The sequence below is a fragment of the Rhinolophus ferrumequinum genome, chromosome 18 (assembly GCF_004115265.2).
Source record: "Rhinolophus ferrumequinum isolate MPI-CBG mRhiFer1 chromosome 18, mRhiFer1_v1.p, whole genome shotgun sequence".
Lineage (NCBI taxonomy): Eukaryota > Metazoa > Chordata > Mammalia > Chiroptera > Rhinolophidae > Rhinolophus > Rhinolophus ferrumequinum.
This window is the reverse complement of record NC_046301.1, coordinates 18892961-18947713: the sequence shown is the minus strand read 5'-3', so window position 1 is coordinate 18947713 and position 54753 is coordinate 18892961. Positions and strand designations below refer to the sequence as shown.

At 40.1% G+C, this 54753-nt stretch overlaps 1 protein-coding gene across 7 annotated transcripts; it reads right to left on the bottom strand.

Moving 5' to 3' along the window:
* Nucleotides 1–35301: 35301 nt before the first annotated feature.
* MMAA (metabolism of cobalamin associated A) lies at nt 35302–54269 on the bottom strand. 7 transcript variants are annotated; one of them, XM_033135203.1, is made up of 8 exons: nt 54244–54269; nt 53121–53215; nt 46236–46740; nt 43733–43855; nt 41481–41651; nt 39041–39126; nt 37064–37213; nt 35317–36037 (listed from the first exon to the last, which is right to left on the bottom strand). In XM_033135203.1, exons 3-8 carry the CDS (start codon nt 46678–46680, stop codon nt 35729–35731), a joined length of 1284 nt encoding a protein of 427 aa, XP_032991094.1. In that variant the 5' UTR covers nt 46681–46740; nt 53121–53215; nt 54244–54269; the 3' UTR covers nt 35317–35728. The 7 variants fall into 7 exon arrangements, with proteins under 7 accessions (XP_032991097.1, XP_032991091.1, XP_032991096.1 ...); XM_033135201.1 differs by lacking the exon at nt 54244–54269 and adding an exon at nt 53877–54121; XM_033135202.1 differs by lacking the exon at nt 54244–54269 and adding an exon at nt 53964–54121.
* Between the last annotated feature and the right edge of the window lie 484 nt (nt 54270–54753).

The window sequence follows — 54753 nt, the reverse complement described above, 5'->3', positions numbered from 1 at the left end:
GGAATGTATTTAGCCTAACGTGGGCTAAAGAACAAAAGTAACCACTCGCAGGTTTTTCTTTTTCTTTTTTTTTTTTTTTGGTAGCGGTGGTGGTGGTAGGGGGGGCTGATGGTGTGACTTTTAATTACCATTTCAATTCAACAGAAATCATTAAGAGAAGGACAGTCTTGGTCGACAGGAGTAAACGGAGCAGGGGGCAGAGGGCGGGGAGGGGTGAGGAGGAAGAGGGGGCAGGAGGCAGCTACTTTCGTGACCACACGTGGTTCTGCCTTTTTTCCTAGGGCGAGAGCTGCTGGGGCCCTTTGCCGCCCTGGATTGTGGCGGGTCCTTCCCGCGTGCAGGGTCGCCGCGCCAGGGCCTTCCCTCCGGCTCGCTGCTCACTCATGGGGGGTAGGGGGGTTTGTGGGAGGGGCATTGCGGAGGAAGAAGGGATGTAGAAGAGGAAGAGGGAGAATATCGCGGAGGGAGGAGGAGGAGAAGGACCTGCCGGGAACCGGGGACGTGAACTGACGGGGAGGAGAGAAGACCCGGCGGGGGACCTGGCCGTGGGTGGGGCTTTGGGGACCCGGGGCCCCTCGGGAAAGAGCCAGGGTGTGAAAGGCCTTGACTCGAGTCGCCCCCGCCCGCGAGAAGGCCAGCGCCAATTTGCTTCCCTGCAACTTCGCACGCAAGACAACCTGGCTGCTTCGGGGCCACTGCTCTGAATACAAAAAGTCTTTCTCACACCCCTGCACCCTGCCCCGCCGGGACTCCCCAATGGAAGGGGACGGGCTCCCTTTGACGCTGGAGCTCACAGCTGTAGGGGCCACACCAGCACTTCTGTGGTTCTTGCAAAAAACGTGCAGTTCCAAGTATTTAAAGGAAAATTTAATAATGAGGATGACGATAACTTGTGTTCCCTCTTCCAATTAAAGGAACCCAAATTGAGGGAGGAAGGCGTTTGAAGTCAGGGAGAAGTGTCCAGGAAACCCAGCCTGACAAGGTCCGCGTATTCCCGAGCACTCTCATACCTCACAGTCGTTAATTAAGCGAACTCCGGGCCTCCAGCTTTGTTTCCGACTCCTCTAAATGACTCTTAACGGTCCTCCCAGACTATAAACGTAGTATTGATCAGCGTCTGAGTCTTCAGATGAGGCAACCATGCTTGCAGAATTACATTGTTCCGGAGGCTGGAGAAAAACGGCTTGGTTGTCAGCACTCACCCAACCAAAGGTTACTTTTTTGCACAGAACTGGGAATGAGATTGCCAGACACCCCTCCTGAGTGGGAGTTGGGACTGGTCTACATTGTCTCCCATCGCCTTTAACCTTCCCAGTTCATCTATCCTGTCTCTGCCAGGAAGGCCAGATCAATAAGCAGGAGAGAAAAAAAGAGGCAAGTCCTGGAATCACTGACTGAACCACCCACTGCTTCCCTACTGCCCCTTACACCCTCCTTTAGTGGCCATGTTTTTGCCCTGACTCGCCCACCACCCTCCTTTAGTCTGGGTGTGATGAATTTCTCTGCTTTCAATTTTACATCATGAACTTCTTGAAGATAGGGCCCAGAAATATAAATATTTACAAGTTTATTACCAAAGGGATTAGACACCAAGCAAATGCTATTTAAAGTGAGAATATTGTTAATGATGGTTGTAAATTTCACTCAATCCCTACTTGATGCTGAGCAGGAATTTCTGCATTTTACATCTCAATGCTTGTTCTTTTCCCAATACAATGTCTATACAAACAAATTAAGATTTTGCCTTATCTAATAAATAAAAAGTCATGATTTATGTTTTAGTCAGAACTCGAGGCCCAGTGTTTCCCAAACAAGTGACCCATATGAATTATATGGGTGTATGGGTGTGTGTGCGCGTGTGTGTACGTTTAGTCTGTTGTTGTACCATAAACACAGGAGCAAGATGTAATGTCACTAATTTGTCGGGAATTGTTGACTTAAAAGAGGCTACTGTGATGTGGAGAATTCACTTTAGGGGAGGGATTGGGGAAGCACCTCAAAGAGAAAGGCAACTGTTCCCCGGAACAGCTGCGGACACTGGCAGTAGAATTGCTTGGCATCAGTACAACTCCATGCAGCAAGAGGGATTTATTTATTTAACAATAGTTAATGATTCTCCCAAGAACTCCCAGGAGTCCAGCTAGCAGTAAATATACTTTCAGGAAATTGTCTATCCTTCCTCGAAGCGTGTACCAACCCTGCAGTGAAGGGAGGTCCCCGGCTGCCCGCACACTATAATTTTCAGTGGATGGCCTAGCCCCACATGCCCCCAAATAACTTCCTCCACAGCCTGCCACCACACTGCCTTCTCATGCTTGAAGTGTTCCATAGGAAAGTTACCAGGTTTTACAGCAGAAAAATCAAGAAAAATACACTATTTCTGGAAAACCACCATTGAATAGACCTGGGAACCGAGGTGGACCGTCCAACCCTGTTCCATCAGCTAAATTTACCAGATTAGCTAGTTGGTGCCCATAAACAAGCATTTTCCAGAATGACATCTATACATAACTGGTGGTTCTTGTGATAATGTGAGGTGATACCTGAAAAACGTTTTTTATTTTAATGGTCAGCTTTGTTTTTTCCTAATACACATAACTAGCATACCAAACCCATGGGATTGCAAACATAACTACTTAGGGTAAGGCTGAGTTGTTGGGTGTTTTTTTAAGCCAATTTAGAGAAATCTTAATAAACCAAAGCCCTATAGGATAGAAAAAATAGTTGTAACAGTTGCATGAATGAGGTGAAGTCAGTAGGGTACTTGCAGAAACCAGTTTTTATTCTTGCAACTCATTCTCTAGGAATCTCTGCCAGAACTCTAACACCTAGAAAGAATCCCATTTTAACATCCTGTTAAAAATTACAGGGTTTTACAATGAGATATCATCTCATGGTTGTTAGAATAGCTATCATCAACAAGGCAAATAATAACAAGTGTTGGAAAAAAAGGAACTCTCATACACTGCTGGAGGGACTGTAAATTATTATAGCCACTACGGAAGACACTATGGCAGTTCCTCAAAAAATTAAGACTAGAATTACCATATGACCCAGCAATCCCTCTTCTGGGTATCTGCCCCCAAAATCTGTAAACATTTATCCGTAAAGATATATGCACCCCGTTGCTCATTGCAGCATTATTCAGAGTGGCCAGGACACAGAAACAACCAAAGTGTCCTTCGATAGATGATTGGATAAAGAAGATGTGGTACATATCCACAATGGAATACTACTTGGCCATAAGAAAAGATGAAATACTGCCATTTGCGACAACATGGATAGATCTGGAGACTATCATGCTAAGCAAAATAAGTCGGACAGAAAAAGTCAAGAACCATATGACTTCACTCATATATGGAATATAAAACTCAAAGCAAATAAGGAACGAGAAAACAAACAAACAAAAATTCATAGACACACAAAAATTTAGTGGTTACCAGAGGGTAAGGGGGGTGGGTGGTAGATGAGGGTAAAAGGGATCAGAAGGACAGACTTTGGTGATGGAAGAACTGACTCTGGGTGGTGAACACACAATGCAATTTATAAATGATGTATTACAGAACTGTATACTTGACACATATAATTTTACTAACCAATGTCACCCCCAATAAATGTAATTTTAAAAAATTACAGGGTTTTGAGAAAGTCTGGTCAGGCAAGACAGAACCCCTGCTCTGGAGGGCCAGGTCAGGGGGTGCAGGGACAGCCACATGAGTGGGCCTGGGACACTAGGCACCCACAGTGGGTTCCCAGAAGGGAGGACGGTCTGAGCACATAATGCCTTTTTTGCAAGAGGCAGAATCCAGCAAGTCACTGATACCACTCATGAAAATTTGGACAGTACAAGAGCAATTCCAATCCCCTTCGAGGCTTGTTTCCAAAACAAGTGGAGAGCTCTAGACAAGAAACGTTCACTGCTTCAAGGGAGACGGCTCATCAGAACAGTACTTTTCTGTTTGTCGCTTAATTATAATTTAAGGGATTACTTTCACACCAACTCTAAACACACACACGCCACCAACTCTAAACCCACACAGGCCACCGACTCTAAACATACATACGTGACCAACTCTAAACATACACATGGCGCCACCGCCATCACTGCCACACTGTGCTCACTTACTGATGCTACCCCAGGGATCCACTTCCAGGAGACAAGTAAAAAGATGCTTACACGACTCAGAAAGTCTGTCCTTCGTCGACTGCAGTTCATCAGATTCTCAAATGCTGGCTTTTTAATCTTTGCATCTAGCATGAACAGACAGCCAGCCAATGGGTAAGGGCTTGTGATAAACAGAGTCTACAGTGGTATGAACAAATGAAATTTACTGATATTCCTAAACCATGTTTTAATCAATAGTTCCAAACCCTCACTTACACACCACCCCCCACCCCAAACCTCTGTGACCACCACAACCTTCTCACACGTTTGCTCTTTTTTCAGAGCTGCTGCTGACAGATGTCTCTGTGGGATTTTTCTCCCCTTTTATTTCTGCATCCTATCATCCCTACTGTTACAATGAAGTAACAAGGAGGCAGAAAGGCCAAAGGCCTCAAATAGCCTCAGACTCTGGAAGGGATGAATATATCACGTGAAGATCTTAATTAAAATAAAGGCAGAACATGAATGTAAAGTAAGTAGTATAGGATGGGACTTACCTGATTTTTCATAATTTGGAGGTGCTGGAGAAAAACCATGGAACAGAATTTGGTGCGCCTGTGAAAAAGAGAGATAAAGAAACAAACCAATCACTTTCACAGCAACAAACATTTAACAAAATTCCTTTTCCAGTGTTGTCCACCCCATTCAAAAGGCATTTTGATACTGCTGCCAAAAGCCACTATAGTAACAGATACTAACAGTAAAATGGAAAGATAAAATTGGGGAAAATATTTATAAAACACGATAGGTAAAAGCATACTACCCTAATATGCAAACAGCTTATAGAAATCAATAAACTAAAAACCCTCATAGAAAAATAGGCAAAGGAAATGAACACCATCGATCCTCATTAGTCATGGATTCCGTATGTGGGAATTTGCATAGTCACTAAAATTTATTTGTAACCCCAACATCAATACTCGCACTTTGGAGATCATTCAAGGCCATGCACACAGTGGTGAACAGGCACGTTCTCAGTCGAGCAAGGGGTCCTTTGCTTCTTGTTTCAGCTCTCACTCTGTAAACAAGTGTCCTTTTTTGTGGCCTATGTGGTGTCCCATTTTCTGCATTTTTAAACTTTTTGTCAGTGACTTTATTGCTTAAGATGGCACCCCCAAGAAGACTGTGACGAGCCTTCTGGAGAACATATGTGTGTTGGATGAACTTCATTTAGGTATGCGTTCCAGGGCTGTTGGCCGTGAGTTCCATGTTAATGAATCAACGACATATATAGTAAAGAAGGTGTCTTGAAACAGAAACGCACGTAAAACAAATTTACGTATTGATCAGTTGGTGAAAATGTGGTGAACAGAGGCTCACAGGACCCTGCCGCGACATTTCCCCTAGGAGCAATGGTGTGCCGTCATCTAAGCTCTCCGCGGGGAGATGATGAGCATTGAGAGGCGCTGGCCTTACCACTTTGTGCTTGACATCCGGGGCCTTTCTGAAGGAACGGGTTATATGAGGGTGTACTCCTGCATGCAAACAAACAGGGAAAACCAGTGTTACCTTAAAATTTCCTACACTCCCAGTTAGGCTATAGCCACAAATTGTACACACAGCACTTATTTTCTTTTAGAATCTCACCAACAGAAAAGTAAGCATCAGTGATAAGACGAAACTGTGATGAAATGTTAATTCCTAGTAAACCCTCTGGCGTTTTTGGTGGTGGGAGTGGATAAAATTTTTTTATGGTACACATTTCAATTTTGTTTTAAAAAGCAAACAGTACTGATAACAGCTAAGGAGACACTGAAATTATATGAGTCTATAATAAAAGTAATCTGAATAATTTATTTCACATGTCCTTTTGCTTTCGCTGTGAGGGTTTCCTGAAGTAAGCCTGTGATGGGGTCTCAGTCTTTCGTGAGCTTATGCCTGCAAACGGTGCACTTCACCAGTGTTTTCAGTTGTTGTTTTTTCACTTCTGCCCCCCTTAGGTAGAATAGGATGGCTAGAGTGGGCTGGAGGTGGGTGTTTCCTTTTCCAGGGTCAGTTAGACTATAATACCCCGGCAGACTAATTTCTGGTTAAATAGTTTCTCCTTGTTAAGAACATAGTGCTCTGGAATATTTCAAAATCTTTCCTTTTTCCTTCCCTTTGCCAGAAGCATACAGGGTATTTTTCCAGTATTTCACTCTGGGATCCTGGTCGAGTTCCTGGAGGGAAATCTTACAATGCTGTAGGGACGCCCTTTGCCTGGGCCTCCCTGGAGTTAACTCCCAGACTTGTCCACATTGAGCCTCCAGCAGTTTGTCAGTCACAGTTCAGACACTGAGACCCTGGCACTGGTTCTGAGGGGGTTCTCGCTGGGGAGTCTCTGCTCAGGAAGTTGCGATTCCCTGTATTTGCATGTCTGTCTCTCGCCCTGGTTTTGGGGGCAGTGGTTTGCCCTGTGTCCGCCCCTCTCTTAAGGATCTAAGAACAGTTGTTAATTTTTTCAGCCTGTTCAGCTTTTTACCTGTTGTTAGGAATGGAGTTATGACTTCCAAGCTCTTTACATGCAGAACTGGAAACCAGAAATCGGGGTAAACATTTTTCTGCCTGGGACATTCTTCTATGATACACAGCTTAAACTCTTAGAATCAGAGGGAACCAAATCATGCTGACATTCTGAGGCTATAAATTCTTCTCAAGGTCTGAAGAAGGTATATTTTTCAAACAAGTTTCTTGAGGTATAACTTAGATACCATAAAAGTGACCCACTTTAAAGTGTACAATTGAATAATTTTGAGTAAATGTATCAAGTTATGCAACCATCAGTATAACACTGAAGTCTAGTATTAGAGCATTTTCATTATCCTGATAAGATCCCTTATGCCTATTTATGGCTAATCTCCTTTCCTACATCCAGCCCCAGAAAACCACTAACCCACTTTCTTTCGCTATAGATTTGCCTTTATTGGACATTCCACATAAATGGAATCATGCATTATGTGGTCTTTTATGACTGGCTTCTTTTACTTATAATGTTTTTGAGGTTCATCCACCTGGCGGCTATTTTGGTATTTTGTTGCTTTTTATTGATAAGTGGTATTCTGTGATATGAATATACCATATCTTGTTATTCATTTACCAGGTGATGGACATAAGGGTTATTTCCAATTTGGGCTATTACAGATAACGCTGTCGTGAACATTCACGTATAAGACTTTGTGTAGACATTGGCTGTATTTCTCTTGGAGAACTACCTAGGTGTGGAATTGTTGGACCCTATGGCAAATGTATGTTTCACTTCTAAAGAAACTGTCAATGTGTTTTTCAAAGTGGCTTTACTATTTTACACTTCCACTACCAATGAATGAAGGTTCCAGTTTCTCCATATCCTCACCCAATATTTGTTATTGTCTGATTTTCTGATTACAGCCATTCTTACAGATGCAAGTGGCATGTCATTGTGATTTTAATTTGCATTTCCCTAACGACTAATCATGTTGAGTTCTCTGGCAGTTTTGATTAAAAAAAAAAAAAAAGACGAAAAAAGAAAACAAATTAATTTGATTAAAAGTAAATCAAAATTGATCAGTAAAGAAAAATGGGGTCTTGTTGGTGTAATATGATGGGATCTGATCTTTGGGGACGAGTCATGGGAGAGGAATAGCCTTTGGCAAAAACTCACTGTTATTTGTGTTATTTTATGCTGATACTTTTAAAAACAATATATCTTAAGCAAAAGTCAAATAAAGAGTTCAACAATTATCTAGCTAAATTCAAGAAAGACCCCCTTTTTCACAGCGACAGTAAAAGCAGTGGGTAAGAAGTTTATCGTGCATAATTAGCTCTAATTATTCCACTGGCTGTGAATCCTAAAAGCTCTGTAAGGATTTTAGAAATCCCATAGGCCTGCCTAAGGCTAATTTTTTGTCACCCTTCCTTTTAAGAATTATATGAGATAATCATTAATTAGTAAATGATATATTAAAATTTTTCAAAGTAATATTGAGCCATTCAGTAGATTATGGGGGGAAATAGGCATTAGAATTTTTGCTAGACAACTGCATGAGGGATTTACACATTTATGCCCATTTTCTAACCAAATTTGGTCATTTTTCTAACTGAGCTAGAAATCTTTTCGTTAGTCCGCTTATAGAAACACCAGCAACCTCACATATGTGGAAGTATGGTTAGCTAAAGATTCTTTTCCTTATGAGTTCACAGTTGACAAAATTGAGCCCACCTGACCTTGGCAGTTTCCGCTGGCGTTTTGATAAAGGACATTTAATGTGAACCTAATTTGCTTGTGTGTATCCACCTGCCTGCTTCCGTCCGCTTCCTAGTCCTAGAACAGGAACCAAATTGGGCGATTTTGTTGATGGAAATAACCATGTTAGTGAGTGCCAACAAATTCTACTTTATGTACCAGGCCTTTACATGTTGTGCCTACCCTAATGGAATGCTACGGGGATTTGGTTTTTAACATTAATTATCAAGAAAGCCAATGTGGGTTGGTGAGCATAGGCTCTTTGAGAATCGGAGAATCTCAAGTTTGGGAGCGTTCGTCTAGGTCTTCTAATCACTTAGTCCACCTGTTGGAGTCTTAGCTGTATTTATGATTCAGTTTCCCTTCCATAGATGGGGAATAATATGATCTCCTACCTACTCATCTCTGAGTTCCTTGAAACTTTGAGTTTCTTGAAATGAAGCCTCATGAATACAAAACATAATGTTGGAAAGCAAAGTCAAGCCATTCTTAACCTTTTTGAGTACTGTGGTCTTAAATTGTAGGTACACAGACGAGGAGAATTTAGATCGAAGGTTAACAACGCTTTAACCTAGAGTTCATGGACACCTGGAGGGATCCACGATGTGTGCATGGATGGCTTGCGGAAGTGTCTTTGTAGCTATTCTTCTGAAGGTAGGGTCCAAAGCTTCCATCAGATTTTTCAGACTGCCTCAAAAACATGAGGTGTCTTAAAGAGAGAGCTGTTAACCATTGGGATAGATGACAGAGAAAATCTTTTCCTGGCAGATTTTTAAGAATGAGGCATTTAATGAACTGTATATTAGGTGTAATAAAAATTATTCTATCAACATTGAGTTTCTTAAGTGTGATAACAGTACTATGGTTCTGTAAGAGAACATTCTTACGCTTGGGAGGCACATGCTGAAGCATTTAAGGACCTACTGTAATGGTGTCTCTATTTCACTCTCAATAGTTTGGCGGGAAGTACATATAAGTATCAACAGAGAGAGACTGAGATAAAGCCACGTGTTAACAAATGTGGCGAAATGTTCAAACTGATGCATCTATTCCTTCAACTTTTCTATGGATGAAAAAAATTGTTAAATTGTAAATAAAAGCATAAGGCATTCATTTATCTGCCTTAATTTCACAATTATTGGTAAAGAAGGAATGCTATTATATTTTATAGTTGGCTAAAACGATTAGGCAGAAAAAGATTAGGAAACCCAGCAGGCAGCAGGCCGAATCACATCCGAGCCATAACCAAGGACAGACCTGAAATCAATGCTTCGTCTTCTTCTCATCTTCTCCCCACATGACTCCAGCCCATCCTGTAGGCAGACACACGGTTTGCTCACACAGCCCACAAAAGTCACTGGTGTACCCACTAAAGGGCTACCTTTCAAGTTCACAGGCAAAAGCAATGGCAGCCACCTCCTAGCTGACGTTATGCTTGACTAGTGAAGTGCACACGGTAACAGATGGCATTTGTGACCTTCTTAATAACAGGCTTGGTTGCCAGTGTTCCCTGGTGTCCAGTCTCTGCAGGGAATTTGGAAACTGTTGCCTTAGACTGGAATATTTTCTGGCAAACACATTTAACCATTTATTAGACTGTTTCCTAATTTAAAAGAGAGAGAGCAAAACAAAATTCTCAACACCTGAAAGGGACACTGGTATTCCTGAGTCTGGGGCCCATCCTGGAAATTCTCCTGGGTGTGGGGACACTCAGCCAGCATATGTGTCATTGTCAGTGTGGTGACAACCTCAGTCCCAGGCAAATTGCTTATCAGGCTTTCTAGAGTTACTGGTGGCCAGTGACAACTTTTTCCTTTCTGTAGTTTACAGGAAATGTATGCACTTCCCACAGCAAGGCATACAAATTGGTCAGAAAACAAACTAACGCCAGCATTCACAGTCCCGATGCTGTGACAGCCCACACCAGGAGCAAATGTGGGAACCCCATGGCGAGCAAGCCTTGTTCTAAGTCACCTCATTCCCTCTGTCGCACACCCTGGGCAGCAGTGCTGTCAAGGTACCCAGTGAGAGCAGGCGGGAGCAGGGTGAGGGCGGGGATGAGGTGAGGGGCAGCCGGCCGGTCTGGCCCTCCCAGGCCCCAACCTTCCCACAGGGGCAGCTTTCCTTTGTGAACCGTGGAAGGCAAACCAGTGTGGCTCTAGGAGAAGACAGTGAAGACACGTGGGCCAAAGCCCGAGGAGTCCTTAGCTCCTCTCACCAGAATACACTGAAAGGGCTATAGCAGCTGCAAGTGGAAAAATCCGTCCCTGTCAGGCAACGTGTGTGGGGAAGACGACAGAGAAAAGGCAAGAAGGACATTCCCAGGGCATGTGATGGCAGTGGAAAGTGAGGAACAGACTTCAGGGTAGAAACGATCCAGAAGACAGGCACAGGACGGTGTGGAGCCACACACAGGACGAGCTGGATAAGAACCCGTTTCCAGGGGGGAGGAAAGTGCGCAAGGGCAGGGGTGCAGGGAGGTTTCCATTCGCACTTTTAGTGTTTCTCCCAGTAGCTGCGGGGGAAGTAACAGCCTTTCCGGGTGGCCCCGCTTCTGGACTTCAGAACTGAGGATGCCTTAGTGAGGGGACAGTCCCCTGATGCCTCTGCCTGGGCAGAGCCCGCCTGCCTGTGAAGGAGCCTGGACTAGGGAGCTGTGCGTCTCTCCCAGGGACGCCGGGCACAGGTGGCCTGGTTTGGCGCCACATACCATTTAGGATTCCAGGCCAGGACCAGCCTGCTGTCCCCTCTTCTCAGGCAGATTGGAAATGTGTGTGGAAAGCCCCTGCTATTCAGACATGCCCTAACCCTTCGGCTTCCACCTTCATTCGGGCTTCCAGCCTCCAGGAGCAGTAAGTTTTGGAAATGATCCCAAAACAGCACCAGGGGACACAATCCCTGAGACGTTATGAAAGCAAAGGTAATGAAGCTTGGAAGCCACAAGGCACCCCCACATTACTAAGAAATGGAAGGTACTTTCTTGCTTGGGCCCCAGAGGCACCAGGTGTTCTCGGGTTCTCTTTCCTCCAAGTGAGTAGCCATCACTTGTTTCTATTACTGCACGTGTATGTTCCAGATTTGGAGCTCACCTGGCTGTATCTCCTTCAGCCCGTTCCAGAACACGGGTGGGGATGGAGAGGGTGTATAACTAAAATCATGTACCTATGCAACAATGTCACATGCTCTTTATCCATTAATTTTTTTAAAGTATTACAATTCTATGTGTCGCTACATAGGATTCTAAAGACAGTTTTTGAAAGGTTGCTTCTATGGAAACTACATTCTAATTTTAAAAAGTACTTTATAAATTCCCTTTTAGAAGACACATTATAAACAAGAAACTGCCTCCATCAGGAAGCATGTTGTAAAGAAGAAAAAGTCAACAATGGAAGGTCCATAATTGTTAAACACATAATTATAGGGCATCTGGTTTGTGTTGAGCTCTGTCCCAGATGCTGGAAATACAGAGACAAACAAGACAGACAAGCTCCTGCTCTCATGAAGCGTACACTCTAGAAAGAGAAAGAAATAATAAACAAGTAAACAAATACAATAATATATACAAAGCAAACTAGACACCAAGATAGAAATTAAGATGGAAAGAATAGGAAGAACTTACTTTAAATATGGTGGCCAGGGAAAAGTCTCTTTAGAGGTGACACTTAAATTCAGACTGAAGTTTACAGATCAGCCGAGCCAGAATAATTGCATTTCAGCAAAGACAATGTATGTACAAATGTCCTGAGGTAGGAAATGGCTCACCGTTTTCAAATTATTAAAGGAAGCCACTGTAACTGGAACAGAGTGAACAAAAGGAAGGAAAGGCATGAAATGGGATTAGAAAGACAGACAGGGTCACATCCATGCAAGACCTAAAAAGCCTTGGTAAAAAATTAGAATTTGATTGCTAGTGTGACAGGAAACAGAAGTGACATCCTCCTGTTTATGCTTTAAGACCTCCCTGTGTGAAGACATGACTTATGGGGTGGTCTGGTGAGTTCTTATTGCTTTTAGAAATTTTCGAGGTTTGGAGAAGGCTTCACAGAGAACTAAAAGTGGGAGTAAAGAAATAGAAGGAAAAAAAGGATTTTACAAATGGGCACAGACACTCTTGAAGTAACAGGACAAACCCTATTCATGTTGCTTAGAATATTACTTGGTTCATGTCAATATTCTCCTAGACACTGTCATTCTTGTAAAAGGCTGTGTAACATCAGAACTGTTCCGGTCGCTGCTTCAGACACTTAGAATTTGTAATCTGTCGTTAGGGACTATCCCAAGGAGAGCTTACACATATGGTCACCTCTGGGCTTTGACGTGGTCATACTGTGTAACACCTCTTCCCTAGTACAGATTACGTCTCCTGAAACAGCAAGAGTAAAAGAGGCCAGGGTACCCTTTGCAAGGGGAACTTGGGCTCATCTCGGAAGGACACAGGTGTGGGACGCAAGCATAGTGCTAAGAACAAGAGAAGGGTGGGGCTAGCCCGCGAGGGCTGCCCCAGCCCTGCCACAGTCTGCACTCCACCACCCCTTCATGAATTGTGTCTGCTGGAGAGAAGCTTTTGAAGCAAACGAAACTTGCTAGAATCTGTTTGAGCAGAGCGTCAATGGGGGAAAAGTTCAATTGTTTAACAGCTCCTGCTGGTAGTACTGAAGTTTTATGATGCGTGATTTCTATTTTTATTAGCGATTGCTTCATTCTTCTTTGAATAGGAAAAGTGAGCTTATGATGGGGCCATAACAGGAAAAAGCCACAACCAAATCAAAGACTTAGAAAGAAAATTAATAGCAATACAAAAGGAAAACCACCTTCGTACAGGCAGAACAAATAAGACCGAACTCTTTGAAAGGCAAATGTGAGAATTTGAGAACTTTTTTCCTATGATGACAGTGAAATCACACTTAAGCCCAGCTCGCCTGATGTGCATATCTATATAAAAGGATACATTTCTACGAAGAGACAATCAACAGACCGGTGTCTACCAGTGGTGAGTACATTCACCTAGCTGGCTTGTACTGATGATTTGACCGTTGGCTTCCTATTGTAACTCCCTTCATTAGGGGTTTCTAGAACAATTAACGCTGATAATCCAAACATTAAACATGGAAGTCGAAAGGAAGCACAAGGAGAAGTTATCATTTGGCCAAATTACATAATTCTGCCTTGATGTACTGTCATCCCTTAACGAAGAGAGTAGCTATCAGTTAAATTAACATGACCATTTGAGGAGAATGAAAAAGAAACATGGGCAAAATCTATTAAGAAGAGTCATCATTTTGAATATATACATTACATCATTTCTACGTTTCCTGCTATCAATACTTCACCATAGAAACAGGAGAGGAGCCAGGAAAACAAAGTCGTACGTATCATAGCGGTAAATGATGATAGCTTTTGCTGCCCATGTTACCTCCCTTCAAATACTCCCCCCCATTGACTGGGGGGCTGCTCGCTATCAGCTCTCACAGGCCAGGTTCCCTCCTAGGTGATTAGCAGGTTAATCAGAATCCTGACGGGCACTAATAGCACATCAATGGAATAGGATTGTACTGCGTGCCACTCACATCAGTTGCCCTGTCACCTCAGCTTACTCAGAATGAGGTGACCAGGCTGTTTAATTTCCTGTACCCTAGCTCTGACTTGTTTCCCAGCTATGTACTGTGTTTCCATTTTATGTTCATTACTGCCAACGGGAGAAAGAAAGTCTTTCTTGATTTTAGCAGTTGCACAAATGGTTAGCTGTCCTGTCCTCTGGCCTCAACAAACCATAGGAGGACGCATAAAATTCATCTCAAATGGACTATTCCCATAAAGTCAAATTTTATTAGGAAGGCCAGCAGAATAGCAATCATCCAAGGCAGCTGTTAAAAACCTGTGTCTCCATTATTTCAGAAAACCCCATGGGGCTGCAGCATAGCTCTTTTCACCGCCCACCCCGTCCCAACACACGCATATGTATGAAACCTTTAAATGTACTACAGCAGAAAATATTACCAGAAAATTTCATAAAGTGCTAAAAAAAAAAAATCCTAATTTGCGATTACATTAGTCTTATTAAACCTTCAAAGATTCAGCCCTGAGAAATGGAAATTATATGGGAAAAGCCTATTATGTTTCTTCCTCAAAATCAGAGTGTGTGGCAGGATGGCCAGCTTTTCCTTTCCAGTGTGTGTAGCTGTTACTAGGATGTGGCTGCCCAGCCGAGGAATCCATTTCTGAGCTGACATCTAGGTGGACACTTGTGACTAATTCTCCCATTGGAATGTGAGTGTAAGAGGTGCGTGTCATCTCCAGGTGGAAGTGGTCGAAAAGCAAGTGTGCCTTCTCTACCCTTTACCCCCACCTGCCGGATAGAGACAAGGGATTCTGGGGCCCAAGATGAAGGATATCTGTGCCTTTAAATCACCATGTGGAAGGTCTGCCTGAAAAACACCCAACCTTGTCCTTTCTAGGAAGGGAAAAAAGTCTTTTACTGTGTTCAGCAACTGGAATTTGGAGGTTTATTTATTATAGCAGCTAGTGTTATCCTACTTTAACTAAAACAGGGTGGAGTAGTTAATAGATTAGCTACTATAGTTTACTAGTTGGTGGTTTATAGCTTTGCTTGCTCCTCCTAGTTCTTTGCTGTACCACGTAAAGCTCTAGATCACATTACCTAGAGCTCCAAGCTCTGGCAGAAGTTCCATTCTAATTGGGACTAACTGGAGGAGGAAAATTTTTGCCCTGGAATAACTGTCATGTTTTTCAGAGTGACAGATCCAGAATGGAAGATGCTCAGTTTGCTGCTAACGGCCCCAGGCCCCTGGTAGACGCGTGGAAACCGCAAGGGTCCCCATCAAGAACCGAAAAGTTATCAACACAGCAACCTTGGCTAAGGGCTCTGCCCAGCACTGAGCTTGCTGCTCTTACCTTTAACAGCTGCAGCGTCTCGGGGATCAGCCCTGCAGCGCGTAGGGCTGCCAGCAGTGCAGTTTGGCGATGACATCCTAAAGGAAGCAAGCAGAAGAAACAATGACACGTTAATAGGTTTGTAAGTCACAGCCTAAGGATTTAGAGGGATTTTCACCCATCTTCCCATTTGATTTCTTAAACGTTGGCTTCCTCTCTCCCCCATTTTCCACACTCCTCACCATAACCCTGCACTCCCATTAAGTCAACCCAAGTTGGACTTTCTCGTTGTCTTTAGTGATTTATTTGTTCCCCGATGTCATAAAAGGGTAAACATGTTCAACTTTTATACATGAAAAGCTCAACTGTTATTGTTGATAATTGTTATAATAGGATTTATGCGTCTTGGTCTAAGGAGCTGTTTTCAAAATAAATGTTGTGAATGGAACAGGAAATATTCCATTGCATAATTATGTTGGTTTCCCAGCGAAACTTAGAGCTTCACTGCAGTGGAGTAGGTTGGGGACCCATTGATGCTGTGTGTAGGCCTGGAAACACATCTATACCTCAGTTTCCCTGACGCCAGATATGACACTCTCCTTAGACAAGCCGGGGCTCATTGGGAAGCATACACTATTTTGTATGGAATGGACAGTCATCCATTTCTAGAGTACATCACATCGTGGCCATTGTTTTAGGGCCTCCGATTAGGGGAAGAAGGGTCTCCAGGCTCCAGAGACCTGGAACTGTGTGCGTGAGGTGGGGCATAGTGGAGATGCTGTCAGCCTGGAGCATCCGATGTCTTCAGCCAAGAAACTCGTCCTAATCATCCCTGAGACAGGGGCAGGTGGCCCACCTTGCATCTTTGTTTTCCTACCGTACTAGAGCAGCAACTGAATCTCCTGAGGGTATTGATTTAAAAATGCAGATTTGTGCGTCCAAGCCCAGCAATTACTTTTCAATAGATTTGGGGCAGGTGGTCTCATACAGGTAGAGCAGTTTCCTGACTTCTGTGGGGTTCCCTTCTTAGCTTCTCTTCAATTTGTATCACCTATGCAGACAATCCAAACACTACAGTTTGGTTTGGGCTGGGTGTTTTTTTTTTTTTAATTTTATATATGGAAGTATATAATATGTATTTCATCTGGCTCAAAATGCTCAGCATTAGGTTTGTGTCATTCCTGGGTATGGCCATACTTTATTCATATTTACTGTCATTGTACAAACATCCCATGGCCTCTCCACTCTGCTATGGATGGAGAGGAGTTATTCTACATTTGGCTTGTTTTCAGTTTTTTTGGCTATTGCGAAAAAGGCTGCTATGAACATACTTGTACATGTCTCTTGTGAAAGATGTGAAAATGCCTGTCAGCTGGATATACACTTAGAAGTAGAACTGCTAAGTCTTAGAGTATCCACAGCATCAACTTTAGAAGATGAGACCAAACTGGTTTTCTAAAGAGTTATATCCATGTACATTCCCCACCAGCTGTATTGAGAGATCTCACTGTTCTATGTCCTCACCAACACTTCGTATTGATGGCCTTTTTCATTTGATCCTTTCTGGAGGATTACTTGAGGAAACTCACTGTGGTTTTAATTAGCATTTCCAGATTACTAGTGTGGTTAAGTGCCTTTTGATCAGTTTATTGGTCACTTGGATATCTTGGTTTATGAATTTCATTTTTTTTTTTTTATGAATTTCATTTTTTAAAGTCTCTTTCCAATTTTTCTAGTGGGTTGTCTTTTTCATATTAATAAGAGTTTTTTTATAGCTATCATAGTTATGAGCCCTTTATGAGTCACTGAGTTGAAAATAATCTTCTTGCTCTCTGTGGCTCACTTTCATACATTTAGTGGTATATTTCATTAAACAGAACTACTTAATATTAAGGGAGTCCAATTTGTCTCATTTTTCTTTGTGGATAGTACTTTTCGTGTTCTGTTTAAGAAGTCTTTGCCAAGCTCAAGTCATCAAGATATTCTCTATATTGTCATCTAATGATTTTATTGTTTTGCCTTTCACACTTAGTTCTTTAATTCATCTAGAATTAATCTGCCTGGAATTGAAAACATTCAACTGAAGTTTGGTATCAGGTGGCCCTGTTGCTAGAACAGAGTTTTCACCACCACCCCTACAAAATGGCGTTTCCCATTGTTTTCTCATCATAAAAGTCATGTGGAGAATTTGTTAAATATATAGGTCCACTTGTGCCTCATAATCAAAATTTCTTAGGGGTATGGTCGGAGAATCATCCTTTTTAACAAAACGGATCATTCCCATGATCAAACAAAGTAGGAACCATTGCCCTCAGGAATTATCAAGGGAATGAGAGTGATCAAGTTTCAAAGCCACAAACCCTTCAGTTATTACCAAAGTTCTGCCTTTTTCCCTGAAAACACACTCCTCAGATTGTTGACACATTAACTAGAGGGCATACTTTATTCAGATTTCCTGTTTTTCCCTACATGTCCTTTCTCTATTCCAGGATCCCACTGACACTCACTCATCATGTTTCCTTAGGCCCTCACTGTTGTGAGTTTCTCAGACGTCCATCCCTTGCTTTGATGACCTTGACAATGTTGAGGATTACTGATCGGGAATTTTGTAGAATGCCCCTGAATTGGATTGGGAGCTGAGGTTTTTCTCATGATTACGTGAGGGTAATGTATTTTGGGGAGTAAGGCCCCAGAGATGAAGCACTATCCTCATACATCATACGAAGGGTAGAGACTATCAGTATGGCTTATCATTGTTGATATTATCCCTGATCAGCTTGTTTAAAGTAGTATTTGTCAGGTTTCCCCACTATAAAGTTACTCTCTTCTTCCTTTCTGTATTCACTGGAAGAGTCATACACACACAGCTCACACTTAAGGAGTAGTGAGTTATGCTCCACCTCCTTGAGTACAAACTAACTACAGAAAATATTTGCAATTATTCCACATGGGAGATGGGTCCCTTCTACCTCAGTAATGTATTTATTAATATTTATTCACTTTATTTTTGATAGTATGGACACATGGATATTTATTTTATACTTTGGTCTATAATCCAGTACTACTTTATTTTGTTGATCAAATTTTTCCAGATTTGGCAATTGGAAGCTCTTTCAGTTGGCTCCATCATTGTTTTGTTTTGTTTTGTTGATATTTTCATACTCTCTGGCACTACAAGATGCCCCAAGCTCATCTTGTGTATCTCCTGTCCCATTTAAGAATTGCCATTTCTCCAAGAAACCTTAGTTCCTTTATTGGAGAATGGTATTAGAAACCAAAATCTGGGTACGAGTTGTGGTTGTTGTTAGAAGGTATTGCTTCTAGTCCTTCAGCTGATGGTCCACACTGGACCATAAAGACTGTACATAGAGACTGTCTTCCAGAAAACAAAGAAACGCACGTGTATATGAACCTGTGCATTTATACAATCCTATAAATCTTTATATATGTAACCACCTATATCAATATTAAGCTAAATATGAATTCATACCAATTTATCCAATTCTAATCCATTACCATGGATTATTCTAGTCTCTTCCCCTTGTTTACGTTTAACCTCCCACTCCAACAGCAAGAAATCTGACTCCCACCATCCACCATCCATTCACTTAATTGTTCATAGTGGTTTCAGAATTGTTACCCGCCCACACCCCATGGCAAACAACTTTATCAACCAGAGCACAGCGCTTACGTACAGTTCCTTTAACCTTTTAGCCTTACAAATTCCATTCATTTCCAAGGTTACTTAGCCTAGCACATTATTCCCGCACCCCTTTCGGTGAGGTTATTTCATACATTTGTAATGCAACAGTCCTTTGTCATATTTTGCATTTCACCCTGGGATTCCCCTAATCTCCTAAATAATTGCTTAAATTTATATATATTAAGGTTTACTCTTTGTTCTATAAAGTTCTATGGGTTTTCACAAAAACGGAATGTCTTATATTCACCATTACAATATCATACAGAATAAGTTCACTGACATAAAAAAAAAATCCCTGTGCTTCACCTACTCAACCCTTACGCATACCTTGACAACCACAAATCTGTTTACTGTCTTATTTTGCTTTTCCGGAATATCATATAATTGAAATCCTACTGTGTTTCCCCGAAAATAAGACCTAGCCGGACCATTAGCTCTAATGCATCTTTTGGAGCAAAAATTTATATAAGACCTGGTCTTATTTTAATACAAGACCAGGTATAATATACTATAATATAATATTATTAAATACCAGGTCTTATATTAATTTTTGCTCCAAAAGAGGAATTAGTACTGATGGTCTGGCTAGGTCTTATTTTTGGGGAAATGCCGTATAGTATGTGATGTTTTCAGACTGGTTTCTTTCACTTAGGAATATGGAGCTAAGATTCATCCATGTCTTTTTTGGCTTCATACCTCATTTCTTTTTATCGCTGAATAATATCCCATTGCATACTCGTCAATGTATCACAGTCTAGCTATTCACTTACTGAAGGACATCTTGGTTCCTTCCAGTTTGGGGCAATTATGAATAAAGCTGCTATAAACATTCACGTGCAGGTTTTTGTGTGGACATAAATTTACAAATCAGTTAGGTAAATACCTACAAGCGTAACTAGCAGCTCTTATAGTTGGACTGTGTTTAGTTTTATAAGAAACTGCTACCCCTCTTTGTTTTTAACAAAGTTCCCTGTTTGTTTCCTTCAAACTACACATGGTTTGTTTCCCTGGGGAAGCTCCAGGAAGACAAGGGCCATATATGCTTTAATGACTGCTGTCGTCACAGCATCTAGCCTAAAAGACCTTCCACAGAGTAGGACCTTACTAAATAGTTGATTCATAAATGAATAATTTAATGAATAAACAAAACATCTGGCCTTAAAAATCTATACTTGTGCCATACCTTTGTCTTAGGAATTCCAAAATGCAACTTTCCCCTTATTTTAACCTTGGCAGACAACTGGAATTGATACTGATATTCCATAATAACGTGGGTTCTGTACCACACTAACCTCCATTCTCCCAATGGAGTATCTTTCTTTTTGCATGTTTATGAATGTTACATATTTGCTGTTAAAACTGACTCAGCACCAAATGATCAAGCCTTCTACCAAGTTTCCTCTGTCTTGCACAAACTATGTCTTGCACAAGTTTCCTATGTCTTCCCCAATGTATGTGGTGAATAAAGAAGGTGAATAAAAAGTACCGTTGTGTATTCGCTAATATTTTCCTGACTTGACGCATTTTTAAGTGATCGGTCATTTCATATTTTATTCAGTAATCCCCCTCAGACCATTTTAATTTTGTAGCAGTACAAAAATGTCTCTTTATAGCCTTACAAAATTTTAATCAAACAGCTTTTGCTCAGAACTTAAGACATGTGTCCTTGGGGCTAAAATTAACCAAGAAAACGACTTTTTAAAAAAAGCGAATTTAGAATATAACCAGTACTTTCAAAAGGAGCTTAATCTGCCCTTCATCTTCATTCATAACCTTTGCTGCTTCTTAGTCTGCAATAGAATAAGCAGTAGTTGTGCAAAGGATATATTTACATTTCTGAGGTTCCAAAAAAAACAGATAAACCTCACAAAGTTGTGCTCTTTTGTGGTTTGCAATGTCATGCCCTGGTTGGAATGATTCACATAATGATCATACTCTAAATAGGAAACAAGTTTAAAGTTCAGTATATTTTCACCAGATGTCATATTTCTGCATTTTTTTCAGTTATTAAATATTTTTTTTTCTACTCTGATGAGTGGATATGTTTGGATACCAGCTTTCAAACACTACTTTCAGACAGGACCCCAGCAGTCAGACAGGACCCCCAGAAGATTTCCCTATCTGGCCAAGAGGTGCCTTGACATTCATAGAATTAGCAAAGGAACTTGCGAAATTAATTGCAATATCAACATACTTGACAGCTATTAAAAATGCAGACACTGTAGCTTGTTGGAATCAACCAGACAAGGTATCCAGTTGGAAAGTACTTCTGAGACATTTTAGCTTTAAGTATTGATTGGATCATTTGGAAAGCCCTGGAAGGCAATATAACTAATACTTATTAGGGTATTATTTGAGTTATTCCTCACATCTCAACTTGGAGCCAATAATCTGATTGATTTCTAAATAGATTTCCAGAGTTTAGACAAGATATTTGACAATGAATATACACAGGGCCATATTTCATAATGAGTCCTCCTGTTTTTCCACATCCCCACTTACGCCTTCTGCAGTCCTCGGATCATGCTTGGGATTCAATGCTGTTTTTACTTTGTGCATTCTCGCTGCACTCAGCGCACCTTTCCTTCCCCCATCTTCTAAACAATCTCAAAGGAAACCTGTTTTACTGAGATCTTTCTCACAGTACCCTTTCCCCCACCACAGACATGTAACATCTTCCCGCCTCGTGATGACTTAATTCTATGGTTTCAGTTACTATATTAAACTGAAATTCAGTTTTTTTTTCTGTGGGCTTATCATAGGTCTTGGCTGACAGTAAACACTCGGAAAATGTCTTTCGGGCCCGCAACACTGCTCTCACCCATAGACAATACAAGGGTGGGGGGAGTAGAGGATTTAGACGACTTCCTGCTCTGAGGGAATTTTTCAGCTCAAAGTGGAAAAGTAGAACTAGACAAGAAACAAAGTGAAATGCTCAGGGGCACCACTTTGCTGAGCAGAGAACCCCAAAATATCTACATTTTAAATCAAATACTCCTATTTTTATCTTTTCAAGAGTACACACATTGTTATATACTGTTTTACATAATTTTATGAGCACTAAACAGAGAAGACGTAATTTCAGCTGATAACTGACATTTACACAGGAAAATACGCAGCGTTCAAGTCTGGGAAGTCTCTCAGGTTTACCATACCCTCTTTTTTCTAATAGCATTCTTGTCTATTTATAGTGACATATCCAGGTGCAAACTACAAAGAAATCTTACTGGCGACACGCAGGCCACCTCTGTCCTGCATTAAATCGGCTGCATGTGGATTCATCCAGCTGTTTTTTCCGGTAACTGCCCGCGTATGTTGTTACACAAGAATCTGACCATCTTGTTTCATTCTGCCAAGACACTCCAGCCTTGCGTCTGATCAGATCAAACTCTTGAGAAGTAAGAGGGCTAAAGGGCAGAAGAATTTGTGGAGTCAAGTAAAAGAAGTGTGACATAGCTATAGGCAGCCTGCTCTGAATGACAACTTTTCAAGCCCTCCGCATAATGAAGCTCAACTGTCTTAAAGTTGCCAAGCAACAGATCACAGAATTCCACAAATACTACCACCTACCCCTCCAAATTTTAACCAGCAGATTTGTAAGTGATATAACTTTCTGGCCTTTGTTCTCAGCAATATACTGATACACATCATGTCAGGAAAGCAGATGGCAACTGCTTTTATAAATAAAACAGAATGCTAATGATGGTAGCTTAAGAGGTGGGAAAAGATATAAGAGCATAGTGCCAAGGGTTCATGTCCACTAAAGTCTGGCCTCCAAGGGTCTGGAGGCAAACCTGAAGGTCTTGTGATGTCAACAATAGCCGGTGACTCAAACAGCTTCTCATATGTCACAGAGCAATGGTTCTCAAGCTGGCTGCCGCGATCATTGATGGTCGGCTCAGGAGCTTTGAAATGAACAGTAGCTCAGGCCTCACTCTCACTCCTGTTGATTCTGATTTCAGTCGTGTGGAATGGGGCCCCTGCATTGGTCTTTTTTAAAAGCTCACTCCTGGAGAATTCCAAAGGGCATCTGGGGTTAAGAATTAAGGTCACTGAAATGTCACTGTGATCTTTTTTAGGTTGACAGGTCCTAGTATTCGATCTATTCACGTTTTCCTCCATCCTTCATTAATAATTACTCTAACTCTGGTTAATATGCTTGCCTGTCCTTCTCCACATTAACAAACAATCCGTTGGCAAACAGAAATAGATCTTTCAACATTCCTCCTTTCTTTAATCAACTCTTGAAGCAGTAGTTCTCAAGCCTTGGACTCATTCCCTTAACCTGCGGAATTCTTTATAAATATAGAGGTCGTGCCTCACCTTGATTGGCAACTGAGTGGATTCATCATCAACATTAAAAAAAAAAAATCCCCATAGGTGATCGGATTAGCGCCGATGGGGCACGGCAGACGTTTGGAGGACTGAGCCCTACCTTCACAGACTATAGGTTTGAGGAAAAGCCCAGAAATCAGCATACATATTTATATTGTTCCATGATTCTGATGCAATTGAATTCTGAATACTGGGAATACTGCCCCAGGAACTGAATTTAAAGTCTTCTAAAATGAGATGGACATATTATGGGGATGTGTCTTTGAGAATACAATTATTTGCAAGTAATTGTTAGTATTTAAATCTAGGAGTTTCTTTCCTTAAAACTTTTGAAATTTGAAACCTCAGCACCTTGCTCTAGAAAGATCAGGCAGATGTTTGCAGACCTACCTGCTTTTTCTCATGAAGTTGAAGGCTGCCTGGAGAAATCTCGATGTAATAAGAAGACGGAAATAAAAGATTGAAGGAGAGGAATGAAAACTGGACTGCACCACTCTTTTTGACCCACCCAGTGTCAGGTAGCAACTGCTTACATGCTTAAACCTTTAGCCATTCTAGCAAAAATGGTAGTTTCAAAGAAATCTCTGCTAGCTACATATATTGTTTTGAGAGAGGAAAATAAAACAGGACTGTGAAAGATTATTTGTAGAAAACATTTAAAATTTTTCCTTTTAGATTGTGTAGGAGTCTATAAACAAATACATCATAAAATAAGCTCTTTGAAAAATAAATTATGGTGTAAGTTACTTTATGATATTCCTGTCCTTTACATTATTTTTATTTCTTCTCCCCAAATCAATTAGGATACCATTTTAACAATTATAACCTCAAGAACCAAGATAGTAAAACTTAACAATTTCAATGAAAACATCTGATCTTGGGTTTAGATGGAATTATAGCTTAGTTCATCAATCTATTAGATGTTGAAGAAGTCTGTTAAAAATAAGTTGGACTTCAAATTAGAGAGTAAGTAGAACAGACTAACTGAATTATCAATCATATTTAATCTCTAAAACCCTAGAATTCTAAAGGACCTCACACTCATTCTTTGTTCTCATTTTATCAGATGCTTCACTTACTTCTCTTGGACACTGGTATTCCGTGCTGATATGTCTGATCTTACTTCCATGTTGAGAGCCTACACTTAAAATTTCCTTTTGCAATTGAATTATGGCAAGTTATGTTGTTCAGTTATGTCAAATGTGAAGAAAAAACCTAATTAAGAGCACGTTGACAATGAACTCTGGACTGTGAGCACGCTTTAGTGAAACTAGAAACTTCTTAAGTGACCTCATACACAACAAAACCAGCAGGGGGGGGCACATCTCACCTGGGGGAGGGGGCATGCCAGGTTTCTGTCTAAACCTAAATTGATTATTCCAATGAGGTGTTAATAGATATTTATTAAGAGTTTCACGGTTAAGTAAGTTTCTGACAAGTTGGGATACACATGTTTCTTTGCTGTAGGACTTAGAGACTATAACATTTCAATGGACATTGTGAATCTTTCAAAGGCGCCTAGATCAAGTGGCATTTCCTAAACATATTAGACTACAAAACTCCTTTTGTGGGGTGGGGAGCATCTCTGGGTACTGCTGTTCTATGGAACAGTCCAGGAAATGAAGAGACTAGTGGTCCCTATAGCTAAGACAATGAATGGTCTGTAGTTTCTGGAACTTACTAGATCTTGACTAGATATCCAGCCTAAACCACTGACAGACTGGCAAGAGGGTGGGGTCAAGAAGTATTTTTTTTAATTGAAATGTAACATCAAATAGTAAAGTACACAAATATATTTTACATGTGTACATCCATATAACCACCACGAAGATGAATCACTTTTGTTCCTTTCCACTCAAAACAGCACACACACACACACACACACACACACACACACACACACACACACAAAGGTAACCACTATTTGGATTTCTATCACTATAGACTAGATATGTCAAGCTGTATTCAGTGAAGAAGAAACTTACCAATGTTACTCCAAGATGATACCCAGAAGAAACCAAGTAATATAGAAGCCTGGAAAAGCAGAGTTCCCTTGGGAAAAAAAGATCCCATATGAAGCTGAAGCTTCCATCTCAGCAAGAATCTGTCTCCTTCCAGAAGGTGCCAAATCTTGATATTGGATAAGTGTGGCCAACAGCTGAATGAGCATACATAACATGTTCTAGTTAATAACTTTGAGTCTGTCAGTGATAACAATATTAACTCTCAGTCCTTCATCTTGGAATAATTTCTTCATGCTTACCAGCTGTGTAATTTGGAAATTTTTAGTAACTTATTTATCAAAAACTGTGGTACACAGTCTGAAGGACACAGGAAACACAGAACCAGCAGCAACAGGACTACACAAAAATAAAAGGGTAAAGTGCAAAGGAACAGGAAAAGGAAATTGATAAAATTGGTGAGGAGAAACCTACCTAAAAGGATCTTTTTTCTTTTCTTTCTTGAAATTTATTTTTCGTTATGTTTACTATTTGAAAACTGAAATTGACTTCAAACAGTGTACACACTTTGATCCCAATTTTGTTTAATAAAAAGTACATGTGTGTTTATGTATTTATAAGAAAAGACCTAGTGGGTTATATATAAAGTGTTAATACTTATTATAGCTGAGTAGAAGAATTACATGTGATTTTTATATTTTACACTCTTTATTTTTTAATCTTTTAACAATGAATATAAGTAATATAATCAGAGCCAAGATGTTGTTTTACAAAAACTTAAATGGAACACATCCATATATAACCGATCTCCCCAATCTTGCAAAGAAGCTCTTTTAGGTTTACAATTACTCTTCTCTTCCACTTCTCTAGAGTCTAGGCCTTAAACAAACAAACAAACAAACAAACAACTCTAGGGCAAAGAGATAGGAGTCAAATATGATTCTTTAAAAACTCTCTCCTTCTTGTTTTGGATCCAATGATCAGGGGTATGGAAAAAAAGACATACAGCTCTTTCAAGGGTGTGTGTGTGTGTGTGTGTGTGTGTGTGTGTGTGTGTGTGTGTGTGTGTGTGTGTGTGTGTTGGGAAATAAGGAACAGGGAAATGGATAGAGGTAAAGATCAGTTATATAGTAGACTCCAAAGTGAGGAAACGACTTCATGGTAGCTATTTTCCAAGGAAACCCTGTCTACTCATAGGTACCCACAAGGAGGTAACCCACAAATTGTGTCACAGAAACAAACAAAGAAACAAAGACTCAACAACTGAAACTAAAAACTGAGCCACAATAATCGGCAAGGCTTTCTGGATTTCACAGCTGTACCAGCACACAAGTATAGTGACAGCTGATTTCTTCAGTTCACCCAAGGAGTGAGGGGGAAGCAGACTCACAAGCTGAGTGGGCCCATCTTCCCTGCACTATAAAATTAGCCATCACGGTATAATTCTGCTTGTACAACACTCTTAGTCTTACACAGAACACATTATTAGGATAATCAAAAGTCATTGAGAAGAATATCCTAAAAGGTACTTCAAAGTCCTATTCTTGCTTACGTAACTGAGTCTCACAGGAGAATTTCATGTAAATAAAAACAACAACAATAGAAGCAAATACTTATACGTTCTAGATACTTTCTACACCCTATACATAAATTTATTTAACCCAATCAACCCTAGGAGGAAGATACTATTAACCCTGTTTTACAGATAAGGAAACTGATCCACAGAAAGTTTCCCCAACGTTCCACTGCTAGGAAGTGGTAGAACTGGAGCTGAAACCCAGGCAGTGTGAATGCCCAGTCTGGACTTTGTAGACTACTGAAACCTCCATCTTTAACTTGCTTTACCCTCCTTATCTGTTGTCTTCACCTATCTCTGCCAATGCACCCCACCCCTGCCCCCCGCCCTTTGTCTGGTCCCATACCAGCTGACTCTCCCCCCTAACTACCTGTATATTACTGAATTTCATATTCAGAGAGGCTTCTAATCGATGACCTAATAAATGTGCCCTGCAGAGAAAGAATTACAGTCTTTATTTTTTTAAATAAATTAACTTATGTTCCCCAAGCTGAGGTCCACAAGACTTGTATATAAGGAGAGAGGGACACAGCTTTCTGTTATACACATCATTTAATACTCTGAAGATTCTGAAATCAAGTTTAAGAACCATGCGTCAAATATTGTCAATTAAATATTAACATGCAAAACCTCACAACCCCAGAAATTTTCCAAGCTGAGAGATTTGAAGCAATGATCACCTATGCGTTCCTAACTGGGATTCTAAAAAATTCTGTTAAAAAGAAATTTAGATTATAGTTTCTGAATGCTTGAAGACAAACAATAGGTATATGAACTCCTCAGAGCTTTGAATCCCACCGGAAGGCCGTGGCAGGGGTAAGGGGCAGGCCCAAAATAAAGTTGCTAAAACGATCAGTTACTACTTGTATGTTGGTAAATCCTCTTAGTATTTAACTGACAGGCCCTTCAGTGGCTCCCTATTCAACAGAAAGTTTATTTCCTATGTTGTTGGCTTAGTCAAATATGAACCCCAGTTCTACTCCCTTTTCTGTTACTAAATCTTGTCCACAAGGTGAGAGACGCACAGGAGGAAAGTGCACAAGACCTGGGAAGAGACTTCCCTAGAACGACCAAGGTTAATGCTCTACCCTCCTCCTTTGGATGCTAAATCTGCATGGTGGCACATTAAAATGTACAGAGGTATTCACATGCTTGTTTCTGCATTTCCAGGGTTATACCGAGGGATGATACGTGAGAGACACAACAGTATTTTGTCCTACAGAAATGTGGGTATTCTGACAAATGCAATTTTAGGGTACTCTAGAGAACTGGATTAATTCAATATATTCCTGCCCTTTGATTTGCCATTCTTTGTTACGGATTTTCGATATGTGGCTTTGTCTCTGTGGCTATGTATAAGCTTTGTTCAGAATTTGTTCATTCATCCATTCATTCCATAAATATTTATTGTGCATCTATTCTGGGTCACTGAACAAAACACCATTTATTATTTTGTGCTGTACTGGTCTACTCCCTACAAATATATGCTATTCCTGTGGCATTTTTCCTGACACCCTAGTTAAGATTCGTGCACTAATCCAGAGCTATTTCAGTAGGGGACTGTGTTAAAAGATAGCATACACAGAATACAAACTTAATTGGGTACACTTTCTAAATACTGCAAAGTAGGTACACCATGTACGATGAAGTACCCTTTGTTGTTATCTTGATCTCAAATCTCTGCTATAGTTTCTCAAAAAATGATTACAGCTAAATTATTTTGAGCTAAAGAATTCATATTGCAAATACTATATGATAGAGCTTGATGCTAGTGAAGCTTAATACACACTATAAAAAGCTGAATAAACCAGAGTGAGTTTTTTAAGGGTAGCACACTTTTTATGTACTCTATCCATTTCCCACTCTCTGGTGGGTAGACATTACTTTCTCCAGTCATAAAAGTCTGGAGTGGCCAGACATTTCATGATGACTTTTTTGCTGCTCATGGCCAATTGCTTTAGAATGTCTCTGTAATTTCCTGAATCCCTCTTACTGGAACTCAGCCTCCCAGACTTGTAACATTTAGGTCCTTTGGGATAGTCAACGCACAATACTGAATTGTGGAATATCAACAGAAGCAGAGTACCTTGTCAAGAGAAACACAAGGAATCTCCTGTGTTCCTTTTGTTTTATGTGTTTTCAAGGGACTGAGGGAAGCTGAAATTGGGAGGTTGAAGTATATAGTCTTATTTGGGGTGGGGAAGAGAGTAAAAAAAATCTTTGTAGAATTTCCCTCTTTTAGTTAGGCTCAGGGGGTTGACAACTATATGTTTCCCAGGGCTGCTGTAACAACATACCACAAACTGGGTGACTTCCAACAACAGAAATGTATTGTCTCCCAGTTCTGGAGGCCAGAGGTCTGAACTCAAGGTGTCGGCCGGGACACGCTCCCTGTGAATCGTGTGGGAGAACCCTTCCTCACATTTTCCTAGACTCCGGTGGCTTCCTGGCAATCCTGGCCATGCTTTGGCTTGCAGCTAGGTCCCTCCAGTCACCCCTTCATCGTCACACAGCGCTCTCCCTGTGCCTTTGTCCTCCCGTGACCGTCTTAAGGACATCGTCATACTGGACTGGGGCCCATCCAACTCCAACATGACTTCATCTTAGCTTAACCACATTGCAAATCGCAACAACCTTATTTCCAAATAAGATCACAGTCTGAGATACTGGGGATTAGAAATGTCAACGTACCTTTTCAGGTGAACCTAATCCAAACCATAGCAATGATGATGATGCAGGATGAATACTATCTGGGCAATGAAATGTTCTGTGATTCACTGAGTAAAATGGTCTCTGTATCCTCTATTATTCCAAGAGCCCCAAGTGACTGGAACCAGTGGGAAGGAAGTTTCTGGAACCAGAAACATCACTGGTTTTATCAAGAGGTGGGGTGATTTTGCAAATTCTTATCCTAAATGAAGATAGCAGATCTCTAGTCAACAATGACATTTCTAGAATTAAATAGAATGATACCCCCACCTTCAAAGAAAGAGCAGGAATAAATAAAATATGGTCAACAAGCAATACATTTTTCTTAAGAGCTCATTTCTAATCCATGTAACAGAGAGATCCCTGAGTAAACAGGTAGGAATGGTCGGTTTCAGTGACAGTAATACTGGCTGCTTAAGCAAATCATTTCATCCCTCTGAAGCTCAGTTATCGACCTAATAATTTGTTCAGTGGTGGAAGTATACATCGCTGTTTGCACCACTCACAAATCTGAAGAAACAGTGCCTTACAAACTTGCTGAATAAAAAGAAACCATATTATAATTTATTCACCCCCTGAAACATAGACTGACATGGGCAACTGATTCTGGGCAACCCACCCACAGATTTCCGTCAGTGACCTCTATGGCCTCCAAAAGATAAAACAGGCCAATCAGGAATTTCAAACTGGGAACCAAGAAACTATGAAGTGCTCAAGTGGGAACTACAGCTGTAAAAATGAGACAAGAATTAGAGTTCGGAAGGCCCCTCGTGACTATAAATATCTCACTTCTGTGTTTCAGTGCTATATTCCAATAATTAGTTAATAATTAATCTTTTTCATGAAGCTCACATCTTTTAATGTATCAATAACACTTATTTATTTATATCTCTCCTTATTCCATAACAAATTAAAGCATCTGCAGTAGACATTTGTTTTGTCTGTCTGGCATCCTACTTTATTCTGTGACTAACGACCCACTTATTTTAGAGAACTGGTCTTCCCCCAACTCCACGTGTTTTCAGTCAATCATATTATTCCACACCACTGGCCATGGAGATGGACCTATGACCTTTTGGGCAGGCCAATCTGTGCTTCTCCAAGATTTTCAAAATTGGATCTGTGAGAAAAGGGGAAGTCCTTCCCCTGGACCGACATGCTGGTGGTTGCCACATCTCCAGCGATGTGGAGGAAGCTGGAAAATGAAGTCAGTACACAGGAAGACATGACACATGGTGAATCTAATCTTAGCCATCATTTATTTGTGTCCCCAAAGCTTGTTGCACTCCTACGCTTCACCCTCTATGACGAAATGAGCCAATCAATTCCTCTTTTTTGCCCAAGCTAGAGGGTTTCTGTTATTTCTAGCCAAGAGTCCTGGCTAATATAGATGCTAATATTAAGTTCTGTTTTGGTTTGGTTTTTAATGTCTAAAATATTATCTTCAAACATAAGCAGAAAAATCTCCTGGAAAAAATACCTTGAGGCACCATTCTCCAAAAGAGCAGGATCCAAGAAAGTATTTTACAGAAGAAAGGCCCTAAAGAAAAAACACTAAGCAGGCACCTACCGACTGGATTATGTACAAATCCTTTATCCATTCAATACCAGGGGCATCTATAAATGAAGATACTATGTGTCACTGAACTATCTTATGGAAAGTATGAAATGAAGGTCATAAAGTGCTTTGAGCAATCTGGAAAATAGTATTTTTTAAATCTAATGTATAAATGCATCATATTTAGGAATTTGGATACATTTCTTAATATTACTATTGTTCAATTTCTTTCTGTAAAATGGGCATTCTACTACCTCTCTTAAGGGGTTGTTGACAGAATTAGCAATCATGTATGTGTGAAGCTGAGAGTTCATGACTCGACTCAACCTAAGGTTGATCTGACAGAAAAGGAAGTAACCCTGCATCTTTTGCAGGAGGCAACATTTGAAAAGGGGGCTTTCGTGGGGTGGGGGGTTTTCTGCAGAGGCTGTATGCTTACGTCCTGGAGGAAGAGGCAGGAGAGCTAAGCATGATGAGAGATGGTATGGTATCGGGTCCTACCCCAGCCCAGTGGACTAGCCCCTACGAGGAGAGAAGTGCTGTACGCTGGGAACGGCACTATTTCAAAAGCAGTGTAGCACTTCTCCTATAGGAACAGCAGCAGCCAAAACAGTGCGGGCCCAACAGAAGTCGGGCAGGACAGGAAGGTGAGCCTGTTCATGAGTCAGTGGGAAACCCCTGGGACTTCCAGAAATACTTGGGGAGAGGATTTTTCAGGAGACTGAGATCCTGCACGATGTGATGGAATCCTAAATCAGCAAAATTTGGGTGTAAAAGCTAGTGTGATTTTATTCATTGGAAGAGAGTGTTGATCCTTGAAATAGTTGGGTTCTACATATAATAAGACTTGGCACATAAGTATTTGTGTGCTAAATGGCTTTGTCATCCTAAGGTAGCTCTCCACAGAATTCTCATCTTAAGAGAGATGTTACAGAACTTTGCAGATGAAGTCATAATTCTTCTGTGTTAGTGAAAAGCAACATTAGCTGAACTTAAGCTCAGAGTAGACTAGTTTACTGACTCACATGTACCCTCACCTCATTCCCTCAAGCTGAGGTCTCTAAGCAAAATAAATTACTCCAAGACTACCTTTATGCATCCAATTTTCAGGTAAATATTAACACAGTTTAACTGTTGTTAGCGGCATCTACATTATACAGAACAAAGTTAATTTTTTTCTGAAAAAAGGCATTCAATATTTTATAACTGCTTTTGTGCCACTCTAATAATTTTGTTATGAAACATACCACTAATGACAAAAAAGTGAACTTATATAAACTTCATGGGGCAGGACTTATCACCAAGATTTATGTCACATGGGTTAAGGAGGTTCATAAATTTACTAACCAACTAACTAATCAAAATTCTATAGTGGAAGCAAAGAAAAACAAACAAGCTAAAATCTCTTTCTGATCCTTCTTTTTAAACGACAATTTCAACTTGTTCATCATTTTCTTAGTCTTACCTGAATAACAATGCTAACAGTGAGTACTGGTGACAGACCCAGTCTAGCACTGGACAGGAATTAACAGTGGTGCCCCCAGATACGCCCCTTAGGTGATGAGAATTCGACTTCATAAGGAATTTATACATAAAGTCTGACTTAGGAAGCATTTGTGTAGATGAAGCCCCACGTGGATTATTCCACCATCTGCACTAATCTGTAGAGTTGCTTTTCTTCTTGAAGTCCTGGTAGTTGACCAGTTTTCAGCAGTAGTGTCGTGATTTCTATGATGGCCATCTACTGGGTGAGTGCAATATTAGAATCGTTTTCATTGATTTTTTTTTCCTGTTTTTTTTTCCTGCATTAAAGTTGAATTACATGAAGACTGAGTAACATATGTATGCTGTTCATTATCTTTTGTCTTCAGTGCATGCTGGGTAATAGCTACAAGAGCTTCAGGAAAGAGGTAAATAGCCACATGATTGAGTGACTATGAAGGTAAAATTCCTTGCTAGGTTGTATTGTGATTGCTAATGTTAACTGTAGCTGTAACTGTACAATTGTAGTCATTTAAACGAAATCTGATACTGTTCTAGCAAAGTGTCTGTCAATTTTGGAGTTCAGTTCATAACTTCCTACAGAAATTAATGGTAATTATCCTTTTGACAATTATTGAGTGCTAAGCATTTTACATACAATGTCTCATTGAATTATCCCAACAACTTTATAAAGTAGCTATTCTTACCCTCATTTTACAGACAAGCAAACTGGTGCACAGAGGAGAAATAACTTGCCCCAAATCATATGCTTGTTAGTGACAGCTGAGATTTGACTCTATGTGTAAGTCAAAACCTACGCTTTTGACCAAGTCAGGGGTCTAGCCTGGTAAGATCATAGATGGGTGGGGGAGGTGGAGTGGCATTTTTGAGCTTCACAAAAGGGACTATGGATTTAAAAAAAAAAAAAAAGCCATGAATATTTTACTAACATTATGCAACTTCCAGTATAGCGAATAACAGAAATAAAGTTGAACAATATCTTAGAACTTGGTCTCTATATCATAGCCAATGATAAAACAACATAAGGAGGACAGGCGGGGTTTCTAATGCTTTTTACAACTATAACATTTAAAAGTAGTTCGAGCTGAGAAGAAATGCATAGTTGAATTTAAGGCAAACAAAAACCACCCTTTCTGTACCTTCTTTATAATGCAGTGTACGTCTGTTCCACCATCACTGACATTGTCATTGTACCACAAATCACAGGTTTGTTAGTCCCTTATTAAGGGAAATTATAAAATTCCTTCTCTGGAAGTTTTTAAAAAGTTTTTCATCAAATAGGTGGGTTTGATGGTGGTCCCTTCTGAAATTAGGGAACTGACTGGATAACTTCTCAATGTTTCTCCTAACCCTCATATACCGTGTTTCCCCGAAAATAAGACCTAACCAGACAGACAATCAGCTCTGATGCGTCTTTTGGAGCAAAAATTAATATAAGACCCAGTATTAATATATTATATTATATATATCATATCATATCATATCATATCATATCATATCATATCATACCCGGTCTTATATTGTACTGTATAAGACCCGGTCTTATATTATAGTAAAATAAGACCGGGTCTTATATTAATTTTTGCTCCAAAAGACACATCAGAGCTGATTGTCCGGCCAGGTCTTATTTTCAGGGAAACATGGTATGATGTAGATATGCCAATAACACAAATCTTTAAAAAAAAAAAAAATGTAAAGGACTGTTTGCTAAAATAGAAATTGGATTCCAAATAGGAAGTTAAGTAACAATGAAAGCTGACATACCGTGTAAAACACTCTAAAGGGTTCAGAATAGAATATTTTGAAATTTCTGGGAAGGCATTTAGTGCAATGGAGAGATTTTATGGTTACAAATAATTCAATTCAAATGTACATAGTTATAACTACCATCAAATAGTATAAAATACATTCAAAGAATTAACTAGAGCAGGAGCTTTAAAGACAATCCTAAAATATCGTAAGAGCATGATGATAGTAATAAGACCATGAAAAAAAACTGAACTCTTATCTAAGGTTTGTACAGTTTCAGGTATCCCTAACTTTCATATAATAATAATGGCAAGCAGCCTCTGAGTATTTTCTATGTACCATTACAATGGCAAAATGATTTTCCTGTTTTCTCATTTAATCCTCACTAACACTATAAAGTTAGTATGTCAATTCCATTTTACCAGGGAGAAAACTAAAACTTAGACAGGTAGGTTACTCATCAAACTTACACACAGCTAGTAAGCGACTGATCTAGGTTTAAAGTTAAAACCCACACAAACTCCAGAACCCATGCTCTCAATCACTGCGTCATGCTTCCTCCAGAGGACAAAACTTGTTCCTCACCACCAAGAATAAAGGAGATTTTTAAGACGCTAGTATGAAGGCAAATGGCCAAGGAGGAAGAGAAGCAAAAACCTTCGATGACATTCACACTGCATCATACCTGAATTGCTCTGACCTCACTTGGGTCATTTCGGGGTGTACTCCAACTCTTGGGGATTAACAGACGCACATTACTTGAAGATATATTTCCCCAGTTCCCTCTGGGCAGGGGGATGGGGGGGTGGGAGGGGGGGTGGGGGCCCCACCAGACTGGATAGACAGACTTTAAAGTTTTGTTCACATCACTACACATTCCGACTATTTTGTTAACTCGTGTACATGGCCATTTCAGAAATTCCTGGAATAGTCGGGTACACTAAATATTAGACATGATTGTCAGCTCTTAGAAACCCACTGTGTATTATTCTGGCCTCAAGTAAGACTTCAAAAAATGTGGTGATTCTTGCTTACGTTTTCTCTTGAAATTCCCAGAGAATATAGAATCAAAAAAAGCATTTTAAGGTATGTGATCTTCCACTGTCCTCCTCTGCTTTCTTTGTTCCTGACTGATGAGAAGAAACAATCCCACCGTGCCTGGGTTTAAGAATAGGAAGAAAAGGAAATCATAACAGACAGCAGGTACCTTATGAACACTGCCCGACTGCCTGACCTTGGCCATCCATACCTAACATTCTTCGAGTTTTCAAGCATGGTTCACAAATAAGGAGGCCGAGAGCGACAAAAGCATTACTGACAATATAACCACACAAGTGACTTTTAATATTAAAATACTTCACGAAACGATATACAAAATTATTGTATAGGATGAATTTCATTAGTCTTTGTTTTAAAAGCTTTCAACAACAAGTCTGCTGCTAGGCCTGGGGACAGGGCTCCACTCAGAACCTTTCTTTCCAGAAGAGGAATCTGTTCCCGGACTGTGGGGTGGGTCCTGAAATGTTCTAACACACTTTCCTGAATGAGATTCCACATCCAAACTTTCTGCTGCTTCTGTCGTCTGGCAATCAGCTCCCCACTGGCAAGCATTAAGTCCCGGAATTCTTTCATTTTATCCCACATTTCAGTGATCCCCTCTCCACTTCTGGCAGAAATACGAACTACCTATTGAAAAGGGAAAAACCGGAACCATTTTACTTAAAATGATAGAACACATTCTCATGGGGACTCTGATATTTGCCAATTAATTCTTACAGTCTATGGAAATAGGCAAGTTGCAAAAATGAGACATTTTATCGCTGTGTCAAAGTTAATATACTGAAGTAACACACTAGGATTCCTAAATGCATAGCAGAAATAAATTCCTGATTCAAGGTCAAGTTTTTTAGCCCAGAGATTTATTTGGATTTAGGATTGCTCAGATGGTCTCCAGAGGCATCATGGAGGAACTGCAAGAGGGTCACAGGGATGAGAAGGGCAATCCTAGGTAGGTTTCTCTCAGGCCTGAGAGCCAGAAGATGAAACTAAGTTGAGCAAACAGCCCCACTGCCTCTGTCAAAGTTGCCTGACTAAGTGCTAAGAGCGAGGGCCCAGCACCTACATGTACAAGACGGCCCAAACCCAACATACAGTGTGACTGGGGAGACAGGGAGCTGGAGGTTAGCTACGGCATCACTGTTCTCACTACAGTCATCTGCCCTTACTCTAATAAGTGTCCTCCTGCAGACAAAGCTGTCCACATCACTGTTACTGCGTCACTTACTACAGGAGTTCCCTTTTTCTCCTTTGCCCTTATTGAAAACAGCATCCAACAAGTATAATGGGAAGGGAAGATTTCACATTAAGACCCTTTTCTCTCTTACTCAAACTCTAATATAGATGATCAAATCATTAACTGCTCCATAATCTTAAGGACCGTTCCCCTTACAGAATGGATCCGCTTTCACTTCCAAATGGCTGGAGCCAAGCATTAAGCAATCTAATCTATCACCTCACATCTAGTTTTTGACATCTAGTGGTTGAAGGATTATATTTAAAATCATGACTGCCTGCTCTGGCTTTGTCATAATTTTTTAAATTGCAATCTCACATACAAAGATTGATTATATGTCTAGCTTGGGACTTTCACCCTTTCTTCTACCGCGCACAGTCCACTCAAGGTGGAAAATGCAGAACGGAATGCAAGCTCACCTTTGGTCTCCAGACTTCTGAACGCTTGCGGAGTAATTTCAGCGCGCTCACGTACTCCGCCTGTATCCTCCGCGCTGGCACAACCAAGTCCCCGTCAGATTTAGTGATAGCTACCAGATCTGCCATCTCAATTATACCTCTTTTGATACCCTAAAGAAAGCAGTTTATCAGAATCATTCAATTTAATTACAGCAAAAAATGGGACACCAGTCAACGCTAAGATTTTGAAAGTCAGACACTTCTTTAACTAATGTGTTCTCTGCATCCTCCCAAGCCCTGGATACCAGGAATCACAGTGACTAGACAGAAATTACTCAAAAGCACCTGCTCTTGGGATTATGGAAGTGATCTGTCACATCTCTTCTAAACTTAGAGACGAATATGCTGAAATACACTGAGAATTAGAGTATGTCATCAATATCCAACATGATTGAGTGGCAGGAGGCAGTTCAGATTGCCTCATGATGGATTCTTCTTCTCATGAGCTAACAATGCAAAACCATCCACCACTAAAGTGCTTAAACAGAAAACACCCCGATTACTAACATCTGCATTTCCAGAAACAAAGTCTTTGAAGTTTTCCTTAAATGTATAGCTTTCTTTGTTCAATTTGCATTTGAGGAAAAATAACCTGATGGCTAAAAATCCCTCACTCCCTTGATTTAAATTACGTTGCATAAAAACACTAGAAGTTCTAGGGCCAAACTTTATTTAGAAAAATGTAGATTTTTTTTCCATCTAAGATTGAAATTTCTTTTCACATACTTTTAAACATAACTTTCAATGATTAAATTCTAATAGTTAATGTTTCTAAATTGCACCACCCCTATTGTTTTAGAATCATACAATTGAAAGGGAAGTATTGAATAATAAAGAATTTTTCTGGTCTTTGTCCAAGGTTCCTGGGAAGTAACCTCTAAATCCTTGGAATTTCCCCAGTGACAGCAGTGTCTTTGTTATTCACCAGGAGTGCCTGGGACAGGACCTGAGTTTATGCAAGGAGAACCCTTCAATGGGGGCTGACCACACCAGAAAGACCAACCATGTGATTAGCGGGTTGGGCCCTTAAGTCACGTGAGATCAGCCTGACCTCTGCTGACCGGTGGGGCCTGGGGACTGAGTTCTATCACGTGGTCAATGATTCAGTCAATCGAGCCTATATAAAGAAATCCCTGCAAGAACTCTGACCACGGAAACTCAGTGAACTCGCTGGTTAGTGACACACATCAATGCGCCAGGAGGGAAATGTGTCCTGAGGACAAAGAAGCTTCTAGTTCGGGACTCTTCCAGACCTTTCCCTGTGTCTCTTCATTTGGCTGCTCCTGATATGTATTGTTTATAATACAACTGTAACTATAATACAGTGCTTTCCCTAAGTTCACTAGAATGTGAGTTCACTAGAATTCACTAGAATGTGAGTCATTCTAGTGAATTATCAAACCTGCGGGGTAGTGGGAACCACATTTGCAGCCGGTTGGTCTGAGCCGTGGGTGGCTCAGAGTAAGGGCAGTCTTGTGGAGAGGTGCCCTCAACCTGGGGAGGCTGTTACCACCAGGTAGTCAGTGCCAGAATTGCACTGCAGAAGGAAAGTAAGAATTCTATTTTACAATATATAAACTATGACAGTGGGATTCCAGTTAAAATGATGTCTTATGAACAACTTTTGAACCAACTACACTACAAACACCCATGGAACAGTGGTCTCTTTTGACTAGAGCTGCCCATGTATTCCAACTCTCATGGGTGGAAAAATGTACGTTGTATGATTAACTCAAGGTCATAAATTCTATACTATAAGTTGGGAAAAAATATATAGAATCTGCCTTTGACTCAAGTATTTTAGTCAAAGGTGAATGATGTCTTTTTCCTGACTCTAACATAAACTTGATTTACAAGAACACAACATTGGAAGCTTGTACTTTTAGAGATGTATACTTCGTGTTTCGTGGGGAGCGAGGGGGGAGTCCAAACAATTACCTGCAGTTCATCCCCTCCTGCTGGTGGCAGCAGTAAGACAAACATGTCAACCATATCAGCAACAGCAAACTCCGACTGACCCACACCTGAAATTTTAAATCACAACTATATACTAAAATATTCACAGTAATTTGAATCTCAACTACACTGATCATCCTTTCCATTCCACTTCGTTCACTCATACAATCACACGCTCAACCTGATCCCACTTTAAACACCCCACTTCTGAAGAATCTATTAAACGCCACTGTCTTTCCCTACGAGCAAACCGTTAACCTTCTCCTCTGTCTCCCTCCCTTCTTCCCATTGGTCTTGGTCTTTGATTGAGTGGAGAACCTCCAGGCCTCCGTTCTCTCCTCCCTCTTGCAGCTTTCTCGGCTTCCCTTTTATCAGTGAGCAGTTTGAACACTGTGATTCTAATCTTCGACTATGCCTGTCAATACTTTCAGCTTTCTTGCCTTCTCATCCTTCTATGTCAGCCTGCAAACCTCCACCCATGGAGCAATCCAACTGTGTTCCATCCTTTATATCCTGCCGGAGAAATCGCTCCACTGTGTGGACCTAAGCGACACTACAGGGTCATGGGCTCCAACGTCTGCTGCACATTCCTCACGGCCCAGCAAAAGCAATGCCCTAAAATGCCCTCTGTCAGCTTCCTGCCCATTTCTCCCAGTGGCTATTACAACACTCACTGTCCCATAATCTCCCCGCATGAGGATGACTTCCCAGTGAAATAAAGGCAAGAACTGCCTCAGCGCCCCGACCCTCCACAAACACGCAGAGAGAGTACAGGCTCGGCCTTGCTGCCTCCTCTCCACCCGGGTGGGAGAAGTGCTGGCTGACAACCACCTTCTTTCCTTCACACTTCCTCCGGGCCTCGCTCTGCTTTCTCTCTAACCTCGCCTTTGTCTACAGGCTCTTGTCCCTCAGCACGTCACACAAATTGTACTCAAGTCTTTCTCATCTGAAACCAAAGAATAAGACAAAAACTCACAGCCTCCTCCAATCATCGCCAGATTTCTCTCTCTCTCTCTATTGCTAAGTTTCTAAACAAAAGCAACATATGCTCACTGTCTTTGACTACTTCCTGTTAATCTCAATCCCCTTAAATCTGATTTCCACATTCCCCACTGCACTAAAACTCCTCTCAAAACGCCCTCCTTCCTGCGTGTGGCGGGCTTCTAGTTGTCCATTCAATCTTTATTCTTCCCTATTTCCTTAACCCCAGTATTACTAAGAGCATCACGGTACCAGTGAAAGACCACATTCACCAGACCCCTTTCAGCTAGAGATGATTAGGAAGTGAAAGCAAATCATTAGATGAGGGTTCCAGGAAAGTGTTTTTTCTTTAAAGAAGGGTTAACCCGGCCAGAGAAGGGTTATACCTCCTCTGCCTGCCTGTCCTTTCTCCCTGGAACACAGATGTGACAGAGCTTTATCAGCCATTTTTTAGCCATGAGCAACCTTCAGGATGGTAGGACCACCACGCCTGCTCAGGGCTGCCTGCCTCCAGGCTTCTTTTACTTACAAAAAAACAAACCTCTTTCTCATCTGAGTCAGTTAGTTTGAGTCTCTGAGACAAGCAGCCAAATGCAACTTCTAGATGATACACCTGGTTTTTATGGTCCTCTTCTCCCTTGATTCTATTACTACTCAGGCAACTTTTCCTCTACCCACCCTTCGATGGCGGAGTTCCTAGCTGGGTCTCTTTACTGTTCCCTGCCTTCACACTTTCTGCTCTAAGAATCCTGAGCAAACTGCAGTTCTCTGAATGGGTCACGTTCTCTCACTCATCTGTGTCTGCAAAGCCCATACTTTATGTAAGTCCAATTCTTCCTTCAAAACTGAGTTCAACTGTCACCTCCTCCCAGAAGTCTTCCCTAATCCCCAAATCTAAGTCAGATTTGTCACAAACATTTATCATACATTGTGTCACAAACATTTAACATACAGTAATATAATAGACTGTCTCTCCACAAAAATGTGAATTTCTTGGAGTTTCCATGTCAGTATTTTCATCACATATAATTATGTGCTAGGGATCTAAAAATGAAATAAAAGTTGGCTGTGTATTCAAGAAGCACCAAATTACATTAACGTTCTTAGCAAATATTGTAGACATACGAAGAAATGCGCTTAAACAAAATAGGCATTATGTTAAAGCGCTGTCTCTGTAAGTCATCCTGGAGCTTACAGTTCTCCGCTGGCACTTATACCACCTTGTGTAACAGTTATCTAGATACATGGCTTATTTTTCTTTTAAGGGTAGGATTACAGCCTATATACTCATATCTCCTATAGAATCTGAGATACCTTGTATTTAATTACATCTTTAGTGAATATCTGCTGAATGAACAAAACGAAATTAGTTGTCACTCATCTTTAGATAGAGTTCAGTAGAATAGTATTTTACTGCTATGCAGTAGAAAATCACACTCACCTACAGTTTCAATCAGAATGATGTCATATCCCCCTCCTTCACACAACAGAATAGCTTCATTTGTGGTTCTTGTCACACCTCCTAAAGTACCTCCAGCAGGAGATGGTCTGATGTATGCATTCATATCTCTTGATAACTCAGTCATTCGGGTTTTATCACCCAACAATGATCCTAAAACACAGTTACATTTTTAATCATGAAAACACCTATAAGAGCCAATTATCGATCAGCCAGTTCCTAGGGGAAGTGCTTTATGACATTTTCTCCAAAAATCTCAAATTGTGTTTCCTATTATTGAACTTTCTTCTCACACACTGTATACAATGATGCCAAATTAATCTTGTTAACATTTCAAGCCCCTCAAAATCTGTAATGGCTTTCCACTGCTTGGAGGTTCACATCTAGATTCTTCAGCCTAGCTACTAAACATTGAGAAGTTCCTTCAAGATATGATCTTTTCCCTTACGATTCCGGTTCAGAGTTCTCATAGGTTCTAATTCTAGAGCTCAGTCCTACCAGATATCTCAACTACGTTACTTACTGCACATAAAACTTTTTTTCTAAAGTAATTTTCTGCATGAAATCATCTCTGTGTAAGTCAACAATCTGCCAAAGCTATATTTTATTCTCCTATATGTCTAAATACACTGAACTAAACATTATGAAATTACTCTCCCATATAATTGTCTTTGCCAATGAATCCAAAACTGTTGTGTGCAGACTCTCAGGGAGGTCTCAAAGCTACTGCAGAGGGTCTGTGAATACAAAGCACAATGAGGATTGATTATGGGCCAAAAACTAATGCTTCTCAAATCTTAATGTAAGGTTATTTTTCCAATGGATGTACTGTTGTGATGTGGCAGAAATCTACACTTACAGTGTACTATTTATACTTGTGTATTTTTTTCAAAGTCTACATACAGAAGGTGCCCAAAAAATGTATACACATTTTAAGAAAAAAACTATTAAAATTATGATACTCAATATATACCAATAACAAAAGATAAATACAAGTCACTTTTGACTTCTGCAATTACAAGAGGTGCTCAAAGTGGTTACCATCCAGATACTTCTAATTATGTCCAGATACTTCTAATTATGTATCTAGTGTCCAGATACTTCTAATTATGGAGTACTACTACTGTTTGAGCAACACCGACCAAAGTGTCCACTTGTATATATATTTTTGGCACCCCTGGTATATTTTTACATGGGAAAGGGAACCTCATTTTTGGTTTCAGAAAGATCAGGAACCACATAGCTATGCAACTTTAATTAGACTACCTTATGCCAATCTTTCCGCTAGAATTAGAATTAAACCCACGGCATACAAACCAAACACTTTCACAAAGCACCCTGTATTTCCCTTCACAACACACATTACATTGTAATAGCCTGTGATATAAAGTTCCATAAGGCCAAAAGGTCTTATTCACCATTAGACAATGCAGTCCCTTCCTTGCATAATGCCTCACCTACAATAGGCACTGAAATACTTTGTAAATGAATAACTGTAATGTGAGAAGCTTAAATCACAAAGAAGGATACGAGAAGAAACCTTTCCTGAGTATTTATATAGTATGCTTTATGTTTTCCTTAAATGATCCTTTGTGGAACTACATTTATTCATTATATCTCTGATGAGCTGCAAATTAAACTTTGAGTGACGGCATGACCTCAAATCAGTAAGTAATGGCAGAGCACTGTGTGCTACGTACCACACTAAGTGCTGTAGGGGGAGCAGTAGTATATTACACGGGACATCTAAGAGCTTCCTGTTGAGCTGAACATGTAATATAAACAAGTGACAAGTTATAAAGAGCAATAAGGTTTTTTTTTTAAGCTTAAGAGATGTTACAACATTAAGAGGCTAATAATGAATAAGTGCCCATTTTCTGAATTGTGTAGGGGCTGATGTAGCCAGGAAAAACAACAAGAGGGAAGAGGGGCCTAACCTCAGGCCCTGAGAGACAAAGGGCTGAAATTCGCTTTTGATTATCTTCAATTTCTGGCAGTGTTCTCGCAGCTCTCTAAGCACCCCGCCTCCTCCTGGGCTAACCTCGTCTGTGGAGCCCAGTGCCCAACACTACCTTCCTCAGCCTCCACTTGCCCACCAGAACTCCCTTCCTTCAGTGTGACCAAACTCAGCTAGAGGTTAGAAGTCACCTGACTACGCAAATTCCCCCTAAATTGCAACAGAGAAGCCAAAGAGAGCCCTAACTCTGCAATTTAAAAAGATCAGCAATACTCACCACCACTAGTACAGGAAGAAGGGTCCACAGCTAGCACAGATAATTTGTGCCCTCTCTCAGTAAGCATTTTTCCAAAATATTCTATAAAGGTTGATTTTCCAGCACCCGGGGGCCCAGACAATCCTATAGTGAAAAGAGATCTTCTAATTTAATGAAATAAATGAAATCAGCACTATGATGATTTCTATTAAAATATTAGACTACCTTCTGTTTCTCCTAATTTATTAAAACCATCATTAATGTATTTTAACATTTCCTAAAGGAGTAAATGAAAACCCATTTATTTATCCAGTTCCTGAGTAACAGGGATATAAAAAGGAAATAATTCCAAGTTCCATATGTTCACCAGATTCACTTATAAAAACTTGTCTTTTTACTATAATATGGACCTTTTGGGACAGACTTCATTACCTGTTATCAATGTGCTGAATTTCTACATCTGCCCACCTCTCATCATGATCAGTAATTATTCCACCTACCCCAATTTTGTACACTTTATCTTTCCACTGGAAAAACAACTCATGACTCTAGAAATTGCCAGTGATTAAGTTTTCTATTTATGAGAGGTAAGTTTTTCATCTTACCCATAACGCAAAGAATACATAATTTGTCTTAAGTAGGAAATTCCCCTACTTGGAGAGTTAGTAGAGAATGGCAGGTAAGAGCACAAAATCAGAGCCAGCAGGTCAGTTTTATTTCTAGTTCTGCCTCTTATGAGCTGTGTAATCTTGGTTAAGTCACTTAACCATTCTGTACCTCAGTATACTCTGCAAATGGATATAATGGCACCTATTTCTTCAGGCTGTTGTAAGGATTAAATGAGGTAATATTGGCAATAAGTCTAGAACAGCTCATGGGATAAAGAGACATGTAAGTGTATGTTCAATAAAGTATATAAAACAAGCATTTAATTGTAACTATATTCAAAAGTATATATGGCATATAGTATGCTTGGTTCTTTCCCACAATTTTCAGGGCATGTCTTTGTCTTAAACATCTTTATGGGTCAGTAAACATTTTTCGCTTTTATTTTTAATACTGATAAAATAACTTCAATAAAGACATAGGTTTATAAGGCCTTATAACATGGAAGAACCAGAATAACACCGGAAAACTATGAGTTGCTAGTTGTATGCGTTGCTGGTTAACTCCAGATATTTCTGGGACATTTTCTCTTCAAAGAACCTCTAAAGCCTAACAAGTAAACACTCTGTCATAACTGAAATTTCTCTTTGGGACTTTGCTCTTTTGTCTGCCTACAATACATAAAGATTTTTAACAACCAATGTAGTACTCTCAAAATGAGGGTTCCCTCAATGAGGGCAGAAGAATAAATGTGTGAAAAATCAGGTGGTAAGCTCTTTTTGAAATTATCTTTAAAGCACTGATGCCTGTTATTCTGAAAACTAAGAGGTTTTAGTTCCCATGTTACCAATAAACTGAGATATAAAAATCTAATGTAATGCCAGTCCATTTTTAAGTGTATTTATCCATTCCTCACAAAGTTTCTGTGCTTAGCCCACGATTATAAGTTGTTTTTAGTGAGAGGATTGGTTGGAATCACCTAATTCGCCATTATGAAAAGCTCTTATGCCACCCAAAACTGACTTAATTCCTGATGGTCAAACATATCTAAATTATTTTAAAATGCACAATTTCAAAAATATGTCAAGCTTATTTGCAATTACAGAAACAAGTCAATTGTTCAAGAAATTAAATGAACACCTAATATTTTTAGACAGAAAATAAATATGGTCTTGCCTTTAAAATACATTTTGGTATTGAGATGGCTGCAGTCAGAGCCAAATCACTCCCAGAAACTCTTAACAAAAAATATCTGAAAGAAGCGATACTTGCCTATAGAAATACTAATGAATCACCCAAGAAATAGAACTTTGAAATATGAGAAGAATAATTATAATTAATAAAACCACCAAAACAGGGAATTCACTTTAGACTAGTACGCAGAAGGACTACTGAGAGAAAGGAGTGAGCTGGTTAACAGTTATTCCCCATTCACATTTCTACTGTGTTTCCCTGAAAATAAAAGACCTGGCCAGACAATCAGCTCTAATGTGTCTTTTGGAGCAAAAATTAATATAAGACCCAATCTTATTTTAATATAAGACCTGCTCTAATACAATAATATAATACCGGGTCTTATATAAGACCATGTCTTATATTAATTTCTGCTCCAAAAGACACAATAGAGCTGATTGTCTGGCTAAGTCTTTTATTTTTGGGGAAACAGGGTATTCTGGGAGCCACATCAAAATTCTTCCCGATAGAAATCTTACATTATTCTCTTAAAATACAGACTTAGTTCAAATGGTCATGGCATTTTTTTCCAACATAGCAAGACTAGCATTTGCAAACAAAAGGCATTTAAAATTCATCTCAAAGTTCTGAAAAGAAAAAAACAAAACAATAGACTTTAGACTTTTTAAAGAGAATTTAGAAAAATATTTACGGAATAGGCCAAAAAAAAAAAAAAAAGACTGACCCACTCGAAAGGCTCGTGGCTTGCCTTTATTTAACTGTTCTTGTTCTCTGTGATAGACCAAGACTTTCTGAAGAAGCACCTGGGCTAACTCTTTTTTTCTGCTGTGAGTTGATTCTATAAGTGTTATGGCCTCTGCTAAGTGGGCCCTTTGTCCTTGGATTAAACCAGTATAAAGTTTATCCACAAATCTTTGTTCTTTATCAGAAAGTCCTTCTGTGTGTTTCTTTAAGGTTGTTTGTAAACATAATTTTCTCTTTAAACCATCTGACAGCAGCATCCACTTTGTACAATGGAGTCTAAGAGAATCAAATGGCCGAGCCCATGGGCTTCCTGATCTGAGATGAGTACTTGAGTGAAAGATGAAGTGGTAACATCGGAAAGGTGTTCTCAAAAGGCGTTTTAGGAAATACCGGTGAGGATGTTGTAGCAGCACGGGAACATTCATTTTATTTGTAGCTGAAGAAAACAATGGACGCTTTTTTGGCTCAGTGTGATTTGTGATTCTCTAAAAGAAAGAAAAACATATTTTTGCCAGTTCAATATACAACTAAGATACTGAAGTAGTGAAACTACAAGTGTTAGCGTTTACCCTATATTCTAAAACACACATAACCAGGGTTCGTGGTAGGACAAATGCGTGAAAGTTTCTTACCAAGACTCCTCGTTGCCCACGGTTACCGTTAAGAGTAACCCAAATCAGGGAACTATTGCTCTACTGTGAAGGGCAATGTACAAATTTTCTTCTAAATAGAAAACAAATACACACACACACACACACACACACAAAACCCATTAGGGTAGAAATTTTATGTCATGCTCATTTTCTAAGGACTTTACACTCACCTTAACAATTTCTCAAATCAAACATACCATATTCTGAAGTTCATTCAAAAGGTTAAAAAAGAAATCCCTCTGGTGCTGGCCTTTTATTCTTTCTCTACACGAGAAATGTGATTAGCAGTGCAGGCACTTGAGGCCTAAGTTTAGATACAGTATGTGTTCATGAGACTCACCCTGGGACACAGATATATGCAAAGGATGGCCTAACCTAAGCACAAAACAAGACTTCATGTGGAATGAACTTTGAGGACCGTATACTAACCAGATCAGTGCATTTCACAGTATGGTCAGAACTGCGTGGGTGCTTATTAAAAATGCGTGTACTCAGCCCCACGAGTCAGAATCTCTGCAGGTAAGCACACTAAAGTTTGAACCACTAGGGAATTAGATGAGGATCCTTTACTTAGATTTACTGATATTCTCCATTTCAAACTGTATTAGATAATGAAAGCTGATTCAATACGCCGAGAGTCAGGAAAGTACAGAGGTTATGAGCCATGGTCACTCTGAGTCTTTGCCACTTAAGCTATAATGACCTTGAGCAAGTTACTGAACCACTTTATACCTCAGCTTCCTCTGTTGAGAGAATAGGTAAGAGAATAGGATGGCTGTGAGAACGAAATGAGTTCATTCATGGAAAAAGCTTGGAATAGTGCCTAGCACAGAGTAAGAGCTCAATAAACATTAGCTTTTATTATTAAAACAATTTATAAAACTTTAGTAATAATTAGGTCATAGACCTAGCTTCCAGTGGCAAACTAAAATTTAAAGACAAATGATACATACAGACTACCAAGTTTGGGTTTATGATTATTTGAAAATTTTGGTACCTCACAGTACAATGCAATAAATTATTGCTCCAAAGTACCTCTCTAAATTGTATTTCAATGGCCAAGCAGCACAACATTAATTTTAGCTAAATAGCATTAGGGAAAAAAAATAACTTTTTTGTATGAGAACTAAAACTGCTCATTTTTCTGTTTTGAGTGGGAGGGGAAAGTTATGACTTCTATTTGTACAATTAGTCTTATTCCAAAAGGATAGTGCATAAAGAATGTGTAAAAATGTTTCTAAAAAACAATTTATTAAACACATCCACTACCATCCTTCACAAAAAGACATTTGAAACAAACAAAATATAGTTGCTATGGTAAAAAACAAAAACAAAAATCTCTCTTTAAAATTTAGAATTTTTATAATTTTAATGAGAAATATCTAATAATGATTCATGATTTAATTTTTATCTTGCCATCCTGTAACTTGCTTCTCTATCTGCATTTAGATTTCTCATAATATGAGAATCAAACTTGATGAATCCTTACTTTAGACAGTTATTGTGACCATCATTATTCAATGTATATTTCTATGCTGTTTTCTAAAGCAGACATAAAATTGGCATATATATCCAAAACCCTAGTAAACGGAGTTATGTGCAAGTTGAAAACAGTGATAATCGTGTTTTAGCTATGTTTCTATGCACAGAAATTCTATCAGAATCATTGTATTAAGATTTAAAGTTCGACAGTACTCTGAAATAATGTGATGTACATGGACTAGTGACCATTTTTAAGCATGGTAGATTTTTTTTAAAACCCATCTACATGCTATAATAAAAATTAGGTATCCGCAATGCATATCTTCCACTTTTCTGCCTGACAAACTCCTACTCAGTTCAAATATCACCTCTTCTAAGACACATCTTCCCCCCACCTTTCCCAGGCAGTCAAATGTTCAATCTTCAATGCTCCACAGCCTTTTGTTCACATCTCATGTAGAGTATTTGTCCTCTTATGTTCTAATTTATCTTTTTATAGATCTCTCCCCACTAATTCTCATTCCTCATCACAGGTGACGATCCTCCCAGAGAAAAGACAGTATCTTTCTCTTGATTTCCTCAGAATCTAACATAACGCTTGGCGCATGGTAACCTGTTAATTTTTGCTTTAAGGTTCATGAGTGGAAACTCTATCTACTTTATGTTGATCTAAAATACTATAAAGAAAAGTTTGAGTAATAATCTTAACCTGTGTGACCTGAGAATCTTTACTAAACACATTCCACCTTCTAAATTCCCTGTTGAAGCAAGGTACCTTAGACATCCAACTAATTGTCCAGAACAGAGAGATTAGCTTGCAAGGAATCAAAACCCTGTAACAGGAGCTCAACTAGATGAAAATACGTCCACTTATAATAATGCAAGCAAGTAACAGTCCCTAAATAAATGAGATGAATAAAACGATCTAGTAAATAGTATATAGATTGCTCTAACATTAAAAATAGTGATTTCTTACAATTGCAGTCTTTCTCAGAAAATCCATGTCAACTATCTGACAAGTTTATGATTTATACTGCAGGGTCATCAGTCTGGGACTGTGTTCTCCGCCCTTTGATGCCAATACAAATCTTAAAAGGTTCCTAAGAAAAAAGAAAGAGCCAGGAAAAGGATAGCATTTTACTCCACATTCTTTTGCCAAAACCAAGAAGTTATCCAGATGCACATAATTCTCGGTTTTTACATCTTCAACTCTCTCCTTGAGGGCTGATTTTCTTGGTGCCCCCAAACCCTGGGGACCATGTGAATGGCAGAGCAGCAGTTGCTAGCCTTTATTGAATGTTTGTGAGATATTGTGCATGCATTTCCTCAGCAAAGCCTCACAACATAGGTGAGATTCTATTTTACAGGTGAGGCTCAGGAAGGTTACACTAGTTGTGAGGCCTGACCAAGACCTCACAACTAGCAGCAGAGCTTGGGAAAAACTGTGGATTTCATAAACCCAGATGTGTATGGTATCAACTGTAGATTATCACATAAAAAGAGGAGTGGTGTCACGTCACATCAAGAGACCATCAAATAACCCTTTACATTTGAGTATGGAAAGATGATGGCAAGCTGTTTATCTTCATTTTGTTTATCTTTTTTCTTTTTTTTTTGCTTAGGCCAAAATGAAAAATTAGTTGACATTTTCTGTGCAAACCTTATCAGTAGAAAATCCCAATAACGTATTAGGTGACAGAACAGACCAAATTCTTAAAAATTTTTAATGTTTTTTGCTCCACAGGGAATAATTCATACCTGGTAACAAAAAGCATAACACATTTAAAGCAATTAATTTAACCAATGAACCAGATTTTAAATGAGTCTATAAATTTTTTTAAAGCCAGTGTAACTCAGCCTTGTATGAGCAATTTTCTACCCTTATATATATGTCACAGGCACAACAGACTAAGTCTACTGGAGTGGCAAAATCATGGAGATAGGGAGAAGGATTTCTCACTTGCTCACGTAACTAAGCATCTTTTTCTGCTTTCTTATGGGAAGAAATAAAAAAACCTGGCAAATAATCAAATCAAACTGTTTCAATGAATTTTCATGATTCCCGGAGGGAGTATAGTTTCATCCTGTGATTTTAAGCTGAACACTACTGAAATACAAGAGAAATGTTGCAGCGTTTACAACATTCAGTAAGATACCTCAAAGCAGTGCCATTCCTAATAAGCCAGAATGTCACTGTATTAATTTACAATGGAAAACATCCAGTGGGCAAAAATAGTGAAATAGGCTGGTAGGTGCATCTCCTCCCCTGCAAGGTTCATGTGGACGGCAGCATTTTAGGATTTGTATTTGTTTTCCTCCAAAGTATCTTTTATATTCATTCCCTCCTCTCCAACCTCATTCCTACATTTCTCTCTGATAATGGCTTTCAAGCTTTGATCACAGCCCATAGGAAAAAATGTACTTACATCAGTCGACACACAGGCATATAACTGAAACAAGTTTCACAAAACCTTACTTACTTCTATTACACGTGATACATTCTAATAGTCTTTTTTCCTATTCTTTTAATGTAGGCTGTAACCTACCAACGGGCACAACCTTAATAAAAAGCCCCAACCTACTATAGCCACCTCCACCTCTATGACATTAATTTATCTTCCACACTAGTACGTATGCTCATAAAATCTAAATCTGACTATATTATTCCTCTGCTTAAAATATTTTAAAACTTCCCTCTGCTGTATCTAAAAAATGTTTTCCTGTGATTCAGCCATTCACTCACTCAGCAACTATTTAGTGAGAACCTACTATATGCTAAGCACTGTGCCAAGCCTTGGAATACATTAGTATGTGGATCCAACATGGCTCCTAACATCATGAAGTTTACAATCCAGCCAAGACAGTCATTACATAAATATCTCATACTCTTTTTGAGTGCTCTTACCCATCTCTAACTGAATTCATTCACCTCCTCCACTTTTATCACATTGCTGTAACTATTCTGATCTGCACACAGGTCCTGGGGAAAGCCATGCTCTTTCATACATCTTGGCTATTGTTCTGTGATGTTCCTTCTAATTGGAATGCCCTTGTCTCCTTTAAGCACCTCACAAATTCCTCCTCAACCTTCAAGAATCAACTCAAGGTCCCTGGCCTCCTCTCCACGTCCTTTCAGGTGTCCTCCTATCTCTTGCCATCATATCACAACCCTCTATTATAGTAACGATCACACTGTTTTATGATCATTTTTTAAGATGTCACTCTTTCCTAGACTATGAGTTTTCCTTGTATCCACAACATAGCTTATTGCTCACACAATAAATGAATATATACTATAATATTGTATGGGTCAATAACTCCATTAAGCTGATTACTCAACCAATGTTTGAAAACATACATTTTTTCTAATTTTACAGTAAGCATACATTTATTTTAAGGACTTCCTTTTTAAAGTCTGATTTCAATATATGGATGTTTTTCCTTCATTAAAAATTTGCTCAGCAGCAGCCAGTCAGTCTGACTTGAAATATTTGTCTTGAAATTGATCCAATGAATCTTTTCAATTTCAATAACTATTATGGCAAGAAAAAGCATACAAGATTTCCAAAATCAATCCATTAGGTCAGTGTCCATAGCTCAGCTCAGTTCATAGTCAATGCAGCGTTACACCATGAGCTTCCACTTCTCAATGCTAATCAATTTTGAGCTGAAGATAAACTGTCAGATGCCATTAATCTGTTTACCATCTCCCACCACCTCCATAGAAGGCTTTACTTTCTCCTTTTCAATTAATTTCAGGAATTTTGGTAGAGCAGAATGACTTTTTAAATAAGCAACTTATGTAAGAGTCATACAGAACACATAGTGAATTCATGCAGGAAATATTCTAGAGTTCTCTGTCCACTTTATCTTTGATCACTTTTCCAGTTAAGACTCAGATTTCCCAATTTCTACTTTCAGGTTTCAATCTACTTGAAAAGTCTCTATTTTTCTAAATTCCATCACCATTAAATGTTTTGATTCATTTCCACTGCTACCATCCTAGCTCAAATCTCAATTAGTAGAGGGCTCTGAGACTAGCTATGGGAACTTGGCGATCTCTACTTCTCTCCATATAAAAATACTAAAACCAAACAGTAGGGTTATAGTGAATATGAAATGAAATCGCACGCATGAGAGAGCCTGGCGGAGGGCCAAGTATTAAGCAGGTGCTAATTAACTGTAAAGAACTTTCTTTCCTCCCTTTCCCCAGTCTTCTGTCTTGGACTTCACAGCAAAATCCGTACTGAACGGTGAATGTAACTGATCTCCTTACTATCCACCTCCAATTCCTCCAACAGTCCCCCACACTCTAGTACAGGGTTCTCAAAATGCTGTCCCCAGACCGGCGGCAGCAGCAGCAGCATCACCTGAAAACTGATGGGAAAAGAAAACCCTCAGGCCCCACTCCAGACCTTCTGAATCAGAGACTCTGGAGGTGGGAGCCAGCAATCTCTTTTCAGAGTTCCTTCCAGGTGATTCTGATTTTTCAAGTTTGAGAACCACTAGAATAAAGTCGAGTCTGGAGTCTGGCATTGTAGGGTTTCCCAAACCAGTTTTCTTCCGTTTACTGCACTTTGCGTTCTCAGACCTCTTCTCTTCTAAGGAGAGTTTACTCATGATCTCCACCTACTTTCCCAACAGAGTCTTTAATCACCTGTCACACCCTCCCCTCTCTGAGACACCTCCCCTGTCTGACCCAGCTTAAATCCATTTTCTTAAATCCTTACCTGACCATCAGTTTCCAGGTATTTTTTCCTCTTTCAATTCCAATTATTTCTGAATACTCAGATGACAATCCGCTGCGGTCACAAACTGCCTGTTCCTGGGCCACGGAGGGTGTGTAAGTGAAATGGTTGTCAATTAACATTAAAAAACGTTTTTAATCCCATAGAGATGTTCAGCCTTTGCTGGAGAAACATCAGATCCGTGTTTGAGGTACCCACATTCCCACATGGCAAAAATCAGCTGAGAGGCAAATGTTTCAAACACTCACCAGCACTTTCTATGTCAAATATAGGTTTTTCTTTAGACATCTTCAAATACCTCAAACCGTGATTTCCATTTCTTATGGTTATGGAACTTTTCACATGTTTATTTTGTCTCTCCTGATAGAATACAGCCCTCAAAATAATAATTAAATTTTTATTACGTTGAACACAAAGTGATGTGACATGTTCACTACATAAAAGAATATTCTGGACATCCAAGACGACCCCAAGATGATTGAGAATCTGCACAGGACTTCAGGAAACGTTTGGTTTTCAACAACTTGGAAAAGTTAGAGTAATCTGTTTTTCATTTTGTTTTCCAAAGTATATGTATTAGGACATAACTCTGAAAAAAGGTAATAAAATAAGAAATACCATTTGCTTTATCTTTCATTTTCTAGTGAGAAATACAAATTATTTTAAACAGTATGTTTGCTGGAAGAGACCTAGCCCGTGCCCGGGCACGACATAGTCTCACTGTCAGGCAGTAGCTACCCTGGACTATCCCTGCTATAGTTAACCATTTGCCGGGTTTGGCGGCGGCAAGGGGCCTTACTGCAGCACAACGGTAAACTCACACACCTGCACAAAATGATGATGATGAAAGTTTAAAAACACTGTTCACAGAGCATTTCCTTTTTAAGGAGAAAACAACGAACCTTCCCTTTCAGCCCATTTTGCCGACGTCTGCCTGCCCATACAACCAGCACCCCCAACATCACCCAATTCAATATTCTTCTTTTTTCCCCAACCCCCAAATCCTCCAGGGGGCGCCCCCGACGACGGGTGGGCCCCTCCCGCAGCCCTAGACCGGAGCCTCAGAGCAGGTTCCGGACGCCGCGCAACCTCCACCCGTACTCACCCCTTCAGGCCGCGGAAGTGCCGCTTCGCCCCCGCCCCTTCCGCCGGAAATGGTCTCACTGCCGCGCGCAGGCGCAGAGCCCACTGCAGGGCGAGGGGGAGTGGGCGTGGCCAGGGTCCGGGCGGACGTGGCTGCAGGATTCTGGCTTGTGGCAAAGAGTGCGTGAGCAAGGCGGTCTGCGGATCTGCGGGCCAGCGGCGGGGCGCGGGGTACTGAAGAAGGAAGGGTGGTTTATGGTCTTCCGGGTATCTCTGGCTTTTCTTCAGGTCCAGATTGGATCTTTCGCCTGCTAAACTCCAGGGTATCGTTCATCCCCCCGGTTTTGGCGCTTCGCGATGTCCGGGAGACGGAGCCGGCGTTCAGCCCGGGGCCCCGCAGCCTGCGGCGGCCAGCATACACAGACCTCCTGCGGATCCCGGGAACCTTAAAGTATCGGGTAGAGGGCGAGATATGGGACGTTTGACGAGCTGGTGAAAGAAGAAAACTCAGACTCCGCGAAGCAATTTGCAG

What these genes read in the sequence shown, in the direction of transcription:
- MMAA (XM_033135200.1), bottom strand. Translation starts at nt 49,393, where the DNA reads ATGGATTTTCTGAGAAAGACTGCAATT. An exon ending in GCCACGAGCCTTTCGAGTGG is followed by an intron (nt 43,856 to 46,235) that starts GTCAGTCTTTTT and finishes TTTTCACTATAG; the next exon opens with GATTGTCTGGGCCCCCGGGT. An exon ending in TTCTTCCTGTACTAGTGGTG is followed by an intron (nt 41,652 to 43,732) that starts GTGAGTATTGCT and finishes ACTGTGTTTTAG; the next exon opens with GATCATTGTTGGGTGATAAA.